Raw genomic sequence first — 64,731 nt, 5'->3', positions numbered from 1 at the left:
CGGCACCGGCCTTCCCGGCTGAAGCGGACCAGGTCCCTGCGCGCTCAGGCTGCGCAGCGGAGCGCAGCTCCTCTGCGCCAGGTGGAGTCATGCCGCCTCGCTGAGGGCATGCTTTGATCGCATGTCCTTCCTCACCACAACCAAAACATTTCATGTTGGACGATGTAGCAAAAAGCACATAATCAAAATCATCCATTCTCACACGAAACCGAATATTGAACTCCTCATTCCTGTTGTTCAAAATCATAAACAGTTGTCTCCAGTGGGAGACAACATGTTTTAGGAGAGGAGACTTACAGCCTGACAGCACCTTTTTTTATAGGGGAAACCACTTTCCCATGCCGTGATAATTCTCTGCACAAGAATTCATCACTGATGAACGGGGGAACGTTTGAGAGTGTGATCTTCGTCGCTGGCAGAGTCAGTGGGAGCAACTGGACGAGCAGTCCATTCACAGAAAAACCAGCCTCGACCAGCAAACGAGCCTGCTCAAACTTCTCCACAAACAAAACCACTGCACCGTTCATCCCAGCAGCAGATTTAATGCCCCATGCCCGATCACCTCACCAACGGCCAGAGCCACTTCCTCCATGGTGCACGGAGAGCCCGCAGCGACTTTAATGCCGTGCTCCCGTGTCAGCTGAGAGAAGCCTCCGCCGCTCACCACCATGACCACGCCGACCTGCCAGTCAACACCTGGCCAGGTAAAAGCACACAAATCCCCCCAAAACTGAAATAAACCCGACAAATAAAGACTCTACAGACAAACGAAACTAAGTGACTGAATTCACAGAAAAAAAGACAGAAAAAGATAGAAAAAACAAAGCTCAAACTTTCCTCGCTCTTCCGCTCTCCTTTCACACTCCTCCCACACGAAGAAGAAGAAGAAGAAGAAGAAGAAGAAGAAGAAGAAGAAGAAGATGAATACCAAAAAAGGGAAAGGAGCTATTAATCTTGTATCTCTGCTCCCCTCAGCTCCTCCTCCTGCACCTCCACCTGTGTCTGGACTCATGATGGAGTCCCATCACACAGAGCTTCATCATTTCTCATCCTTCTCTGAACCTGTGAGGTAGATTTAGTTTCCTGACGATGAAGTCTCTCCTGGGTGAAATATGAACCTGGGTTTGTGTTTCTGATCAGGAAGACTCAAAGATGACCACAAACTACAGATCGCTGTGATTCTCCTGGAGTCACTAAAACTCTTCATCTTTCCTCTGTGAATCCACAAAGTTCAGTCTGAGTCAGAGTGAAGCTAAACTTTGACTCAGCCTGAAAACAAACCCTCCATCTGTCTTCATCCAGGAAGATCTCTCCATCAGAAACAGGCTGCTGGAGAAACTGAACCAGATCTGAACAAGACCTGAGAAAATGATGGGCTCATCACAGAAGGATCTACTGAGTGGTTCATGACACGTTGGAAGGGCGGGACCCAAACACCAAAACCTGCACATAGCTCCACCCCTGACAAGCCTCTGTCCAATCAGAGTGAAGCAGGTTTGTGGAGCAGGGAGCCTTAGAGCGACAGCAGCTAAAGAGCAGTGTCTCAGACAGAGGCTGAAATGAGGGTTTATAAAACACCAGGGCCTGTAACCACAAAGCTTCTCAGAGTCCTCTCAGAGAGATCCTAACTCAGCCTGAAAACTCCTAACATGAAATCTTATCTTCAGAGTGATTCAGGAAGTTTCTGAGAGCAGCTCTGAGCAAAGAGGAGACAGAAACTTTGATCTTAGTGAGGAGGTGTGGTTGACCCTGTTGCTAGGTATGACACATAGTGCGTCCCAAATCGCATACTTCCATACTCAAATACTCAAAATTTTGAGTATACTGCGTAAAAATGAAAAGCAGTATGCATAGTATGCGAAAAATGAGTATGCAAAAGTACCAGGATGATGTACTCAAATCGGCCCGGATTTTGAGTATGCAGCTATGGACACTTAACATACTCATTTCATCCTCTGGCAGCAATGTATAAATGTAACTTATTGATGTTGTTTTTACACGTGTTGTTTCCACCAAGCACCATCAGCTGTTGATGTTGTGTATGTGGTGTAACTTGTTTTTGTTTGTTTTGTTCTGCGAATGATAGGCTATGCCAGTGTTTCTCAAATCTGGTCCTGGGGCCCCCCTGCCCTGCATGTTTTAGATGTTACCCGACTCCAACACACCTGATTCAAATGATCAGCTCGTCATCAAGCTCTACTGGAGCCTGATAACGAGCCATTCATTTGAATCAGGTGTGCTGGAGTGGGGTAACATCTAAAACATGCAGGGCAGGGGGTCCCCAGGACCAGGATTGAGAAACACTGGGCTATGCTAATGCTAGTTGAGCTAACAGCTATCTCAAATGCCAAAGCTCGTTGGGGCTAACAGTTACCGGGGCCCTAGCATTACCCGGTGAACCAGGTAAATATAATAACAAGCGGGTTAGACCCTGCACAGTGAATACATGACCAGAAGCACCACTCAGACATTTAATTTGTGGATGTATTTTAACTGCCATAGCGCCCCGGTAGCTCTCTTGGTAGCTTCAGTCAGCTGCACCGACCCCCATTAATAAACTCTACACCACTGATCGTGTTATTAGCTGTGTTTAATATACTACTGAAAAGGCTTTGAAAATTCGCTGGCAAATAGTGGCGGTGTTTGGCGGAAACCCGCTGGAAGCCGGTCACAATTAGACGTAGAAGAAGAAGAGGTTGACATCATGTCGTCATTTCCGGTAAGTACGGCGCTCGGCAGTATGCGATTTGAGACAGCACTACACCCTCAAAATTTGTGCACTAAGCCAGTGAGTATGTAGTATGCTTAGTACACTCAATTTGAAAATTTTGAGTACACAGTATGGAAGTATGCGATTTGGGACACACTAACAGTCTCCTTAAAGCTGTGATTGGTTGGTACAGATCAGGAAAAAGATGAGGAAAAAAAGCGCTCTGTGCCCCCAGTAATGAATAAACGGTAAAATCACCAGTATGAGTGTTCACTTCTTGGCTTCTTAAAGTCCTCCTCTCTCCTCCTCACAGTTTTTCACCTTAGGAGCTCTCTTAAGGCTCAAGACACTTTGTGAATAACTTTAATCTTAATGAGAGAAAATTCTTATAAAAATCTTAGAATCTGAGAAATTTTGAGATTTTTCTAAGAATGACGTCAGTGAGAGCTACTTTTAGTCTTAGGATGGTTTGTGAATACAGGCCCAGGGAGAGGAAAAATAGAGATTATTTTACTATGGGGGCACCAGAGGGACAGAATAGAGATCAAAAAAGCACAATACACCCTCTGTTTTAAAATGAATAACATTCACAGATTTAAATCATTTTAATATAAAACAAAATAAAAAGACTACCAGACGATTCAGCAGCTGGATCTGTAAACACAGTGAGTGTTTTTAAGACAGCAGCAGCAGCATTATAAAGGTGAACTGAGCAGTTTGAGATTCAGGCTCAAGATTTTGGGGATTATAGACAATAATTGGGATGTATCATGGAAATCTACACCACACATTAAAGCTTTGTTTAAGAGAGCTTCAAGCTTCAGATTTAACATGTGAAAATGTCTGACTACTCACAGCTTTAAACACATTGTCTGACTCTCATCATGAAGGAGAACAGACACAGTGAAGAAGTTCAGACAACACCTAAAACTTTACCCTGAACCTGTGTTGGTAAAGATTTCATTCAATCATTAACTTTTCAGAAAAACATGAAAAAAATCTGCCCTAACAATAAATTAATCTAATATAAAGCATTGGTTGTTGAAGGTGTGGATGGTGTGAGGGCTCACTGTGTGGATGATACACACACTCAGTGCTCCTTCATTAAGCTCACCTGTCTGATCTAACTCACCTGTCCTTCACTCACTTTGTTTCTGAGGCTGTCACAGAGTTCAGTCTGATTCCTCTCTGAGCTCACAGAGACTGATGGAGCTGTGATGGAGCACATTTTACTCACAGCTGTTTCTAATCATACAAACTCTTGGACTGTGAACAGGTCTCTGACACTAACACTCTGTTCTTAGTTTCTAAATGTGCTCTGTGCTTTGTGAAAGTCTTTATGAAATAAATGATAAAAACCTTCAGAAGGTAAAGTAGATGTGAGAGCAGCCTGAGGAGCTGCTGGACCCCAAACATCCTGTTCATCCTGCAGAACAAGCACAGACTGCAGAGCTGGAGAGAGCATGAGCTGCTGATCTCTGTAAACCCCAAAGTTCAAATTACTCCATTGCATTAAGATTTGAAAACTTAGACTGAACAAAACTCTCTCATCACTGTGCCAGTGTCAGTCCTGCTCCTGATGCTCTGAGTGTGAGTGAGAGGAGGCGAGCTGCAGGCTTCAATTATCTGTTTTGGTTTTGATGGGGTCAGACTTAAACACCAGCTTCTGAGAATAAACCGGAAACCATGTGACAGAAATATGACGTCTGAGGCGCTCCTGAAGTTTCTCAACATGCAATGCAGGGAACAATGAATGAAGGAGGCTGATAAGACAGGGAGCTTTACTGATATAAAGATAAACTGCACTGTGCTGCTCTTCTGCTCAGAGACCTCACACAGACTTCTGTCAGAGAGTAAATACACACCACGAAACTCTGAAAAACACATTCAGAGCAGCAACATGAAGGAGTTTAATCCAGAAATATTCACACCTGTGCATTAACTACAGCAGTAGTTTTCACTGCATCATAACAAAAAAAAAAAACATATTTAAAATGATCTTATTGTACAAAATTAAATTCAGCAGTGTTTTAGTGTCTCAGTAAATAGTTTTTTCTCCTCTGTTCACTGTGATCAGGTCAATTTTTGTGTTTCTATATCAAACCAGTTCAATCAGCTGCTCCACAGTTACTCCTCATAGTTAGCGTTAGTGAGAGGAAAAGTTTCAAACTAACAGGTCAACTGGAAGGACTTGTTAACATGAACACATTTAATTCAGAGCTGTAGTTACACATCCAAAGATTATTATTTTTTCATTCTGCAGCAGTTTGGTTTCCAATTCAAGAGTTTCACAAAACAAAGTGACAGAGAGCAAATATAAAATAAGGAGTTAGACTGGGTGTAACATCAAATAATTCTAATATCTGGGTATAAATGTTCCTATAAACTACATGTATCTGTTAAATGTGCTTTCATAAGGTGGATTTATGCACAGAAACTTCTGAAACACTGAAAACACAGACCTGAGCTAAAATCAGATGGAAACACACAGACCAACAGAGTGTGTTCATGTGACCGACCTCAGGTTTGACAGAGAAAAGTCTCTTTGATATTTTCTCTCAGACATTATTTGTTTCCTAAAAACAAACTTAAAGATAAAGTTTTCAGACTCACCACTCATGAACACGTGAGTTTTAGCCTCTGTCCTGTGGTTGATCTCTTCCTGTGTAACTACACAGCTGTAGTGGTCGGTCTTGGTCACTGTAGTTTGGAGGACGATGTCGTAGCTGCCTCCTCTGTCTGTGACCTGAGCTTCTTTAGCAGGAAGGATGTTTCCAGAGCTGTCCCTCCACTCGACCACAGGTTTAGGAGAAGCTCCAAACACCTCACACTGAAGCAGAGACCAGTCCTTTGTTTGATCCAGTGTGGTGATAAACGGTTTCAGAGCTGCTCCTGTGAAGATTTAAAAATGAACAGATTCAAAGACAAATGAAGCATCTTTAAACTCAATCAGGTTTAAACACTTTTTTCTGATTCACATATTTGCAGAAGCACAGATCCAATATTGATGTTTGTACAACCCATAAATATTCACTTCATACAACAATAACTGTGTAAAAAGTTGATCTTAAAGGAAATTAAGGGATGATGGTTTGTCTCATTTTTCATCAATATTTTCTATTTAGTGACATCAAATGTAGAAATATGTTGTGTGGTATCTCTGAGCTCATGAACACATGTTGTGTTATCAGAGCTTCACTTTGTTAGAATCACCTGAACCATGGAGTCAAACAGCTGCTGCTCTGTCCCTGAGCTCAGGTTGGTGCTGATGGTCAACTGACTGTGTTTTATTCAGAGGAGTTCCTCATATTCAGACTGTCTGATGTCTGTGAACATCACACACAGCTCTCAGTGTGAAGATCATCATCGTCATCATCATCACTCTAAGCCAGGGATCTGAAACCCATTCCATGGAGGGCCAAGAGGCTGCAGGTTTTCTTTCCAACCAAAAACTCCACCAGCTGATTCCACTGATTACCTCACCTTCAAGCAGAGAGCAGGGACTAATCAGTGAAATCAGCTGGTGGAGTTTTTGGTTGGAAAGAAAACCTGCAGCCTCTTGGCCCACCATGGTGCGAGTTTGAGATCCCTGCTCTAAGCTCAGAGATAAATATATGATCAGATCTACATATTTAAACAAAGTCAACAAAGACACAACATGATTAAAGGGAGAATTTATGGATTAATCTGATGGATGAAACTGCTTTAGCTTGTATTTGTGAGTTAGAGAAAGTCTTTGAGAGAGTGTTTGTTGTTTCTATAGATATCTGTTTTTCTAACACCTGAATTAAATTAAATATTAAAAATTTGTAAATTGATCCTTTGTCTATCTATTTTGCTTCCAATGAAACAGAAAGAAGAGAAGATGAACAATGACTTTTAAATTTTGATGTTTATAGTTTTGCTGTTTGGCACATTATGGCTTTGAGTTTTGTTCATCTTTTTATCTCCGCATGTAAAGAAACATTCTGCATTCACTAGAGGTGAAAATGTGTTACCACAGGAATGTGTCTCCCCTTCACACTGGTTTATTAAACATTTTGGCTCTGACACATCAGGAAAAACTCCTGTCTTTAACAAACATGGATGGGTCTGTAATTAACACGTCCACTTTGCAGGAGACTCAGGACTTAGACTGAACAAAGCCTGATCTGGGCCCTGTTCTACGAAGCAGGATTACTGCCTAGCGAGGTAGCTTTGAGGATAAGTTTCGGATTCCCCGTTCTACTACACGGGATCACTCCTCAGCGAGGCGAGTCTCCATGGCAACATACGCTGAACGGCTAACCTGCTCCGGGGCAGGTTAGGTTCCAGATTGAACTCTCGGACTATAAAAACCCCGCCCACTGACCAATGAGCCCTCACGAAAAAATGGCTTGTCTGTTCTTAGAGGATCCCGTGGACATCGGAGCCCGACCCACTCTCTTTTTCTGATGACCACCTTTATGAAAGTTACCGGTTTTCCAGGGAGGGGTTGGTAGTACATGACACTTTCTACAGGTAGTTAAAGGGAATGAAGAACTCTCATTGCCGTAATAAGATCTTCAATGCCAACACTTCTGTTCCATGACAATATTTTATTGTCCGTATTAAAATTGTGACAGGAATTCATGTAGGGCTCATGTGGGCTACATATCACACAAAAAATGTTAACACGATAGGAATGAACAAATGAATAAATTCATCTAAGGAGTATGTTGCATGTTACAGTAAAAGTGCATGGTGAACAGTGCTATTTCAGGATGATAATGGCACAAAAGATTTTTTTTGCACTACACCACTACACTTACGCATTTAGACTATCAGCAATTTTCTACCAGCACTCCTTCCGTGCTTTAGCAGCGGCGACGGTGTTGCTTTTAACGTTAATTACATGTTTCACCTCGTCATACTTTGTCATGATCACCTCCTGCTCCTCCTGTGTGAAGTATGCAGTCCTTCTCTCTCTGGCCTGCTCTGACGCTCCAGACTGCTCCATGTTCGCGATTGGTCAGATGCAGCGGGCTCCGCCTTATATGTGTGCACGCGCTCATTGCCTAGCTGGATCCACTTATGAGGTTGATAACCAGCGTCATAAAACCGTGTAGCGAGACCGCCAGCTACCGCGCTCAGTTCAGCGAGGTAGCTCCAAGGCTATCTCGCTAGACCGAACTTGCTTCGTAGAACAGGGCCCTGATCTGACCAGACGGAATGTTTTTATTAGATCAGCTGATCTCATACAGCCGATACACTGTAAACCCCAAATATAAAAGTACTCAATTGGATTAAACTATGAAAACTTAAAATTTGTTAGTGAGTTCAATTTACTCAAATGTTTGAGTTTTTTAGTGTTGAAAATGATGAACTCTGGGTAGACTTAAATTTTGTTACTATTTAAGTAAGCTATTTAAGTAAGCTCAACTTAAAACCATTCGTTTCTGAGACTGTGTTTTGTAACCGTGAGTGAGGAGGGGATGCAGTTGGTATGAGACCCAGCTGTACTTCTAGTCATGCAGCAGTGGCAGTGCTCCACATGCCACAGACTTTTTGTGCTCCACATGCCACAGACTGTCTGTGCTCCACATGCCACAGACTGTCTGTGCTCCACATGCCACAGACTGTCTGTGCTCCACATGCCACAGACTGTCTGTGCTCCACATGCCACAGACTGTCTGTGCTCCACATGCCACAGACTATTAGTCTATTAGCATGGACCAGCTGTGTGGGCCCCTTGTGGCATAAATCAGCAGGCTTTGCTCTATGTGGTGTGGACTGACTGTCTGCAACGAAAATAAATATGTCTTTTTACACTTAATTCAAAATTGGCCAAAACAGCATGATAGTCCAGTCAAACATGTCATTTATAAATACATTAACCATTAAGCACACTGCAAAAGTCAACAGGTACAAGACCCCGTGCCATGAAGCACAGACCACCAGTCAGTACTGTGGGCTTATCTACTTAAGATGTTGAGTTAAATAAACTTTGGTTTTCATATTTCATTACTTTGTTTTGTTTTGGGGTATTTTTTAGGTAACAGGTTTACAATTACACATAAACTGTTCTGAAAGGCCAGTCTGCTTTGACCCTTTATTGTTTAAGCTGAAAATATAAACTGCCACTCAGTGTGAATTTTAATGTCCACCTTTACCAAATAGAATATTTTCTTGTTTTTTTTTACTTGGCTAATGTAACTCCATCTCTTCTAACATCACTTTGAGCTGAAAAACAGAGTTTGGTTTATCCCTCTGAAATTGATTTAAACTAAAACTGATCATTAGACTTTTGACAAAGTTCCAGTTTTTGTAAGGAAATAGTTTTTAGGATTTTAAAGGAAACTGAGCCCATGTAATTCCTGATGTTGTGTCTGAACTCAATAACAATATAAAGGTTTTTAAACCATCTTATTATCAAACTACTACTTGAAATAAAAGCAACTCACCAGTGAGATGTACAAGGATGTCATCATGACTCTGATGGCAAAACTCCTCCTGTGTAACTACACAGCTGTAGTTATCACTCTTGGTCACAGTAGTTTGGAGGATGATGTCATAGCGGCCTCCTCGCTCTGTGATTTCTGGATCCTCAGCAGGAAGGATGTTTCCAGAACTGTCCTTCCACTCTACCACAGGTTTAGGAGACGCTCCTCTGACAACACACTGCAGCTGAGACCAGTCATTTGTCGTCTTAATTTGCTTGGTGGATGGTTTTGGACATGTGCCTGTAAGAATACATGTGAGACTATTTTAGAGCATTTTCAATATCAAAAATAGAAACGAAAAGAAAAGAAAATAAATGCCTCAATGGTTGTCATTCCACTAACCATAATCAGTGATTTTTACACAGTGATAATTCCCCATCATATCAGAGCAGGTCAATGAAGTCACTGGTTCCCCAAATGTGTTACATTTACATTTCTACAAACTTAGCGTTCTGTTTAATAAAACTAAGAAGAAAAGTACACTTTTTGATGTTTGTGGTTTAGCATGTATTCTCTTGATAATCCTGTAAACGGTAGGATAATATAACTAGTCAGTTATAGATTTTAAGGCGTGTGAATGACACCATACATGTGTGGCTGAACTCGGGGTACACCTGTAAGACACGGGGCTGATATTCCAATCTGAACTCACCTGAGCAATCTTCTCCTCTGTCTTTTAATCTCTTAACATGCGGAGGTTGTACGCGACCAGAGAAATTCACCTCAGGAAGAATTAATACATATATACTGTAATGTATTGTTTATATAAAGTCAAATTAAGCTCGTTGTACCTCGTTTGAGACCGTGAGAGCTCTAACATTTCGTAGAATAAGTAATTTCCATGAAGTGAAACCTGACTTCACAGCAGTCAGCTTTCACTTTGCTGCTGTGATCCGTCGGTAGCTTTTTCAGCCACCCTGACAAATCACTGTTAAATGTGTTTCCAGGACTGAAACTGAACAACTTTAAACAAACGTGACTGTTTCTGGAGAAAAACACAGCGTCCCCTATAAACAGCCTATGTTTGCCAAACCACGGGTAAATAAAATGATTAAATAAAGCTCAAACCTGTCGCTGGAAAGGATTAGAGACGTTCATTAAACTTCCGATATAGTTTATAATTGTTGACGTTAAATCACCAACACAGTTTTGACCAATCATATTTACTATCTCTGAAATCAGTAAACGCCTCGTGACAAAATGAACCAATCAGCATTTTTCTACAATCTACAGGAACGAAGCTTCTGGAACTTTAACCCCAACAGCCAATCAGTGAACAGCATCCTCCACGAGCGCCTCCTTTGTCTGACTGATTGTTGTAATCGGCCAATAGAAAGCCAGTACAGAGAAAACACTCCGAGTTCATAACCACCGAAACCACCTGCCTGACATATAAACAGAAGTTACCGCTGACGGACTTTCTGTCATGGTGGGACGTTTTTATATCAGAAAAACGTTTCCTATGTTTGGTTTTAGTCTTTATTCATTTATGTTAATTACGAGAATCATAGTTTAAGTGCTTAGTTTGTCTTTTTACTGTTCAATCAAACACTTTGACAAATTTTTATTCACTTATTTCATCTCATCAGAAAGGTTAAATATCTTCTTTTGGTAACTTTGTAAAACTTTACAGATCTCTGTGGACACCTGCTGGACATGCTCTGTACTGCACTTTCTAAAATATCTCGGAGCAGCTTCAATCTATCAACATGAAACTTAACACAGACATTAGAGACAAGTTGAGGGAAATATTCTGTAAATTTCAGTCTGATAGTCCTTATGATGAATATTTCATTGTATCCAAAAGATGAAAACAAAGAAAAGGAATTTAAAAAGAATTATATTATGTTTATTATTTATTTCCCATAGTGCCTACATTGAGGATTAAAGTCGTGATAATGTGCTTACTGACACCTCAGAGAGTTTAAATTCACAATGACAGAATGAACAGTTATACTTTTTTAAAGGTCTAATAACCATAAACTAGTTTAAATTTGTGTGAAGAGAGACAAAAATATACATGATTTTGTCAAAAACTTAAGCAGTTAAGATACACTCTGAAAGAAAAAAAAAAACATAGTCAAGGTTAGAGAGCTTTGTTAATACATTAACATGACATACAGACATCACTGTTATTAAAATAAGCAATTTCATACATTTCATTTGACTCCCTAAAAGATAAAATAAAGTCTCTGATTGAAGAAAAAAGCTTCATTCTGTAGCATGAGACTGCTTTGTGTTGTTACTGTAAGATTAGTGTTAAATGGTCAGAGCATGTTAATCATTCTCTAATGTTGGCCTCAAACATTTATGGGATGTAATTTATCTTACTCACTTTACATTACAGAGTGAAATAAGTAGTCCGGCCACTTTTTTGTATCTAGTTCTGCTGCACAGAGATTATAAACAAGAACTAAGAGCTCACCTGGCTTTGTCTAGCAGTACAAAAATAATAATATATTTAAAGCTCTTTGAGTAAAATATTACATCTTGCTTCATGAGTCTGTACCAAAAGTAAATAAATATAAATAAAATAAGAAACATTTATGCCCAATGCTTCTATAAAATGATTAATAACCATCTTTAGTTTTGTTGGATCAGAATTTTTTACTCAAACAAATATACACTTGTTTAATGAGTGATTTTTGGTTTTGCACGATTTTAAATGGTTTAGTCTAAAATCACTTGTTCACCATACAAGCCTTAATTAATTAACTCAGCCTGAGCTCACCTGTGGCTCTTCAGTCCATCTGGAAATAAACTTGACTGTTTTACAGGACAATACAGAACAATAAATCTACAAGTGCTTGTGTAGATATTTATTTATCTATTGGGAGTATTTGTAAGTAATTAAATCAAACATATTTAAGTATTTTATAAAGTATTTTAATGAACTCTAACATGTTCTGCGCACAACTCTGTGAAAGTGTTTGAGAGCTCTGTGGACACCTGCTGGAGATTCTCTGTACTGCACTTTCTAAAACATCTTAGATCAGCCTCAGTCTGCGCACCTGAGATGAGACACAGGAATCATGTGTAACTTCAGGTGGATGCTCTGCTTATAAGTCCGACTCTGTTTTTGAACTCACCAATAAGTTCATAAGGACAGAAAGATAAAGAAAAAAGGAGAAAACAGGCAAAACTGTGGTAAATGATCTTGAATAGGAAATAAGTAAATATTGTCAAATTCAAACTGGTTCTTGTAGTTTCTGATTGTTCTTCCATTGATATGTGCTGTGTAAAGATGTTACACTATTGAGTTGTTTTAATTCAATTTTACTTTTACTTGACTTCATGACAATGTGTCCCATGAATTGTTATTAAACAGTTCAAACAGGAGGTGTTTAAAAGACAGATATGCAAGTATAGATAAATCAAAATACATGAAGAATAAGATTCTTAAAAAATTGGGTGAAATGTAAAAGACTTGATGGTCCTCACTTGACCAGTCCTCACAGTAAATCTGAAACATCTCCAAGAGTTTGATGAAAGAACTCACTAACAACAAGCTGAACGCTGAACTTGGGGCTGTGCTGAAGATTGGGGAAAATACAGGTGTAGGTTCCACTGTCAGACACCTTGGTCTTTGTGATCTTTATGGAGGAGTTGCCGTTCTTCAGTTCTTCTTGAAAAAATGAGACTCTACCTTTAAACTGTTTATCTTGATCATCAAAGTCTCTGCCAGAGTAAAGGCCAGCATTATACATGAACACCCTCTCCTCCTTTCCCTTCTCCAAGTCTTTCTTCCAGTCAAACAGCGCTGACTCCAGGTTCTCCTTGGAGCTGAGGGAACAGGGTAAAACTACATCACTGTCTTCTGTCACCACCACTGGACCTGAGAGACAAATACACACACATGATTTACACTGTCCTGACTACACACTAAAGAATTTTAAATTAAAGATTTGAAAGAATAAGGGGGTGAAACTTCTTCCTCTGGTCCCTCTAGTCCATTAACCTTCAGTCTGACTTTTATTTCATAGTCTTTAAAAGTCAATATAACTCTGTTTGACCCTCACAGATCAGGTCCCAGCAGACATGTCCCCAGTTCTTCTTTCTCATGGTCCATATCAGAGTGATGCTGCAGTTTAGAGTCTGCAGGATGGAGGAGACGCCCCACACATCCACTCCCTCATCTATCACCAACATCATCACACTGAGCATGTCTGTTAAACGGCTGAAGCTGTCATTTCATGACGTCAGCTGTGTTATGGAGGCTGGTGTGTAAATATTGAACAGTGATAATTATTAGGACACATATTACAAACTACATTAATGCTCCTTCTTTTCAAATGGAGCTAAATGCTAATGCTAACAGCTTCAGGTGCTGCCATTCTCCCTCCTCCTCTGATAAACTTGGTCCTTTTCTGTTTCCAGACTTGATGTTTGAACATTTCTTCACACATTTCATCTCAAAGAATTCAGAGTCAATATGAGCCGTTAGTTTTCTTACCATTTTCATCAGTAAACGTTGATCCAGAGCGAGTCACCAGACAAAGACAGATGAGAGGAAGGAGCTTCATAGTTGTTGATGTCTCCTGAAGAGTCACCATCACTCTAACAGCTCTGTGAGGAACACACACTGATACACATCTGACTGAGAGCTGAGCTCAGAGACCACAGAGACATCACATGAATCCCTTAGTAATACTTCCTGAAAACTCCTTTCACAATAAAAGCCACATTTCTACTGAACCAGCTCATGACTGAGAAAAACACTGTGGAAAGAAAAAGTTTGTCAGATTACCAGTTGTGGAAAAAAAAAGTCTGATCCTTTATCACATTTGAAAGAATATTTTTACCACACTGTTGAAGAAAGATACTGCAGAGAAAAGTAAAAGTATGTCTGTCTAATCAGCTGTTTGCACCTTAAGCTGTGATAACAGTTCATAAATGATACCAGAACAAACTATAAAATTATTTTTTTAACCATGAAACATGTTGAGAAATAACCTTACAGCAGTGAGGTGGGGCACCAGAGAACTATCAGTCAGCAGCAGAACTGTGACAAGACTGGCAGTGATAAGACCAGAAAGAGAAACCCAGAAAACACAAACTCCATATGCTTATGCAGGATCTTGTGTTCTGTAAAATTATTTAAAACAAAACTAAATTTATATTCTGCAATACCTAAGTATCTCTCTTTAAAAATAAAAAGCTGATTTTAATTTTGTGTCAAGAATTTTTCATCTGACTGTGAAAACATGTTTTCATGACATTTATAAATCATTGTATTTTGTGTCTATTAATATTTAACATATCGTCCCATTCCTATTTTATTTATCTTTTTTTATGTACTACATAAACTCATTATCTGAAGCTCCATGAGGGAGAAACAGCTTCAGAACTGTCCTTGGTGCTGAATATATTCTCCCTACAGCCAACACCAGGGGGAGCTGCAGACCCAGTAGACCTCTATTTTCTGCCTTAATGTCATCAGACATCAGAGCATCACAGTCTATAAAGTTGACAAAGGCATCATTTTTCTTTAATAATTATGTTTAGGTCTTTAAAAAAAGCTGATTTTATCTTTGTGGCAAAGCTTTTTTTTTAATTCTCACTGTAACAATATGAACAAATGGAGCTCTGTAAAGTTCCTAAAGGTGTCAGGGGAACTTTGAGGAGGTAACAATTCTTTAAAGAGGTGAGTTCATCTTTCAGTGGATGGGGGAGGTCCACTTTAGTGTCTTTATCACAGTTTGAGCACAGACACATGAAGAACAGTCCCAGCACACAGTCTGGCATGTTTCCTGTTTTATTCAAAGGTTTGTACAGAAACCATGAAGCAGTGTGTGAAATGACACTCATGAGAAATGTCAAATTCTGGATTAACACCTGAACCAAGTAAAGAAGAAACACAGGCTCAGCACAAATCATGTCAATAGCACAAATATGAACAGAGAAAAATCAGTCTCAGTACATTTGACTTTATCTGATAAATATTCACATTTATTTACAGCAGAAAGAAAGTCAGCTGATTTTAAAGTCCATGTCTACATCAGTTCAGAGCTTTAACAGATAAAAACAGCAGCAGATTCAGGTCATACACTTTAGGTAGAAAAAGCTTCATTATCTCAGTTATTCATTCACATTCATACAAATAAACACACACACAGTTTGGGTTTTGGTTTGTTGCTCATGGACACTTATTCAGGGCTCAGAGTGAAGTCCTTCTTCTGCTCAGATCTGAACTCTGTGTTGAAGACAAAACATGACTTAATTTGTTTGTTAATTTGTTCCCTGTCAGTGAAATCTAAGCTCAGGCTCTTAAATGAATGGACAAATGTTTCAGCCTCTTCTGAGCTGAAGGTGCAGACACAAGTCCTCTCTCAGGACTCTCCTGGTTGCTTTAAAGTCACCTGATCCTTCAGGTGTGATCAGTTTCATTTGGTCTGAACTCCTCAGTTTTGAGCTCTGTTATAAACTGAACTCAGTGAAGGTTAAAGTTTAATCCAGTTTCTCTTTAACTGGGTCATTTAGATTGAAATGTCATCCTCTACTGGTCTCTATGTCTTCACAAACACCTGATCATACACAGCCAAGAACACGCCAGAGCAGCCGACTTCACAGGACCCCAGAGTCAGGAGGTGGAGACTGACTCTGCTTTTGAAGAGCTTCGATCTGCTCTTGAAGATATTGATTCCTCTGTTGGACCAACAAAAAGTAAAGAAAGTTGAGACTCTAAACAGGAAATTCACAGGAATCATTTGAATAAATTGGATTTGCACATTTGAACTTACCGTTCTGTACCTCCAGAGTACAAACCCAACAATAGCGAGAACAGCGAGAACGGCAAGAAGAAGTCCAAAAAGAATCCATACAACAGGTGGCCTGATTGGATCTGAAAACACAGTTTACATGAGTCAGGGTGTGAGTGTGAGTGTGCTGATGAAAGCAGCTCTGGATGAATGTAAGCAGGAACACTGATGTTTGCTCTGATCTGACACTCACTTTGCTCCTGAAGAAGAAGAAGAAGAAGAAGAAGACAAAAAGATTTTTTTGATTTTTAACAAAACACTGTATTCACAATAAAATTCAACAAACAGCTAAATTTCTCAGATTTAGTTTTCCATCATGTACTTCACACAAAATGTTTTTAAAGCCCCACAACAGTAAAAATTCATCCACTTTTCCCATGGCCTTGTGGAATTGAAACTCAAGCCTCAGCCTGGCTTTAATGTTGCACTTCCACAAGGCCACAGGATCTAGTCCGGATCCACCTTGCAGCCTGTCTCTCCGAGTGAGGTAGATAGCCATTTTGGCTTCACCAATTAAAAAGTTTAAAATTTGGCACTTAAATTTATTCTTCCTGTTGTACTCAATGCAACAGACAAAAACAGGGCCAGAGAATATGACATCAAAAAGATTAAAAACTCCAGTTAAAAAGGTAAAAAAAAGGATTAAGACTCCTGCACTCAGTAAAAACATGAAAAACATTCTCAGACAGACCACAAAAAGGACACTTATTTAAAACAGTGGGGTTTATGACTGATTAAAAAACTGTTGGTGGCGATCGCACCATGCAAAATTCTCCACTGGAGGTCACCAGTTCTTTTTTTTAATGGAGGCTTATACAAAACTCTCCAGTGAGGTGTGTGTCCCGCCAGTCTGTCTGTCCACACACACAAGGGTCTGTCATTCAGGTTTTTCTTATGGATAACTTTAACACAGTTCATGTACAGCAGCTTTTTGTCTGTACTGTGGAGCGTCATCTTTTTCGCTCCACTGACAGCCAGGAGGGGACCACTGAGGTCAGAGAGGTCGAGGCAGAAGGTAAGATCAGGGAAAGGGTCTGTGGGCTCAGGCTGGACTCGCCCCTCTCCGTACAGCCGAAGGAGGTGTCTCTCTTTTTTTGACAGTTTCTGTATCCAGAGCTCCAGGCTCCTCTTAATCAGTCTGGTGGAGCGCATCCTTATCATAGTACCCACAGCCTCCACGTCCAAAAGATCTGGTTCTGCAGCATCCACCAGCTGTTTCAAAGTTACCGTCTGGGAGCCAGTCAGCGCCCCCATCAGTCCTGGAAGAGAGCTGCAACACACATCCAGTCTGGCACCATGAATTAAAGGCTCCATCAACAACCAGTGCAGAGAGTCACATTTCTCATTTCTTTTAAACTTGAACGGGGTGCATGATTTAAAAACACCCTGATAAAATTTTGGTAACCCATTTAACTTTAAAAGATTAAGATCAGTTAAAAACAGCGCAGCATCCAGCCCCAGGTTACTCACACGCCTGAAGATGCAGCTGGCCACATCCCTCCATACTAAGTCTGGAGGTCCTGTGAGGTACCTCTGGACCAACTGTATTCTAAAAGTGGCTGTTCAACTGGCCAGGTGGACAAGGCCCTGGCCCCCCTCCTCTCTGGATAAAAACAGCACAGACTGTGGCACCCAATGAAACCCATCCCAAAAGAAATTCACAATTTTACTCTGGATTTGAGCTAAAAGGCCTGATGGTGGGTCCAAACAGGCCAGCCTGTGCCAGAGCAGTGAGGCCACCAGGTTATTTAAAACCAGCACCCTCCCCCTGTAAGACATCTGTGGGTGAAGCCATTTCCACTTATTAAGCTTGTTCTCTATTTTTTCAATGATATTGTCCCAGTTTTTTCTCATTATGTTTTCTTGTCCTAAAAAAACACCCAAGTATCTGAAACCATCCCTTTTCCAACGTAAGTGTTGAGGGAGAAGTGGCAGACCTCTGTGCCATTCACCCACTGCAACAGCTTCACCTTTTTTCCCAATTTACTTTGGCAGCAGAGACTGCAGCAAAGCTTGCTGTGACATGAGCTAAAGTGTCAACGTCCTGCTGGTCTTTGATTAAAACAACAACATCATCAGCATAGGCAGACAAAGTAATGTTACTATTAAAACCAGGTAAAAACAGACCTTGAACACTCGAGCGTATTTTCTGGAGAAGGGGTTCCAGGGAGAGTGCATAGAGCATCCCCGACAGCGCACAGCCCTGACGAACACCTCTATACACCCTAAAAGGGGCACACAAGCTGCCATTTACCTTCAGCACACTCTCAATGTCTTTGTACAGCACCTTGATCTTAGCAATGAGACCAGTGCTGAACCCAAACCTCCTCATTGTCTCCCAAAGGAAGAAGTGCTCATCACGGTCAAATGCCTTTTCTTGATCTAATGCGATCAAGCCAATATTTAAACCCAATGAACTGGAGACTTCCAAAACATCCAGAATTAGGTAGATATTATCTACCATGGACCTGCCGGGTACACAGTACGTCTGGTCCCGATGGATGACCTGCTCCATAGCCTCTTTTAGCCGATTGGCTATAGCTTTGGGGAGGATCTTATAATCAGTGCAGAGGAGGGACACTGGGCGCCAGTTTTTTATCTCCTGTAGATTTCCCTTTTTTGGCAGGAGGGTGATGATGGCTCTCCTGCATGAGAGAGGCAGAGAACCAGCAGCCATACATTCATTAAAAACATCCAATAAGTCATTGGCAAAGATGTCCCAGTAGGCTTTATAAAACTCTACAGTCAGGCCATCGGTGCCTGGGGCTTTGCAGCTCTGCATGCTCTGCAGGGCCACGTGCAGTTCCTGCACAGACAGAGGGCTCTCCAGCTTTGAGTTGGTCTCCTCAGAGACCTGAGGCAGTCCATTGCAGAACTCCTCCATGAGCTCCTCGTTCTCCTTGTACTCACTGGTATACAGAGCAGAGTAAAAACCCAGCGCTCTCTGCCTGATCTGGCCTGGCTCGCTCAGTTCCTGCCCTGTGTCCGACCGCAGTGAGTGGATCGCCTTCCTCTGACTGTTCTTCCTCTCCAAGCTGAAAAAGAAGCTAGAGGGAGCATCCATCTCCGTGATGGTCTGGACTCGGGACCTGACAAGTGCACCTTGTACTCTGGTGTCCAGCAGGTTGGCTAAAGCCATCTTTTTAGACTTGAGAATTTCAACATATCCTCGATTTCCTGTGGACTCACTCAACTGCTCTAGTTCCACTACATCAGTCTCCAGATCTCTGATCGATCTGGTGATGTCCTGTGTAACATTGAGAGTGTGCTGTTGACATAATAATTTAATCTGGAGCTTTCCGTGGTCCCACCACTGTCTTAGACAGGTAAAATCATTTTTCTTCTGCCTAAAGTCAGTCCAAAAATAAATAAGTGCCCCTCTAAAACTATGATCCATAGTTAAAACTGAATTAAAATGCCAGTAGGCGCTTTTAGGTCAAATGTTTTGAATAAAAACACTACATAAAAGCAAAGAGTGATCAGTAAAACCCATTGGTAAAATCTTACATGTTTTAAAAATATTAAAATGATGCTTCAAACAATAGAAACGGTCAATGCGTGCTAATGAAACCCTGTTTCCACTAATGTGGGACCACGTGAACTGCCTGGAGCCTGCGTGCATCCTTCTCCATACATCCACCAGGCCATGGGATGAGACCAGCCGTCTTAACGCCTGCTGGGATGCTGGATGAGGCTCTGTGTGATTGCGATCTAAAAGCTCATTTTCTGTACAATTAAAATCCCCGCCTAGAAAAACGTAATCAGCTGACCCACAATCCTTTAATTTCTCTGTGACACTTTCAAAGAAATGTTTCCTCTCTGCACCGTTGTTTGGAGAATAAATATTAATAAAAACTACATTAAAATGATCAAAAACAGCTCGCACTAAAAGGCACCTTCCCTGGATGATATGTTGCACCTCTGTAGACTTTGGGGTAAAAGCTCTGGAGAACAGAAAGCCCACCCCCGCACTTTGTGTGGTGTGGTGACTTAAAATCACGTCTCCTCTCCACTCTCTGCGCCAGTCCACCTCATTGCTGTCATCACTGTGTGTTTCTTGCAAAAATAAAACATCCACTTTTTTCTGATTGACTGTCTCGTAAACAAATGCTCTCTTTCTTTCCTCTCTGGCCCCGTTCAGGTTTAAAGAAGAGATTTAAAAAGTGTTCATAGTGGGTGAGAGGTTAAAAACTATACTAATAACAGCCAATAAAAAAAGCATCAAATTTAAATTTGTCATTTTTAAAAAAATGTTTAACAAATTTCTTTTCTGACTTTGAGCATTATTTTCTTCAGTCTAAATACTTCTTGGTCAGTGAAGCCAGATTCGACTTTTGTCTTAATGTGGTGTCTGGCTGAATTATAAAAAACATTTTTGTCTGGGAAATAACGCTCTAGATTTACAGCCTTCATACATTTTGTCTGTTGCAGGAAGGTTTTAAACATCTTGGCTGAGTACACCTGCTCCTGACTGGATAACTGTGTGTGTGTTGGTGAAAAGTCACTGCAATCAGAGATCCAGCCCTCGCTGTCACTGATGTCAGACTGCACCTCCAAACCACTCATCTGTTTACTGGCCTGTTTGCTGGCTTTAGCCGCTGCCACCACATTCTTCCTCTTACTGCGCCTTTTTTGAGGGGCAGCTGAGACCTCACTCTCCATCGGCTCTGTAGCCTCACCTGTTTCGCCTGTTACACTAACCTCACCCTTACCTGAAACTCTTACCTGACTGCAGCTCACCACCTTACCAATTTCACCCAACTGTTCTTTACTCACCTCATTTTCCTCTCCTCCCTTTGCTCCACATACCTCCCTCACCTCACCTGCCTCACACACCTTGCCTGTCTCACTTGCCTCTCTCACCTCACTTGCCTCACATGCTTGACCTGTCTCACCTGCTTCTTTCGCCTCACCTGTCTCACCAAACTTACCTGTCTCACCTACTTCTCTCACTTTACCTGTCTCACCCACCTTGTTTAACTCACACTCTGTCTCACCCTCCCTCACTGCGCACAGCTCTCTTCTCTGTGCTCCACTCCCTTCACCTGTCTCTCCTATGACACTCTCCCCCTCTCCACTCACATCATCTCCTGCCTGTTTGTCACTGCCTGGTTCAGAGGCTGCTGCAGCAGGACTGCTGACAGCTGCCTCCTGCAGCTCTGCAGCAGGACGCTGCCCCCCGGCACCGGCCTTCCCGGCTGAAGCGGACCGGGTCCCTGCGCGCTCAGGCTGCGCCAGGTGGAGTCATGCCGGCTCGCTGAGGGCATGCTTTGATCGCATGTCCTTCCTCACCACAACCAAAACATTTCATGTTGGACGATGTAGCAAAAAGCACATAATCAAAATCATCCATTCTCACACGAAACCGAATATTGAACTCCTCATTCCTGTTGTTCAAAATCATAAACAGTTGTCTCCGGTGGGAGACAACATGTTTTAGGAGAGGAGACTTACAGCCTGACAGCACCTTTTTTATGGGGGAAACCACTTTCCCATGCCGTGATAATTCTCTGCACAAGAAGTCATCACTGATGAACGGGGGAACGTTTGAGAGTGTGATCTTCGTCGCTGGCAGAGTCAGTGGGAGCAACTGGACGAGCAGTCCATTCACAGAAAAACCAGCCTCGACCAGCGAACGAGCCTGCTCAACCTTCTCCACAAACAAAACCACTGCACCGTTCATCCGAGCAGCAGATTTAACTGCCCCATGCCCGATCACCTCACCAACGGCCAGAGCCACTTCCTCCACGGTGCACGGAGAGCCCGCAGCGACTTTAACGCCGTGCTCCCGTGTCAGCTGAGAGAAGCCTCCGCCGCTCACCACCATGACCACGCCGACCTGCCAGTCAACACCTGGCCAGGTAAAAGCACACAAATCCCCCCAAAACTGAAATAAACCCGACAAATAAAGACTCAAAAGACAAACACAGCTACATGACTGAACACACAGAAAAAAAAGACCGAAAAAGATGGAAAAAACAAAGCTCAAACTTTCCTTGCTCTTCCGCTCTCCATTTACACTCCTCCCACACGAAAAAGAAGAAGAAGAAGAACAAGAAGAAGAAGAAGAACAAGAACAACAAGAAGAGTTGTTACTCTTGTATCGCTACTCTCCTCAGCTCCTCCTCCTGCACCTCCACCTGTGTCTGGACTCATGATGGAGTCCCATCACACAGAGCTTCATCATTTCTCATCCTTCTCTGAACCTGTGAGGTAGATTTAGTTTCCTGATGATGAAGTCTCTCCTGGGTGAAATATTAACCTGGGTTTGTGTTTCTGATCAGGAAGACTCAAAGATGACCACAAACTACAGATCGCTGTGATTCTCCTGGAGTCACTAAAACTCTTCATCTTTCCTCTGTGAATCCACAAAGTTCAGTCTGAGTCAGAGTGAAGCTAAACTTTGACTCAGCCTGAAAACAAACCCTCCATCTGTCTTCATCCAGGAAGATCTCTCCATCAGAAACAGGCTGCTGGAGAAACTGAACCAGATCTGAACAAGACCTGAGAAAATGATGGGCTCATCACAGAAGGATCTACTGAGTGGTTCATGACACGTTGGAGGGGCGGGACCCAAACACCAAAACCTGCCCATAGCTCCACCCCTGACAAGCCTCTGTCCAATCAGAGTGAAGTGGATTTGTGGAGCAGGGAGCCTTAAAGCGACAGCAGCTAAAGAACAGAGTCTCAGACAGAGGCTGAAATGAGGGTTTATAAAACACCAGGGCCTGTAACCACAAAGCTTCTCAGAGTCCTCTCAGAGAGATCCTAACTCAGCCTGAAAACTCCTAACAAAAAATCTTATCTTCAGAGTGATTCAGGAAGTTTCTGAGAGCAGCTCTGAGCAAAGAGGAGACAGAAACTTTGATCTTAGTGAGGAGGTGTGGTTGATCCTGTTGCTAGGTATGACACAGTCTCCTTAAAGCTGTGATTGGTTGGTACAGATCAGGAACAAGATGAGGAAAAAAAGCGCTCTGTGCCCCTAGTAATGAATAAACAATAAAATCACCAGTATGAGTGTTCACTCTTAGGATCTTAAAGTCCTCCTCTCTCCTCCTAACAGTTTTTCACTTTAGGAGCTCTCTGAAGGCTTCAGACGCTTTGTGAATAACTTTTATCTTAATGAGGGAAAATTCTCAGAAAAATCTTGGAAATAAAGGAATTCTAAGATTTTTCTAAGAATGATGTCACTGAGAGCTACTTTTAGTCTCAGGATGCTTTGTGAATACAGGCCCAGGGAGAGGAAAAATAGAGATTATTTTACTATGGGGGCACCAGAGGGACAGAATAAAGACCAAAAAAGCACAATACACCCTCTGTTTTAAAATGAATAACATTCACAGATTTCAATCATTTTAATATAAAACAAAATAAAAAGACTACCAGATGATTCAGCAGCTGGATCTGTGAACACAGAGAGTGTTTTTAAGACAGCAGCAGCAGCATTATAAAGGTGAACTGAGCAGTTTGAGATTCAGGCTCAAGATTTTGGGGATTTTAGACAATAATTGGGATGTATCATGGAAATCTACAGCACACATTAAAGCTTTGTTTAAGAGAGCTTCAAGCTTCAGATTTAACATGTGAAAATGTCTGACTACTCACAGCTTTAAACACATTGTCTGACTCTCATCATGAAGGAGAACAGACACAGTGAAGAAGTTCAGACAACACCTAAAACTTTACCCTGAACCTGTGTTGGTAAAGATTTCATTCAATCATTAACTTTTCAGAAAAACATGAAAAAAATCTGCTCTAACAATAAATTAATCTAATTTAAAGCATTGGTTGTTGAAGGTGTGGATGGTGTGAGGGCTCACTGTGTGGATGATACACACACTCAGTGCTCCTTCATTAAGCTCACCTGTCTGATCTAACTCACCTGTCCTTCACTCACTTTGTTTCTGAGGCTGTCACAGAGTTCAGTCTGATTCCTCTCTGAGCTCACAGATACTGATGGAGCTGTGATGGAGCACATTTTACTCACAGCTGTTTCTAATCATACAAACTCTTGGACTGTGAACAGGTCTCTGACACTAACACTCTGTTCTTAGTTTCTAAATGTGCTCTGTACTTTGTGAAAGTCTTTATGAAATAAATGATAAAAATCTTCAGAAGGTAAAGTAGATGTGAGAGCAGCCTGAGGAGCTGCTGGACCCCAAACATCCTGTCCATCCTGCAGAACAAGCACAGACTGCAGAGCTGGAGAGAGCATGAGCTGCTGATCTCTGTAAACCCCAAAGTTCAAATTACTCCATTGGATTAAGATATGAACACTTAAAATTTGTTAGTAAGCGATCTCTTCAGATCTGTACAGTTCAAATGCCATGTGACCCTTAGACTGAACTAAACTCTCTCATCACTGTGCCAGTGTCAGTCCTGCTCCTGATGCTCTGAGTGTGAGTGAGAGGAGGTGAGCTGCAGGCTTCAATTATCTGTTTTGGTTTTGATGGGGTCAGACTTAAACACCAGCTTCTGAGAATAAACTGAAAATCATGTGACAGAAATATGACGTCTGAGGCGCTCCTGAAGTTTCTCAACATGCAATGCAGGGAACAATGAATGAAGGAGGCTGATGAGACAGGGAGCTTTACTGATATAAAGATAAACTGCACTGTGCTGCTCTTCTGCTCAGAGACCTCACACAGACTTCTGTCAGAGAGTAAATACACACCACAAAACTCTGAAAAACACATTCAGAGCAGCAACATGAAGGAGTTTAATCCAGGAATATTCAAACCTGTGCATTAACTACAGCAGTAGTTTTCTCTGCATCATAACAAAAAAACATATTTAAAATAAATGATCTTATTGTGCAAAATGAAGTTCAGTAGTGTTTTAGTGTCTCAGTAAATAGTTTTTTCTCCTCCGTTCACTGTGATCAGGTCAATTTTTGTGTTACTGTATCAAACCAGTTCAGTCAGCTGCTCCTCAGTTACTCCTCATAGTTAAAGTTAGTGAGAGGAAAAGTTTCAAACTGCCTGATGAACTGGAAGGACTTGTTAACATGAACACATTTAATTCAGAGCTGTAGTAACACATCCAAAGATTATTTCTTTTTCATTCTGCAGCAGTTTGGTTTCCAAATCAAGAGTTTCACAAAACAAAGTGACAGAGAGCAAATATAAAATAAGGAGTTAGACTGGGTGTAACATAAAATAATTCTAATATCTGGGTATAAATGTTCCTATAAACTACATGGATCTGTTGAATGTGCTTTCATAAGGTGGATTTATGCACAGAAACTTCTGAAACAGTGAAAACACAGACCTGAGCTAAAATCAGATGGAAACACACAGACCAACAGAGTGTGTTCATGTGACCGACCTCAGGTTTGACAGAGAAAAGTCTCTTTGATATTTTCTCTCAGACATTATTTGTTTCCTAAAAACAAACTTAAAGATAAAGTTCTCAGACTCACCACTCATGAACACGTGAGTTTTAGCCTCAGTCCTGTGGTTGATCTCTTCCTGTGTAACTACACAGCTGTAGTGGTCGGTCTTGGTCACTGTAGTTTGGAGGACGATGTCGTAGCTGCCTCCTCTTTCTGTGACCTGAGCTTCTTTAGCAGGAAGGATGTTTCCAGAGCTGTCCCTCCACTCCACCACAGGTTTAGGAGAAGCTCCAAACACCTCACACTGAAGCAGAGACCAGTCCTTTGTTTGATCCAGTGTGGTGACAAACGGTTTCAAAGCTGCTCCTGTGAAGATTTAAAAATGAACAGATTCAATGACAAATTAGGCAACTTTAAACTAGATCAGGTTTGAACATTTTTTTCTAATTCACATATTTACAGAAGCACAGATCCAATAATGATGTTTGTACAACCCATAAATATTCACTTTGTACATCAATAACTGTGTTAAATGTAGATCTTAAAGAAAATTGAAGGAAGATGGTTAGTCTCATTTTTAACCAATGTTTTATATTTAGTGACACAAAATGTAGAAACATGTTGTGTGGTATCTCTGAACTCATGAACACATGTTGTTTATCAGAGCTTCACTTTGTTAGAATCACCTGAACCATGGTGAAAAAAACTATGAAGACATAAAATTTGTTAGTAAGTTCAATCTACTCAAATGTCTGAGTTTTCAGTGTTGAAAATTATGATTTCTGAGTAGATTTAACTTGTGTTACTGTTTAAGTAAGCACAACTTAAAATCATTACTTTCTGAGACCGTTTTGTAACCCTGAGTGAGAAGGGGACACAGTTGATATCAGACCCTGCTGTACTTCTAGACGTGCAGCAGTGGCACAGATTCTCTGTACTTCAAACTAAACGGACCAGCTGTCTGTGCTCCTTGTGGCATCAATCAGCTTTCCATGCTCTTCATGGTGTGGACTAACTGTGACATAAATAAATATAACTTTTTCCCCTTGTTTCAAAATTGGTCAAAACAGCATGATAGTCTAGTCAAACATTTTATTTATAAATATATTAACTGTTTGGCACACACTGCAAAAGTCAATAGGTACAAGACCCTGGTGCCATAGAGCACAGACCACCAGTCAGTGCTGTGGGGCTCAGACAACCTGTGCCCCCTTGAAGAACAATATTTCAGTGTACAGAGGTCTCATATCTACTGCCTTCCCTCCTCAATCACGGTTATTTAAGTTGTGAAATTGGAGCTGATTTTTGTTGTGACGGCATTTGTAACTATGAGTGAGGAGGGAACGCTGTGGGTATGAGATCCACCTAGTTTTGAGTAAGGTCAACAAATTGGGCTCTAATTTCGTGGTGCAGCGCAGGGGGCGCAAGCCTGGCGCACTCTGCGCAGTGCTAATTTCGTGCATCACACCACTGCGCAGAGATAGGAGTGGCGGCGCGCCAGAGGGAGTTGACGGCGCACAAGGGAGAGTGTTGGCAGATTCATGTTGGCGTAGTGACAATTTCGTGCAAAAACAGCGCAGAAACTGCGCTGAAAGCTCGCCAGCTCCAACCTGGTGTATTCTCGGCGCAAAGCGGAGCGCACCCCACGCAGCTGTAATTTGGTGACAGGCGCACATGTGCACTCACGTCATCAAAGCCTCAGAGGCAGGTTTCCAGAGTGTCAGGCACATTTTAATGCAATAAACAATCACAGCAATCACTATTTAATGTAACCGTCTGAACCAGCATATACATTTGTATCTATATTAACTGTCCCGTCACATCTGATGTCAGATTAAAGCCGTTTGTCATAATGGAAAGTTAACCTGACGGCAGCTGGAAGTTTGATGCACATCTTACAATTAAACAATAAACATCCTTAACATCTGATACTGAGTATATCTGGTTCTCTCATTTCATTCAATTCAAAGAAAAGAGGGAGAGAAAAGACGAAGAAAAAAGAGAAAAAATAAATGTTTGTCACTCAGGATTTACCCGTGATTTCCCATATTTCTCTGTTTTAGTCTTTATTTCTAATGTGATCTAAAAAGATGGAGTACATTATGGAGTACATTATGTACATTATATGGAGTACAGTACACCGGGAGAGTATATACAGTACATCACCAAAGGTTCTGCTATTTGGCGATGACAAACCAGGAGTGCAGGTGGATCAAAAGTATTCTGAATGGATAAGCCAGCTGTGTTACTGTTTCTTAATTTTTTACTCCTATTAATGACAAAGGAACAGATTAAATCGGCGCTACCCAAGTAGCTGCCTGTTGCAGCAGCTCTCTCGTCTTTGTCCGTTTCTTGTAATTTTTTTGTCTCTTTTTCGTGATCTTTGTATTTGGAGTGGATCATCACTTTGTATGGTTCATTGTTGGTCACGGACACCAAACTTTTTGTGGTTTCGGCGATATTTTTTACTACTTTTCTCCTGTGTTTGTCTGGAGATCCTACATGTAACCATGGCTGCATTGTTTACATGCAAAATTAGCTGTTAGCAGCCTGTAGCATGTCAATGCTAACTAGTGTAGGACTTGATGATTTCCCTCGAGCTGAGGAGGAGGAGGTGAGGACGACGTGCTGGTTCTCGGATGTGAGCTGCGAGGTGACGACGTGGACCTGTCCTTCCATCCATCGTTGTTGGGAACGTGGGATCTAGCCCCGGGGGATGGACGAGCTAGCTGTGCTAACCCAGTGGCATCGTGCTGTTCACGGACGTGGCTGACGGAGCTGACATAGGACGCCGGCGCCACATTGGAGGAGCTTCGCCTGCTGTGTGCAGACAGGATCCAGGAGACAGAGACTGAACAGACTTCTTGGGGAGGCTCAGTCCTGGACCCTGTGGAGGTGGAGACTGGCTGGGCTGGAGAGCGGTGGACGAGTGGTGGACGGGATGTTGTCATCTAATTTCTTATGGACTTTTTTTGCACTTTCTATACTCTTTCTTACTTTTGTTTTCTTAAATGCTGCGGTGACTCCTGAATTTCCTCTCGGGGATAAATAAAGTATTTTCTATTCTATTTCTATTCTATTCTATTCTATTCTAAATCTGTCCCGGGAGCTGACCCACACGGGGACGCGCTTCGTGTCCTCCGATGTGCCCTGCTGTCCATTGTCCTGCTGCAGGGACAGCGGCTCTAACCGCCTCCGCTTGCGGTCCTTTTCAGCACACTGTCTCCTTGGTGCTGGGGATCAGTCAGACCAATCAGACGCTGCGCCTCGGCCGCAGCGGATTTAAAGGCGAGGAGAGGCGGTCATTTGATTGGTGAAGACAGCGCTCGGCTGTGATAAACCCACTCACGGCTTTTCTCCTCCCTCTCTGCCATTTGCGCGGAGGGAGGCATGGAAGCGCAGCTCTGCGCTCCTCTGCGCCTTGACTGTGCCTCTCTTGGCACTGCAGGAAACTTGCAAAGTGCGCCGGCCACGCCCTGTCCGCGCGGCGAAGGCCAGCGCAGGGCAGGTGCGCCTGCTGGTCTACGAAATTAGAGTCCATTATGTTTTACAGTGATATGCAACAGTTTTTTTAACATTACTTAATATTTTAATTTGTAATTATTCAGCATCGGCTTTATTTGATTAAAGAAAACAAATGGTTTTCCATAAAAATTATAACTACTTCAGATGTTGAGTTTGATTAACTTAAGTTTTCATATTTCAGTCAGTTTACAAGCATTTTTTAAGAAAGGTGAATTTCTGGAACGTTTCCACAGAATTAAAAGTCAGTCTATACTTTTCCCTCACAATACTTTGAAGTGCACTGACAGAGGAACCATGGTCAGATTTTATATCCAGGCTTTGAGACCCTGGATGTTGTTCTGATTAACTAACTTACATTTACAATCACACAGAAACTGTTCTGAAAGCCCAGTCTGCTTCGTCCCTTTATCGTTTAAGCTGGAAATGTAAACTGCAGGCTTTGTGGTAAACTCTTTTCTACCACTCAGTGTGATTTTTAATGTTAACCTTTAACTAATAAAATATTTATTGTTGCTGTTTTTTTACTTGGATAATGTAACCCCATCTCTTCTTACATCACATAAAACTGACAAACTGAGTTTGGTTTATCCCTCTGAAACTGATGTGAACTTAAACTGATCATTTGACGTTTGACAAAGTTCCAGTTTTTGGAGGAAATAGATTTAAGGTTTGTGAGGAAACTGAGCCCATGTAACTCCTGGTTTTGTGTCCCAACTAGTGGGAGCTGCTGGTCAGTCAAGGAGAGGAAGCTCATTTTCTTTCCGGCCTACATCATCAGTTTGTTTATTTATTTAAACGTAAATTCTACCCTTCGTGTCAGCTCGTTAGCAGCTGGAGCTGCTATGTGAGACTACGACAGGCTGTAAGTGTGAGTGACAGGAGGAGAAGCTCCACAGCTGCAGCTGTAGCTGCTAATTGGTGAAAAGAGAGAGAATCTTTAAACACAACGCTCGTCGTTTTTAAGAAAGGTAAACTCGCTGGGGATCGATAAAACCTCTGTATCAGTACAGAACAACTGAATATAGAACTCAGAAGATGCTCCGGTGGTGGGTTATACTTCAAGATCGCTGACTGGCTCATTTCACTGTCAATCAAAAAGGGATTCAGCCTCAGACAGATCATCCAATCATCATGCAGAAGCCCAGCGTCAAGGCCAGCCCACTGCCTCGTAGACCCCCAGAGACGCTGAGCATCCGAGGGACGAAGCCCAGCGTTTATCCAATGACCTTCCAGTTTCCACAGTGGAACAACCCACTCTAAGCTTCCCCGCTGAAGTCAGAAGACGCTCAGCGTCCAACTGTGTTAAAGCGCTGAGACGCTACTGGGATGAATGAGAAGGAGGTGGAGCTAGTTACCTGTGATAGGTAGCTGATTCTGAACAAAAGATGAAGGAATTCTAGCGCAGATTTTGTCAATAAAATGTACACACAGCAGTACATATCACCACTTTTTTGGGGACATTTAAGGAGAAGCTGAGCTTCAATTGCAGTCTTAGAGCAATCGCCACAGGTCTGAACTCAATCACAAAAAAGAAGATTTTAAACCACATTAATATTAAACAACTCGTTAAAAAAAAAAAAAACAACTCACCAGGGAGGTAAACAAGGATGTCATCATGACTCTGATGGCAAAACTCCTCCTGTGTAACTACACACCTGTAGTTGTCACTCTTGGTCACTGTAGTTTGGAGGATGATGTCATAGCGGCCTCCTCGCTCTGTGATTTCTGGATCCTCAGCAGGAAGGATGTTTCCAGAACTGTCCTTCCACTCTACCACAGGTTTAGGAGACGCTCCTCTGACAACACACTGCAGCTGAGACCAGTCATTTGTTTCATTAATTGGCTTGGCGGATGGTTTTGGACATGTGCCTGTATAAAAGGAATAAATGTAAAACCATTTTAGAGCATTTTCAACATTAAAAATAGAAAAGAAAAAAAAAGAAACGAAAAGAAAAGCAAAACTTAATTGCCACACAGTGACAGAAATTTGTCTTTAACAGGCTCATTTAAAAGCCATTTAAAACATTCATTCATACACTCACATCTTCAATATCCTGGCATATTTGAACTATGAGCTAAAAAGAGTAAAAGAAAAAAACAGAAAGTTTAATATAAGACTTATTGAAAAAACTTGTAAAAGCCAGTTACATCAGCCATCTTCATCAACACTGTTCAACACAGCCAGGTTTGTCATTCAGCCATCATGAGAGGGCAGCAAACAGGAAAGACATTGTTCTTTTTTTTTTTTAATCTTTGAACATTGTAATTAGATATAACAAAAACTTTATTTATAAAAATTAATACTGTTCTCCAACAAATAAAGAAATTATCATATAATATTAGAAATATCTCAGTATCTCAACTCAAAATTATTGAACAGAAAAACATGTTATTTCCAGAAGAATCTTGGGATTGAACATCATTCACCTGACTTTAACCAGCACAATGATAAAATTCAATCTTGTGTTTCTGAACTGACTTATGGTTTTATTTTAACAGAAACTTGTTTTTATAACTGTGTCGGACATAGTAGTTATCTGGAATATCTGACCCATCTTTTCTAGGAACTGAGCTTATTTGCTAAAACTAGAATTTCTTATTGGTTTTGCACCTTTGCTTTTTGATTTTACTTAAAAAATGCCTCAATTGTTGACATTCTACTAAATAACGGACTAACCATAATCAGTGCTTTTTACACATTACCCCATCATATCAGAGCAAGTCAATGAAGTCACCCAAATGTGTTACATTTACATTTTTACAACCTTAGCGTTCTGTTTAATAAAACTAAGAAGAAATGTAAACTTTTTGGTGCTTTAGGTTTAACGTTTATTCCAAGTATGAATCTTGATAATCCTGTAAATGGTAGGATAACATACAAACAAGTCAGTTATAGATTTTAAGGCGTGTCAATGATACCATACATGTGTGGCTGAACTCAGGGTACACCTGTAAGACACGGGGCTGATATTCCAATCTGAACTCACCTGAGCAATCTTCTCCTCTGTCCTTTAATCTCTTAACATGCGGAGGTTGTACGCGACCAGAGAAATTCACGTCAAGGAGAATTAATACATATAAACTGTGATTTATTGTGTCTGTAAAGTCAAATTACACACGTTGTACCTCGTTTGAGACCGTGAGGGCTCTAATATTACGTAGAATAATTAATTTCCAAAAAAATGAAACCTGACTTCACAGCAGTCAGCTTTCACTTTGCTGCTGTGATCCGTCGGTAGCTTTTTCAGCCACCCTGACAATTCACTGTTAAATGTGTTTCCAGGACTGAAACTGAACAACTTTACACAAACGTGACTGATTTTGAAGAAAAACACAGCGCCCCTTATAAAAAGCCTATGTTTGCCAAACCACGGGTAAATAAATTAATTAAACAAAGCTCAAACCTGTCGCTGGAAAGAATTACAGACGTTCATTAAACTTCCGGTAAAGTTTATAATTGTTGACGTTAAATCACCAACACAGTTTTGACCAATTATATTAACTGCCTCTGAAATCACTAAACGCCTCGTGACAAAATGTACCAATCAGCGTTTATCTACAATCTACAGGAACGAAGCTTCTGGAACTTTAACCCCAACAGCCAATCAGTGAACAGCATCCTCCACGAGCGCCTCCTTTGTGTGACTGATTGTTGCAATCGGCCAATAGAAAGCCAGTACAGAGAAAACACTCCGAGTTCATAACCACCGAAACCACCTGCCTGACCATAAACAGAAGTTACCGCTGACGGACTTTCTGTCATGGTGGGACGTTTTTATATCAGAAAAACGTTTCTTATGTTTGATTTTAGACTTAATTCATTAATACTAATGACGATAAGCATTATTTAAGTGCTTAGTTTGTCTTTTTACTGTTCAATTAAACACTAAGACAAATTTTCATTCACTTGTTTGATCTCATCAGAAAGGTTAAATAACTTCTTTTGGTAACTTTGTAAAAGTTTACAGAACTCTGTGGACACCTGCTGGACATGCTCTGTACTGCACTTTCTAAAATATCTCTGAGCAGCTTCAATCTGACAACATGAAACTTAACACAGACATTAGAGACAAGTTGAGGGAAATATTCTGTTAATTTCAGTCTGATAGCCGCTGTTATGATAGTTTAATTTTTTCCGAAAGATAAAAACAGAGAAAGGGAAATAAAAAGAAATTATAATATATTCATTAAATTATTTCCCAAAGCCTACATTGAGGATTCAAGTCATGATAATGTGTTTACTGACACCTCGGAGAGTTCACATTCACAATGACAGAATGAACAGTTACAGTTTTTTAAATGTCAAATAATCACAAACTAGTTCAAATTTGTTTGAAGAGAGACAAAAATATACATGATTTTGTCAAAACTCAAGCAGTTAAGATACACTCTGAAAGAGAAAACATAACATAATCAAAGTTAGAGAGCTTTGTTAATACATTAACATGGCATACAGACATCACTGTTATCAAAATGAGCCACTTCATACATTTCATTTGACTCCCTAAAAGATAAAATAAAGTCTCTGATTGAAGAAACAAGCTTCATTCTGTAGCATGAGACTGCTTTGTGTTGTTACTGTAAGATTAGTGTTAAATGGTCAGAGCAAGTTAATCATTCTCTAATGTTGGCCTCAAACATTTATGGGATGTAATTTATCTTACTCACTTCATAGCACAGAGTGAAATAAGTAGTCCGGCCACTTTTTTCTATATAGTTCTGCTGCACAGAGATTATAAACAAGGACTAAGAGCTCACCTGGATTTGATTCACAGTACAAAAATATAGCTACACGCTTATTTAAAGCTCTTTGAGTAAAATATTACATCTTGCTTCATGAGTCTGTACCAAAAGTAAATCAATATAATTAAAATAAGAAGTATTTATGCCCTATGCTTCTTTAAAATGATCAATAAGCATATTTAGTTTTGTTGGATTGGTAATTTTTACTTAAAAAAATATGTACTTGCTTAATGAGTGAGTTTTGTTTTTGCATGTTTTTAATTGATTTAGGTGAAAATCATTTGTTCACCATACAAACCTTAATTAAGTAACTCAGGCTGAGCTCACCTGAGGCTCTTCAGTCCGTCTGTAAATAAGCTTCACTGTTTCAGAGTAGTACAATAAATCTAGAAGTGCTTATGTGAATATTTATTCATCTTTTGAGAGTATTTTAAAGTAATCAAATCAAACATATTTATATATTTTATCAAGTATTTTAATGAACTACATGTTCTGAGCACAACTCTGTGAAAGTGTTTGAGAGCTCTGTGGACACCTGCTGGAGATTCTCTGTACTGCACTTTCTAAAACATCTTAGGTCAGCCTCAGTCTGCGCACCTGAGATGAGACACAGGAATCATGTGTAACTTCAGGTGGATGCTCTGCTTTAAAAAACAACTTTTTTTTAACTCAACAATAAGTGCATAAGGAGAGAGATAAAGAAAAAAAGGAGAAAACAGACAAAACAGAGGCAAATGATCTTGAATCAGAAATAATAGTATATTATGTCAAATTCAAACTGGTTCTTGTAGTTTCTGATTGTTCTTCCATTGATATGTGCTGTGTAAAGATGTTGAACTATAAAGTTGTTTTATTTTATTAATTCTACTTTCTGTAGCCTTTTCTTGGCACCAAAAGAGCTGATGAAACCTCACAGTGTTTCCTTTGTTCCTAATTCAATGACAATGTGTCCCATGAGTTATTATTAAACAGTTTAAACAAAAAGTTTAAACGACAGTTGTGCAAATATAGAGAAATCAAAATGCATATAGTATGAGATTAAGAAATTGGGTGCAATGTAAAAAACTTGATGGTCCTCACTTGACCAGTCCTCACAGTAAATCTGAAACATCTCCAAGAGTTTGATGAAAGAACTCACCAACAACAAGCTGAACGCTGAACTTGGGGCTGTGCTGAAGATTGGGGAAAATACAGGTGTAGGTTCCACTGTCAGACACCTTGGTCTTTGTGATCTTTATGGAGGAGTTGCCGTTCTTCAGTTCTTCTTGAAAAAATGAGACTCTACCTTTAAACTGTTTATCTTGATCATCAAAGTCTCTGCCAGAGTAAAGGCCAGCATTATACATGAACACCCTCTCCTCCTTTCCCTTCTCCAAGTCTTTCTTCCAGTCAAACAGCGCTGACTCCAGGTTCTCCTTGGAGCTGAGGGAACAGGGTAAAACTACATCACTGTCTTCTGTCACCACCACTGGACCTGAGAGACAAACACACACACATGATTTACACTGTCCTAACTAGACACTAAAGGATTTTAAATTAAAGATTTGAAAGAATAAGGGGGTGAAACTTCTTCCTCTGGCCCTTCTAGTCCATTAACCCTCAGTCTGACTTTTATTTCATAGTCTTTAAAAGTCAATATAACTCTGTTTGACCCTCACAGATCAGGTCACAGCAGACATGTCCCCAGTTCTTCTTTCTCATGGTCCATATCAGAGTGATGCTGCAGTTTAGTGTCTGCAGGATGGAGGAGACGCCCCACACATCCACTCCCTCATCTATCACCAACATCATCACACTGCGCATGTCTGTTAAACGGCTGAAGCTGTCATTTCATGACGTCAGCAGTGTTATGGAGGCTGATGTGTAAATATTGAACAGTGATAATTATTAGGACACATATTACCAACTGTATTAATGCTCCTTCTTTTCAAATGGAGCTAAATGCTAATGCTAACAGCTCCAGGTGCTGCCATTCTCCCTCCTCCTCTGATAAACTTGGTCCTTTTCTGTTTCCTGACTTCATGTTTGAACATTTCTTCAAACATTTCATCTAAAAAAATTTAGAGTCAATATGAGCCGTTAGTTTTCTTACCATTTTCATCAGTAAACGTTGATCCAGAGCGAGTCACCAGACAAAGACAGACGAGAGGAAGGAGCTTCATAGTTGTTGATGTCTTCAAAGATTCACCATCACTCTAACAGCTCTGTGAGGAACACACACTGATACACATCTGACTGAGAGCTGAGCTCAGAGACCACAGAGACATCACATGAATCCCTTAGTAATACTTCCTGAAAACTCCTTTCACAATAAAAGACACATTTCTACTGAACCAGCTCATGACTGAGAAAAAACTGTGGAAAGAAAAAGTTTGTCAGATTACCAGTTGGGGAAAAAAAAGGTCTGATCTTTTATCATACTTGAAAGAATATTTTCACCACACTGTTGAAGAAAGATACTGCAAAAGAAAAAGAAAAAGTATGTCTGTCTAATCACCTGTTTGCACCTTAAGCTGTGATAACAGTTCATAAATGATACCAGAACATACTATATAAACATTTTTTAACCATGAAACATATTGAGAAATAACCTTACAGCAATGTGAGGTGGGGCACTAGAGAACTATCAGTCAGCGGCAAAACTGTGACAAGACTGGCAGTGATAAGACCAGAAAGACAAAACACAGAAAACACAAAATCCATATGCTAATGCATCACCTCATGTTCTGTATGATTATTTTAAAAATAAAGAAAAACATTATTTTGTAATAATTATCTATCTCTCTTAAAGAAAAAAAATAGGTAAAATTAATTTTGTGTCAAAAGATTTTTTTCATCTGACCGTGAAAACATGGATTCATGAGATTTACAAATCAGTGTATTCTGTTTCTGTCAACATTTTATACGTCTAATTCCTTCCTTATTTCTATTTATATTTTTATGTGCTACACAAACTCATTATCTGAAGCTTCATGAAGGAGAAACAGCTTCAGAACTGTCCTTGGTGCTGAATATGTTCTCCCTAAAGCCAACACCAGGGGGAGCTGCAGACCCAACAGACCTCTATTTTCTGCTCTGTCATCAGACATCAGAGCATCACATTGTATAAAGTTATCAAGGGCATAATTTTTCTGTAATAATTATGTCTATTTTTTTTTTTTTTTAAAGCTGATTTTAACTTTGTGGCAGAGCATTTTTTAATCAAACTGTAACAATATGAACAAATGGAGCTCTGTAAAGTTCCTAAAGGTGTCAGGGGAACTTTGAGGAGGTAACAATTCTTTAAAGAGGTGAGTTCAGCTTTCAGTGGATGGGGGAGGTCCACTTAAGTGTCTTTATCACAGTTTGAGCACAGACACATGAAGAACAGTCCCAGCACACAGTCTGGCATGTTTCCTGTTTTACTCAAAGGTTTGTACAGAAACCATGACGCAGTGTGTGAAATGACACTCATGGGAAATGTCAAATTCTGGATTAACACCTGAACCAAGTAAAGAAGAAACACAGGCTCAGCACAAATCATGTCAATAGCACAAGTATGAAAAGAGAAAAATCAGTCTCAGTACATTTGACTTTATCTGATAAATATTCACATTTATTTACAGCAGAAAGAAAGTCAGCAGATTTTAAAGTCCATGTCTACATCAGTTCAGAGCTTTAAAAGATAAAAACAGCAGCAGATTCAGGTCATACACTTTAGGTAGAAAAAGCTTCATTATCTCAGTTATTCATTCACATTCATACAAATAAACACGCACACACAGTTTGGGTTTTGGTTTGTTGCTCATGGACACTTATTCAGGGCTCAGAGTGAAGTCCTTCTGCTCAGATCTGAACTCTGTGTTGAAGACGAAACATGACTTTGTTTTCTCTGTCAGTGAAATCTAAGCTCAGGCTCTTAAATGAATGGACAAATGTTTCAGCCTCTTCTGAGCTGAAGGTGCAAACACAAGTCCTCTCTCAGGACTCTCCTGGTTGCTTTAAAGTCACCTGATCCTTCAGGTGTGATCAGTTTCATTCAGATCAGTTTTGAGCTCTGTTATAAACTGAACTCAGTGAAGGTTAAAGTTTAATCCAGTTTCTCTTTAACTGGGTCATTTAGATTGAAATATCATCCTCTACTGGTCTCCATGTCTTCACAAACACCTGATCACACACAGCCAAGAACACGCCAGAGCAGCAGACTTCACAGGACCCCAGAGTCAGGAGGTGGAGACTGAATCTGCTTTTAAAGTGCTTCAGTCTGCCCTTGAAGATATTGATTCCTCTGTTGGACATAAAAAGTAAAGAAAGTTGAGACTAAACAGAAAATTCTCAGGAATCATTTCAATAAATTGGATTTGCACATTTGAACTTACCGTTCTGGACCTCCAGACTACAAACCCAAGAACAGCAAGTACAAACCCCAAAATAGCCAAAATAGCAAGAACAACTCCAAAAAGAATCCATCCAACAGGTGGCCCGATTGGCTCTTGATGTGGATCTGGATGTGGATCTGAAAACATAAAGTGTGCGTATGAGTCTGTGTGTGTGTGTGTGTGTGTGTGTGTGTGTGTGTGTGTGTGTGTGTGTGTGTGTGTGTGTGTGTGTGTGTGTGTGTGTGTGTGTGTGTGTGTGTGTATGAAAGCAGCTCTGGATAATAATGACCAGGAACACTGATGTTTGCTCTGATCTGATTCTCACTTTGCTCCTGCTCGCCTCCTCAGCTCTTAGCTCACTTTGACTCTTACTCTCAGCACAGAGGAGGAGGATGGAGCTTCATCCTGTTTCTGAGACCAGACTTTCCTCCACAGTTTGTTTTTCAAAACAACAAAAAAGGAGGAATAAGAAGAAGAAGAAGAAGAAGAAGAAAAGCGCTGTTACTCTTGTATCTCTACTCTCCTCAGCTCCTCCTGCACCTTCACCTGTGTCTGGACTCATGATGGAGTCCCATCACACAGAGCTTCATCATTTCTCATCCTTCTCTGAAACTGTGAGGTAGATTTAGTTTCCTGATGATGGAGTCTCTCCTGAGTGAAATATTAACCTGGGTTTGTGTTTCTGATCAGGAAGACTCAAAGATGACCACAATCTACAGATCTCTGTGATTCTCCTGGAGTCACTAAAACTCTTCATCTTTCCTCTGTGAATCCACAAAGTTCAGTCTGAGTCAGAGTGAAGCTAAACTTTGACTCAGCCTGAAAACAAACCCTCCATCTGTCTTCATCCAGGAAGATCTCTCCATCAGAAACAGGCTGCTGGAGAAACTGAACCAGATCTGAACAAGACCTGAGAAAATGATGGGCTCATCACAGAAGGATCTACTGAGTGGTTTATGACACATCGGCATCAATCAGGTGTCTGCGCTCTATGTGGTGTGGACTGACTGTGTGTGTAAAAAACAAATATAGCATAGCGTATAGCATGATAGTCCAGTCAAAGATTTGATAAATCAACCATTAGGCACACTTAAATAATCAATAGTTACAAGGCCCCCGCGCCATGGAGCACAGACAACCTGTGACCCCAGAAGAACAAAATTTCTATGAACAGCAGGGTCTCATATCTACTGCCTTCCTTCCCTCATCACTCACGGTTACCAAAGTTATGAAATTAGAGCTGATTTTTGTTGTAACGCTGTTAGTTACCATGAGTGAGGAGGGAATGCTGTTGATATGAGACCCAGCTGTTCTTCATAACGTTATTTAATTTAGTTGTTTAGATCTGCTTCAATCTTAAACTCAACCTATCCAGGTTTACAGTGTTTTATGGTCCAGAACAGTCTAACAGGACAAAAGATGAACTTCTTGAACGTTTCCACAGAATTAAAAGTCAGTCTATATTTTTCCCTCACAACACTTTGAAGTGCATTAACCGAGGAACCCTGGTCAGATTTTATATCCAGGCTTTGAGACCCTGGATGTTGTTCTGATTAACTAACTTACATTTACATTTACACAGAAACTGTTATAAAAGCCCAGTCTGATTTGTCCCTTTATCGTTGAAGCTGGAAATGTAAACTGCAGGCTTTATGGTAAACTCTTTTCTATTACTCAGTGTGATTTTTAATGCCAACCTTAAACTAAGAGAATATTTATAGAATATTAACCCCATCTCTTCTAACATCACTTTGAGCTGAAAAACAGAAATTGATGTGAACTAAAACTGATCATTAGACTTTTGACAAAGTTCCAGTTTTGGGGGGAAATATAATTTAAATTTTCAGATAAAACTGAGCCCATGTTATTCCCAGAGGCAACCTCCAGTCTGAGAATATGAGACAATGCGGAAGTGCTAGGATCTGCTGTTTCTCCACTTGAGGCTGGCTCCGGAAGTACCGGAAGTCACATACACACCAATTCAAAAAGAAAAAAAAATGGACGTTTGCAAAGCAGAAATTAACCTATTTACAGCCTAGTTAAAAAAACGTCTCCTGTCTGAGTCGCTGATTTTTTTATCAGCACACACTGTACAGGAGTGAATTTTTTTTTTAACTAGGCCGTTCAGAGGATATTAAGATCACAAGCTTGCCCAATCAGAGGCACAGCTCAGGGTTACATGACTGACACGCACCCTATAGCTGTGCACAAAGCCCCGGCCACTACTTATATGGCTGCTATAGCCAATGTGCTTCATTTCCCGTTTCAGAAACAGACAGGTGACGTCGGGGAGAATACGTCCATTTTTTATACAGTGTATAGTTATTCCTGGTGTTGTGTCTGGACTCCATTACAATAAAAACTTTTTTAAACCATCTAAATATCAAACTACTGCTTATCAAAAGAAAAAAAACTCACCAGGTAGGTGCACAAGGACATTGTCATGCAGCTGATGGCAAAACTCCTCCTGTGCAACTACACACCTGTAGTTGTCACTCTTGGTCACAGTAGTTTGGAGGATGATGTCATAGCGGCCTCCTCGCTCTGTGATTTCTGGATCCTCAGCAGGAAGGATGTTTCCAGAGCTGTCCTTCCACTCTACCACAGGTTTAGGAGACGCTCCTCTGACAACACACTGCAGCAGAGACCAGTCATTTGTTGTCTCAGTTTGCTTGGCAGATGGTTTTGGACATGTGCCTGTATAAAAGGAATAAATGTAAGACTATTTTAGAGCATTTTCAACAGTACAAAAAAAAAAAGAAAAGAAAAGAAAAACTTTATTGTCTGTCACACAGTGACAGGAAATTTGTCATTGACAGGCTCATTGAAAAGACATTTAAAACACTAATTCATACACTTACATTTTCTATATTCTGGCATATGTGAACTATGAGCTTAAAACAGTGAAAAACAAAACAGAAAGCTTAATATAAGGCTGATTGAAATATATGTTGTAAAAGCCCCAAAACGGTTACATCAGCCACTTTCATCGACACTGTTCAACACAGCCATGTTTGTCATTTGGCCATCATGAGAGGGCAGCAAACAGGAAAGACTCTGTTCATTTTCAAGTTATCTCTAATAGCTGACCCATCTTCTCTGGGATCTGAGCTTCTTTGCTTAAACTACAATTTTCTTATTAGTTTTTGCACCTTTGCTTTTTGCTTTTACTTTAAAAAAAACGCCTCAATTGTTGTCATTCCACAAAATAATGGACTAACCATAATCAGTATTTTTACACAATTCATATCAGAGCAGGTCAAAGAAGTCACGAGTTCCTCAAATGTGTTACATTTACATTTCTACAAACTTAGTGTTCTGTTTAATAAAACTAAGAAGAAAAGTAAACTTTTTGGTGCTTTTGGCACAACGTTTATTTCAAGTATGAATCTTGATAATCCTCTAAATGGTAGGATAACATACAAACAAGTCAGTTATAGATTTTAAGGCGTGTCAATGATACCATACATGTGTGGCTGAACTCAGGGTACACCTGTAAGACACGGGGCTGATATTCCAATCTGAACTCACCTGAGCAATCTTCTCCTCTGTCCTTTAATCTCTTAACATGCGGAGGTTGTACGCGACCAGAGAAATTCACCTCAGGAAGAATTAATACATATAAACTGTAATTTATTGTTTCTGTAAATTCGAATTACACACAGTGTAGCTCGTTTGAGACCGTGGGGGCTCTAATATTACGTAGAATAATTAATTTCCAAAAAAATGAAACCTGACTTCACAGCAGTCAGCTTTCACTTTGCTGCTGTGATCCGTCGGTAGCTTTTTCAGCAACCCTGACAATTCACTGTTAAATGTGTTTCCAGGACTGAAACTGAACAACTTTACACAAACGTGACTCATAATGAAGAAAAAACACTGCGCCTCTTATAAAAAGCCTATGTTTGCCAAACCACGGGTAAATTAAATAATTAAACAAAGCTCAAACCTGTCGCTGGAAAGCATTAGAGACGTTCATTAAACTTCCGATATAGTATATAATTGTTGACTTTAAATCACCAACACACTTTTGACCAATCATTTTTACTGTCTCTGAAATCAGTAAACGCCTCGTGACAAAATGAACCAATCAGCATTTTTCTACAATCTACAGGAACGAAGCTTCTGGAACTTTAACCCCAACAGCCAATCAGTGAACAGCATCCTCCACGAGCGCCTCCTTTGTGTGACTGATTGTTGCAATCGGCCAATAGAAAGCCAGTACAGAGAAAAACACTCCGAGTTCATAACCACCGAAACCACCTGCCTGACCATAAACAAAAGTTACCGCTGACGGACTTTCTGTCATGGTGGGACGTTTTTATATCAGAAAAACGTTTCTTATGTTTGGTTTTAGACTTTATTCATTTATGCTAATAATGACAATCATAATATAAGTTCTTAGGCTGACGTTTTACTGTTTAATTAAACACTCGGACGAATTTTCATTCACTTATTTCATCTCATCAGAAAGGTTAAACATCTTCTTTTGGTAACTTTGTAAAAGTTTACAGAGCTCTGTGGACACCTGCTGGACATGCTCTGTACTGCACTTTCTAAAATATCTCTGAGCAGCTTCAATCTGTCAACATGAAACTTAACACAGACATTAGAGACAAGTTGAGGGAAATATTCTGTGAATTTCAGTCTGATAGTCCTTATTATGAATATTTCATTGTATCCAAAAGATGAAAACAAAGTAAAGGAATCTAAAAAATTATAATATGTTCATTTAATTATTTCCCTTAGTGCCTACATTGAGGATTCAAGTCATGATAATGTGTTTACTGACACCTCGGAGAGTTAACATTCACAATGACAGAATGAACAGTTATAGGTTTTTAAGGTCAAATAATCAAAAACTAGTTTAAATTTGTGTGAACGGGACAAAAATTATACAGGATTTTGACAAAACTCAAGCAGTTAAGATACACTCTGAAAGAAAAAAAACAAAACATAGTCAAGGTTAGAGAGCTTTGGTAATACATTAACATGGCATACAGGCATCACTGTTATCAAAATAAGCCATTTCATACATTTCATTTGACTCCCTAAAAGATAAAATAAAGTCTCTGATTGAAGAAACAAGCTTCATTTTGTAGCATGAGACTGCTTTGTGTTGTTACTGTAAGATTAGTGTTAAATGGTCAGAGCAAGTTAATCATTCTCTAATGTTGGCCTCAAACATTTATGGGATGTAATTTATCTTACCCACTTTATAGTACAGAGTGAAATAAGTTGTCCGGCCCCTTTTTTTTGTTGTATATAGTTCTGCTGCACAGAGATTATAAACAAGGACTAAGAGCTCACCTGGATTTGTTTAACAGTACAAAAATATAGCTACAAGCTTATTTAAAGCTCTTTGAGTAAAATCTTGCTTCATGAGTCTGTACCAGAAGTAAATCAATATGAATAGAAAAGGAAGTATTTATGCCCAATGCTTCTTTAAAATGATCAATAACCATCTTTAGTTTTGTTGGATCAGCATTTTTACTCAAACAAATATGCACTTGCTTAATGAGTGAGTTTTGTTTTTGCATGATTTTAAATGGTTTAGTTTGAAATCATTTGCTAACAATAATAGCCTTAATTAATTAACTCAGCCTGAGCTCACCTAAGGCTCTTCGGTCCGTCTGTAAATAAACTTTACTGTTTTAGAGTAAAACAATAAATCTACAAGCACTTGTGTAAATATTTATTCATCTATTGGGAGTATTTGTAAGTAAGTAAATCAAACATATTTAAGTATTTTAGCAAGGTTTTTAATGAACTCTAACATGTTCTGTGCACAACTCTGTGAAAGTGTTTGAGAGCTCTGTGGACACCTGCTGGAGATTCTCTGTACTGCACTTTCTAAAACATCTTCAGCCTCAGTCTGCGCACCTGAGATGAGACACAGGAATCATGTGTAACTTCAGGTGGATGCTCTGCTTTAAAACACAACTTATTTCTTAACTCACCAATAAGTGCATAAGGAGAGAGATAAAGAAAAAAAGGAGAAAACAGACACTCTTGGCAAATGATCTTGAATCAGAAATAAGTATATATTGCCAAATTCAAACTGGCTCTTGTAGTTTCTGATTGTTCTTCAACTGATATATACTGTGTAAAGATGGTGAACTATTGAGTTGTTTTACTTTATTAATTTTACTTTCTGTAGTGTTTTCTTGGCACCAACAGAGCTGATGAAACCTCACAGTGTTTCTTTTGCTCTAATTCTAATGACAATGTGTCCCATGAGTTATCATTGGACAGTTTAAAAGATAATTTAAACTTAATAAGATTTTTTTTTAATTGGGTGAAATGTAAAAATCTTGATGGTCCTCACTTGACCAGTCCTCACAGTAAATCTGAAACATCTCCAAGAGTTTGATGAAAGAACTCACCAACAACAAGCTGAACGCTGAACTTTGGGCTGTGCTGAAGATTGGGGAAAATACAGGTGTAGGTTCCACTGTCAGACACCTTGGTCTTTGTGATCTTTATGGAGGAGTTGCCGTTCTTCAGTTCTTCTTGAAAAAATGAGACTCTACCTTTAAACTGTTTATCTTGATCATCAAAGTCTCTGCCAGAGTAACGGCCAGCATTATACATGAACACCCTCTCCTCCTTTCCCTTCTCCAAGTCTTTCTTCCAGTCAAACAGCGCTGACTCCAGGTTCTCCTTGGAGCTGAGGGAACAGGGTAAAACTACATCACTGTCTTCTGTCACTCTGATTACAGCTGGACCTGAAAGAGAAACACACACACACACACACACACACACACACACACACACACACACACACACACACACACACACACACACACACACACACACACACACACACACAGAGGGATTAAAAAGTTTACAGGCAGAGTATCTTCAACAGTCATGTGGGAGTTCATCCAGATCACATTTCCAAAAGTAAACTCTGATCCGGTCCTCTGAATATCCGTCTGATTTTTGGGGTCCAGGATATACCCAACTTCACATCATCCGTAGAGCATCATTTTAACTTGTTATTCGAAAAAAAAAAAAAAAATGTTTTTCCTTCTTGTCCCTTTCTTTCTCAGAGCGCACTCTAGGGATGAGTGTCAAACTGGGTACTTATAAAGGGGCCAACTGAATTCCATCAGTAGTACCAAACACTGATTGTTAAGAATAATTTGACCCTTGTACAGTTTATGTATTCAGTGATGTATTTATCCTCCTAACCTTTTCATGTATTTGACTTCAGGTAAACCCTGTTATGTAATCATGCTTGTAATTACTATCTACTAGCTTCTCCTGACACTTACACAGCACGCACCCACATGCCTTAGACATTTCTTAAGCACATACCATTCATCTGACCTCTGTGTCTGACCTCGGTGTGGAGACTGTCTTTCGACTTCTTATCTGTTGAGGGACACCTTCCATGCCAGCTCAGACTGGTTCATTCTAAGACAGTGAGGTACGAAGGATAACACACACACATACACTTCTTGTCTCTCTCATAAATATCAAGAGCACATAACACGTCTTCAGTTTTCAGCATCCAGCATCTTGTTGACATGTTGTAAACTCCGGCGCTGTATTAAATCTCAACTTTTTGCTTCAGTTGTCTCATGACTATTTTTCCTTTTGACTTATGTCAGGGGTTTGTGGTACGAACCACCAAAGTTTTACTGAGCTCTTAGAATTGCGAAGGGACAAAATCCTGACACTGATCCATGTAAAGTCAAACGCTTCCATGTTTAGGTACCTGAACACATCCTTGTGACTTTGAGGGAGTGATAGTAGGTGATTTTCCATGCTGGACATGAACACAGCATTGAAAGTTTATATACTGAGAAATAAACATGTTAAATTGGAAAACTTTGAGATTTTATAACTAAACAAATGAATATTCATTACCACATAAACACAACCCAAAGTATCAAAATTGTTACTGTAAAGTACTGATACAGATTGCCAGGTACTGGGTATTGGTGCCATATCATTTCAAAAGTGAAAGATACCAATCCCTACACTGCCATCAGCCACTTTACATATCAAAAATAACACCAAACTTATCATTTTTCACCTAAAGTCTTGACAGTTTCTAATGCAGATCAGCAGCCCCTGTCTGGGCCTCTCTTCCTGTGACTCTTAAAGGCTGTTGGCCTTGAATTCTCACTCAGACAGTCCTGGAGCTGACAGAGCTCAAACCCTGTGGTGGGCTGTGGCCGTTTAATGTTTCTTCAGTTTGATCTCTCTCTCATATATCTCCCTGCTGTATCCTCCATGTTGGTCACTGATGCTGCCATAAACCCACATCAACAGGAAGTAGTGAAATCATAAACCTTATCAATGTGTCAGTCTCCTTACTGTGAGTTTATGTCCTCAGCGTCATGTTTGATGTTTGGATTTAATAACCTTTGTTATGATGTTTTGACCAATCAGAATGAAGTACTCAGAGCAGTGAGGTGGTTAGAGAGAAGGTCAGGTCGTAAAGGAGAAATAACAACTCTTTTATTTATTGTTCCACATATCAGGGCACACCTTAACCTGACTGAGCCTCCTGATAACGGCTGACACGCTAACAGAGAAGAGACACCATGGACGACCTTTGCATACGCTTTGAATCCAAAAGAAATACAGAGAGCAGACAAGCCTAAATAACTGCAGGAGTTTCTGTCCTGACATGCAGAAAAATAAAAACCATCAGCTTAAGATGTTTGATGATACCCATTAGAAGGGCCAGCTGTGTTAGTGTCACTTAGAGTCAATTAGTGTGTGTTAGTGTGTGTTAGTGTCTGACGGATTATCACAGCTCCTCCCCAACTCTTCTCACCTCAAACAACCTCACACAAGTTTACCCCAGAGACAGACCAGTCAGCTCACTTTACTGCAGGGACTAATAACAAACACAAATGTTTACAGTGAACATCTTTTACAGCTCACCTAATAATATGTGTTCACTAAGATTTTATTCAGCTGACTCTGAATCTTATAATGTGAGCTGCACATATCAAACCATCAAATCTTAGTGTAAGAAATGTTTACAGAGTCTGTTCTCAGATCTGTATGAGAGATGGTGTCTTTGATAAATGCGTCAGTGTTGGTTTATTTGAGTGAGTGTTTGTGAGAAGTCGCAGTGGGTGGATGGTGGATTTCTGTCTAAAAAGGATTCTTTTCAACAGCAGGGACTGGGGTAGAAATTTAGTCCTGGGGTACTTGATCCACCCCATGAAACTGTCTGACCGGGGAGTAGTAGTTTCCAGAAGTTCAGAAACTTTAGGAGGTGAGACCTGAGGTATTCACAAACTAGAAAAGCACTCAAAGAGCAAAGACCTTCACCAAGTATATTGTGATTGTCACCAACACTTTAGTCCTACTTCAATGTTATACTCCCTTTCAGCAGACTGTCTGCAATAATTTGGTGTTAGTTGCAGGTTTGTACGATAATTTATTTCCTGACAGTGTTGAAAATGATGATGACCCAGTACATATTTCATATTCTGGATCTTAGTATCCAGAATATTACCAGGATCTGGATCGCACTTTTACATCTGTCAGAAATGATGGTGACCTTGTCTTGTATTGTTTTTTAAAGCAATCCAACCATTTATGGAGTTATATACACAATGATAAAGAATCCTTCAAAAAGTCCTGGATCCAGACGTTGATCCAGATCACCTCTAAAATGTAATCACTTCTTCCTTATCCCATTTTGCACATTTCCTGAAAATTTCATCAAGATCATTTGTTAGTTTTTGAGTTGTGTTGTTCACTGTTATGTCTATCAGTCTATTCCCCATTGTGTCGTTTTGCTTTCTAGTTTCTGTGTTACTTTGCTAACACCTGTCTCCTGCTCTTTCAGTTCCGGTCCTGCCTCCCTCCTGTGTGATCACCTGGCCCCTCCCTAATGTGTTTCACCTGTGTCTTGTTGTCTGCACCCCCTGATCCTTGATACTCCTGGGGCCTGTACTACGAAGCTGGATTAGCTCTTAGAGAGATAACTTCCTGGATAAGTTTCAGGTTTTCCGTACTACGAATGTGGATCTCTTTTTATCCAGACACATTGCCCCGGTAACTCATGCTGAACGCAAAACCTGGTCCAGAGCAGGGCCCTATTCTACGAAGCAAGTTCAGCCTAGCGAGATAGCCTTGGAGCTACCTCGCTGAACTGAGCGCGGTAGCCGGCGGTCTCGCTACACGGTTTTACGACGCTGGTTATCAACCTCATAAGTGGATCCAGCTAGGCAATAAGCGCGTGCACACATATAAGGCCCGCTGCATCTGACCAATCGCGAACATGGAGCAGTCTGGAGCGTCAGAGCAGGCCGGAGAGAGAAGGACCGCATACTTCACTCAGGAGGAGCAGGAAGTGATCATGAGGAAGTATGACGAGGTGAAACATGTAATTAACGTTAAAAGCAACACCATCGCCGCTGCTAAAGCACGGAAGGAGTGCTGGCAGAAAATTGCTGACAGTCTAAATGCGTAAGTGTAGTGGAAAAAAAATCTTTTATGCCATTATCATCCTGAAATAGCACTGTTCACCATGCACTTTTACTGTAACATGCAACATACCTAATTTATTTCTTAGATGAATTTATTCATTTGTTCATTCCTATTGTGTTTATATTTTATGTGTGATATGTAGCCCACATGAGCCCTACATGAATTCCTGTCACAATTTTAATATGGGCAATAAAATATTGTCATGAAACAGAAGTGTTGGCATTGAAGATCTTATTACGGCAATGAGAGTTCTTCATTCCCTTTAACTACCCGTAGAAAGTGTCATGTACTACCAGAGAGTGGGTCGGTGCGGTCCCTGAAAACTCTCGCGCACCAGAGTGCTCCTCAGACAATGCGAGCTCCGATGTCCATGGGGTAAGGGCTCATTGGTCAGTGGGCGGGGTTTTTATAGTCCGCGAGTTCAATCTGGAACCTAACCTGCCCCGGAGCAGGTTAGCCGTTCAGCGTGTGTTGCCATGGAGACTCGCCTCGCTGAGAAGTGATCCCGTGTCGTAGAACAGGGAATCCGGAACCTATCCTCAAAGCTACCTCGCTAGGCAGTAATCCTGATCGTAGAACAGGGCCCAGGTTAAGTTCCAGGACAAGAGCTCAGGGGGTGTGACCGCCCGCTGACCAATCGGTTCTCTCGGGGGGGGGGGGTTAAAAGACTTTTTGGCCCAACCTTTTTTTTCTTATGGGTTGTGAACAAACAATATCTTACTGACCATCAGAACTGAGACATTGTCAGGGAAAAGAAGAAATGTGTGCAAGTGGAATCTTTCATACTGACCACTTTGAAGGATGTTTTTATATTTATTTTTATTTGCTCCCACGTCCTTTTTTCCCACTGCTACTGCATCTGCAATACAAACTGCCTATAATGAGCATTTTCCTTGGGATTTGTAGGAAAGTGGACTCTTTCTAATTTTGAGGTTGGATATGATGCTGATCACACACACACTGACTGACAACATGAATGAATAAGGACCTGACTGCCCGTGTCGTGACATGATGAGATAGGTCTATTAATATCAGCATTTTGGAAATTTACGCATTCACAGAGTCGGCGATATTTTGCCAGCAATCCCTCCGGCTTCTCGCGGTTGCAGTCGTGTTGCTAATACAGAAGTGTTCACCTATAACACAGATGAGCTGACTCTGAGTTGTGTTGTTCCTCTTCTGGAGGTGATGAGCAGGTTCTGGTTGCTGTTTGTGATCCTGTGTGTTTGTTACTCTAAGATATGTCTGTTCTGTGCCTCTGTGGCTTCGTTCTCTGAAAAGAGTTTCTTCAGATCAGTTTTCAGCTCACTGCTGTTTGCTGGGAGTAAAACGAGGTGGGCTATTAAACTGGTCTTTTCCAGAAGCTTCTCAGTGACTGAGACCATCTCTGCCAGCAGCTTTGCCAAAGTGCCCCCAGCTGTTCTTGGAGTCCATCACTGAAATGTTTCGTGACTGTCCTGCTGATGGTTTGTCTCTTTCTAATCATGTGTAGGGCTGCCAAGCTACACTAGCAGGAATACAAAGATACACTTGCCATGCTGCAGCAGCTTTTGTGTGTGAGTGTGTGATCGTCAGGTTTAAAGTTTGTGATCCACACACTCAAGATAAACTTTAATCAGGTTTGTTTGGAAATATTTCTCCAACTGATTTTTAACATCAAACTTTTTTAAAAATACTTTTTTTGTTCCCGTCCTTATTTTTGTAAAAAATAAATAAATAAATAAGTAATTCTTAAGAATTTAAAAAGAGCTTATATTTGTCATGAATGTTAAAGACTCCTCTTTGTTTTAATGTTTAGGTGATTAAAAAAAATGAAACAGGGTGCAGTAATTCAGTCATCAAGAATGAGGTGAAAATGGAATGTAAAGTTTAGTTTAGTTTTATTTTTTATCACCTTAACATAAAAACAAAAAGGAGTCTTTCATATTTATGACGAAAATAAGCTCTTTTTAAATTTTTAAGAATTACAGAGTTTTTTTTATTTCTATTTAATTTACAAAAATAAAGATGGAAACAAAAAAAGTAGGAAAAAATTGTTTGATGCTAAAAAAAAAAAAAACAGCTGGAGAAATATCTCCAAACAAAGTTGATTAAAGTTAATCTTAGACATGAAATTGAATATTAGAGATCCTGAAGAAGCAGCTAAAATCCTCCATCAGGCAAGACATTTCACTTTAAACTCCATAAACTGGTCTCCTGGATCCACAAACTTTGACAGACTGCTGTTCTATTTGTTTTGTTCCAATTTTTGGAGTTGGAGGTTGTGATTAATTTTTTTTTCTTTTGCCACCCTGTGAATATTTTTATGGACCGTGGTAGATCCCATCCTGTCTTTGTGTGAGGGATATTTTCTCGCGGAATGTTCTGACTTGTAAAGATGTGAATGAGGAACTTGTCTGACAGAGCCGTAGACATTTTCAAGGAAGCTATTCCTGCTGCCTTGAATTCTTGCTCTACTTTTGCAGAGAGCTCTTGTGTTCCCTCTCAGCTTGATCAACTTGTTGCGGATGCCACGGGTTTTCTTCAAGCTGTCCTCGATTCAATTGCTCCGCTCAGACAGAGGACTCTCAGACGACATAGTTCGGCTCCGTGGTACAACGCTCAAACTCGTGAGCTCAAACAAAAATTGAGGAAATTAGAAAGAATATGGCGTTCCACTTAAACAAACAAATCCTGCTCGGGTTGGAAAAATAGTCTAATTGAATATAAGAAGGCTTTGCAACTTGCGCATGCAACTTACTACTCGACTCTTATAGAAGAGAATAAAAACAATCCTAGATTCCTTTCCAGCACTGTAGCCAGGCTGACAAACAGTCATAGCTCTACTGAGCCATGCATTCCTCTATCGCTTAGCAGTGAGGGCTTTATGAGCTTTTTTAACAACAAGATAGAACCTTCCACCCATGGCGAATTTGAGGAACTGGACTGCTTCTCGCCTGTGGACTTGTCAGAACTGGATTCAACTGTCTCTTCAGCCAAACCATCGACTTGTCTTCTGGATCCCATCCCAGCTTGGTTGCTGAAGGAAGTCTTTCCCTTGGTCGGATCTTCTTTACTGATGATTAATGCGTCTTTACTGACGGGCTACGTGCCCCAACTTTTTAAAGTTGCTGTTATTAAGCCTCTTCTTAAAAAGCCTACACTGGATTCAGGCTCTTTGGTCAACTACAGACCGATATCTAACCTCTCTTTCGTTTCTAAGATCTTGGAGAAAGTTGTTGCGAATCAGCTCTGTGAGTTTCTTCATAGCAACAGTCTTTTTGAGGTCTTTCAGTCTGGGTTCAGAGCCCACCACAGCACTGAGACTGCACTGCTGAAAGTAACCAACGATCTACTTTTGGCTTCGGACAGTGGTCTTTCTGTGCTTGTCTTGCTTGATCTTAGTGCCGCTTTCGACACTATTGATCATCGCATTCTTCTGCGGAGATTAGAGTCTTCTTGTTATCTCAGGAACCGCTTTAGCCTGGCTTCGATCGTATCTTTCGGATCGACATCCATTTGTTCATGTGAACAACGTCTCTTCTTCGCACACCAGGGTGCAATATGGAGTTCCTCAAGGTTCAGTGCTCGGACCGATTCTTTTCATCTTGTATATGCTTCTTCTTGGCACTATATTGAGGAAACACTCCATAAACTTTCACTGCTATGCAGATGACACTCAGCTTTACTTGTCAATGAAGCATGAAGAAATCAACCGCTTATCTAAACTTGAAGCATGCCTCAAAGACGTAAGGTCCTGGATGAGCAGAAACTTCTTACTGCTGAACTCAGAGAAGACTGAAGTCGTTGTTCTTGGACCCAAACATCTCAGAGAAGCTTTCTTGAACAACATCGCCGCCTCGGACGACATTAGCTTGGCTTCCAGCACCACGGTCAGGAACCTGGGAGTTCTTTTGGATCAAGACCTGTCCTTTAACTCTCACATCCAACAGGTCTCAAGAACGGCATTTTTTCATCTTCGCAATATCAAGAGAATTAGACACATCTTGTCTCGGAGCGATGCTGAGAAACTAGTCCATGCTTTCGTTTCTTCTAGGCTGGACTACTGTAACTCTCTTTTATCCGGCTGTCCTAATAAGTCTATTAGGACTCTTCAGCTGGTTCAGAATGCTGCCGCTCAGGTACTGACTTGGACTGGGAGGAGAGAGCACATCTCTCCAGTGTTAGCGTCTCTGCACTGGTTACCTATAAAATCTAGGATAGAGTTTAAAATTCTTCTTCTAACTTACAAAGCGCTTAATGGCATCAGGTCATTGTATCTTAAAGACTTAATCGTTCCGTATAATCCATCTAGATCTTTGCGTTCTCAACATGCAGGTCTGCTCGTTGTACCTAGGGTCTCTAAAAGTAGTATGGGAGGTCGAGCCTTTAGTTATCAGGCTCCTCTTCTTTGGAATAACTTACCGGTTGAGGTCCGGGGAGCAGACACGGTCTCAACCTTTAGGAATAGACTTAAAACTTTCCTTTTTGATAAAGCTTACAGTTAGAGCTGGATCAGGTCTGAACCAGCTCTTAGTCATGCTGCTATAGGTTTAGACTGCCAGGGGGAACTGACACACAGGGCTCCTGTTTCCCTTTTTTTCTGTCAGTCTAACTTCTAGTCTTACTGTCCTGTTATAGTTACTGACCATACACCTCTCTGGGAGGATCTGAGTTTGTCTTGTAGGTTCCTGGGGATCGGTGAAGTAGACGGCCTGCTGTTGTGCTCCTGTCAGACTCCAGCTGCTACGGCTTTGGATTGTTGCTGGGAATGGCCTGCTGGTTTCACCTTAACTGTCCCCACAGCGCCAAACTTCGGACTGCGTCTGTTTCTCTCTCTCTCCCTTTCTGTGTGTGTGTGTGTGTGTGTGTGTGTGTGTGTGTGTATCCCCCCCCCCCGTTATTCTCTCTCCCACTCTCTCTCCTCTACCTGTCTCTCTCTAACCTTACGCAGTCTCCTCAGATGTCTGTCTGACATGAGTCTGGTTCTGTCCGATGTTTCTGCCCGTTAAAGGCAAGTTTTTCCTTACCGTTGTAACTTGCTAAATGCTGCAAAGTCCTGTACTCATGGTGGATTAAGATAAGATAAGACTCCTTATCTTGTCTTGATGTTGGGTTTCTGCTAATAAAATTTTATTAACATTTACGGGTCTAGACCTGTAAATGTTTTTGTAAAGTGTCTTGAAATACCATTTGTTATGATTTGGCGCTATACAAATAAAGATTGATTGATTGATTGATTGATTGATTGATTAATGTGTCTCTTCCCCCTCACAGAGGTTACAGGCTTTTAACAAACAGGAAATAGCAGCCATCACAGAAGCTGCAGATACCAGATTAAGAAGGAAAAGTCTCCACCTTGATCATTTGTTTAATTCTTGATTTTAGAAATGTAATGGGTCCTCCTTCAGATAATTCATGTCACATTTCATAAAAGCAGCAGGCACACAGGTTCATCTTATCTGAGTCTGAATCGGTTCATCAACCGTCAAGGAGCAAACAACCAGTTTAACGGAAATGAAGGACGTCACAGACTACACAAGGAGGAAACGCCTGTTACCACACACACACACACACACACACACACACACACACACACACACACACACACACACCTGCAGTTCTCTGACATCTGATGATCATCCGGCAGGATTTAATTTTAATCTGTGTTAATAATCACAAATTGATCTAACCTCACTGAGATTATTGAGATTAAAACCTAAAAGCGGTAACTCTGCCTCCTCACTGCTGAATTATCATTATTCATCATTTAATAAATAGCAGAAGTTATTTGGGGCACCGTTTGTAAAGCAGCAAATGCTAAAAAGAAAACCCGGCAACATTTTGTCGTATTTAGCTTCAAAACCATGCAAAAAAACGGGTGTGATTTTTTCTAGTCACCTTAAATTACATAAAGAACATTATTTGTGATCTAAGAAAAATCTTAAATTGTTAGATGTAAATATTCAATGTCATACATAAATGCTAAATATAAATATAAAAGTTAAATCTAAATCTAAATGTTAAATCTAAATCTAAATAATAAATCTAAACCTAAATGTTAAATCTAAATCTAAATATCAAATCTAAATCTAAATGTTAAATCTAAATATTAAATCTAAATGTTAAATCTAAATCTAAATAATAAATCTAAACCTAAATGTTAAATCTAAATCTAAATATCAAATCTAAATCTAAATGTTAAATCTAAATATTAAATCTAAATGTTAAATCTAAATCTAAATGTTAAATCTAAATATCAAATCTAAATCTAAATGTTAAATCTAAATCTAAATGTTAAATCTAAATCTAAATGGTAAATCTAAATCTAAATGTTAAATCTAAATCTAAATGGTAAATCTAAATCTAAATGGTAAATCTAAATCTAAATATCAAATCTAAATCTAAATGTTAAATCTAAATATTAAATCTAAATGTTAAATCTAAATCTAAATGTTAAATCTAAATATCAAATCTAAATCTTAATGTTAAATCTAAATCTAAATAATAAATCTAAACCTAAATGTTAAATCTAAATCTAAATATCAAATCTAAATCTAAATGTTAAATCTAAATATTAAATCTAAATGTTAAATCTAAATCTAAATGTTAAATCTAAATATCAAATCTAAATCTAAATGTTAAATCTAAATCTAAATAATAAATCTAAACCTAAATGTTAAATCTAAATCTAAATATCAAATCTAAATCTAAATGTTAAATCTAAATATTAAATCTAAATGTTAATTCTAAATCTAAATAATAAATCTAAACCTTAATGCTAAATCTAAATCTAAATATCAAATCTAAATCTTAATGTTAAATCTAAATCTAAATATCAAATCTAAATCTAAATGTTAAATCTAAATATTAAATCTAAATGTTAATTCTAAATCTAAATATCAAATCTAAATCTAAATGTTAAATCTAAATATTAAATCTAAATGTTAAATCTAAATCTAAATGTTAAATCTAAATATCAAATCTAAATCTAAATGTTTAATCTAAATCTAAATGGTAAATCTAAATCTAAATGTTAAATCTTAATCTAAATGGTAAATCTAAATCTAAATGTTAAATCTAAATCTAAATGTTAAATCTAAATCTAAATGTTAAATCTAAATCTAAATAATAAATCTAAACCTAAATGTTAAATCTAAATCTAAATATCAAATCTAAATCTAAATGTTAAATCTAAATATTAAATCTAAATGTTAAATCTAAATCTAAATGTTAAATCTAAATATCAAATCTAAATCTAAATGTTAAATCTAAATCTAAATGTTAAATCTAAATCTAAATGGTAAATCTAAATCTAAATGTTAAATCTAAATCTAAATGGTAAATCTAAATCTAAATGTTAAATCTAAATCTAAATGTTAAATCTAAATCTAAATGTTAAATCTAAATCTAAATGTCAAATCTAAATCCAAATGTTAAATTTATATCCCAATCTAAATGTTAAATCTAAATCTTTCAGCCCAAACTTAATATTTAGCTAACATGCAAATTGAAACAGGAACTATCAAAACAAAAGCTCACGGAGCCATTGTGGTGTTCAACATGTTATCATGCGATGTCAGAAATAAACGGCTGCTTGCACAGCTGATAGAGAGAATCTGATCTATTTAATTGTGGTGTATTAGCGGAATGAATTAAAAAGATATATATCGCACAAAATGTCGAGGGAGACTGGCATGGCTGAGAGCATAGGAAGGGCTGTTCTGGCAGCCAGTTACGGCGTCAGCTACATCACCTGCTGCAGAGCAACCGCACTCGGGCAGTGTTACCAACTCCCCTCGCATTAGCTCAAACATGACAAACTTACTGTAGACGACCTTAGTTAGCCCATTCGCTAAAGTGCCCTTCATGCTTAGCATATCTGCTTCGTCTGTTATTGCCAAGCTATCAACGTTAAAAAACAGTAGAAAATGTAGTTAATGCGTTGTTTATGTCACTACAGGCTGCCAGGAACTCTCTTATTCCACCTGCAGCCACACCGTCCACCTCCCCCTTGTAGACTTGGGTAAAGTTAGAGATGTTACGTCTACAAAATCACAGCACACATCTGTCCTCACTGTTAAACTAAACAACTACCTAACTAAACGTACATTTCTCTAAGGTAAGAGCTTTAGTATATTTAAAAGATTTGCTTGATCATCAGGGTGAGTTTGGTGCCACTACAGTTAACAACAATGCAGTTGGTACAGTTGCTGTAGACGCAACATCTCTAACTATACCCAAGTCTACAAGGGGGGGACCCGAAGTTGTCACTGTGGGACTATACCGTGCGGTATGATGTTCCTGTGGAGGTGGACGATGTGGCTGGTCCAGGTGAAATAAGAGAGTTGGAAACACCGAGTGCGGTTGCTCTGCAGCAGGTGATGTAGCTGACGCCGTAACTGGCTGCCAGAACAGCCCTTCCTATGCTCTCAGCCATACCAGTCTCCCTCGACATTTTGTGCGATATTTACTGACACTGCATGATAACATGTTGAACACCACAATGGTAGCTCCGTGAGCTTTTATTTTGGTACTTCCTGTTACCGGAAATTTAAATTTGCGTGTTAGCTAAATTTGTAGTTTGGTCCGAGAGATGAAGATTTAACATTAAGATTTAGATTTCGATTTAACATTTAGATTTCGATTTAACATTTAGATTGAGATTTTGATTTAACATTTAGATTTAGATTTAATATTTCGATTAAACATTTAGATTTCGATTAAGATTTAGATTAAACATTTAGATTCAATATTTAGATTTAACATTTAGATTTAACATTTAGATTAAATATTTAGATTAAACATTTAGATTTAATATTTAGATTTAACATTTAGATTTAGATTTAACATTTAGATTTAACATCCAGATTTAGATTTAACATTTAGATTTAGATTTAACATTTAGCCTAGATTTAACATTTAGATTTAGATTTAATAATTCGATTTAACATTTAGATTTAGATTTAAAATTTCGATTTAATATTTAGATTTAACATTTAGATTTAATTATCAGATTTAACATTTAGATTTAGATTGTGATTTAACATTTAGATTTAACTTCTGGATTTAGATTGAACATTTAGCCTAGATTTAACATTCAGATTTAGATTTAACATTTAGATTTAGATTTAACATTTAGATTAATCATTTAGATTTAAAATTTAGATTTAATATTTAGATTTAACATTTAGCCTAGTTTTAGATTTAGATTTTAGATTTAGCATGTACGTATGGCATTTATTATTTACATTTAAGTATTTGAGACTTTTCTAAGATGACAAATATTGTTCTAAATGTCATAAAAGGTCACTTTTAAAAATCATAGCCGTTTTTTCACACATGGTTTGAAGCTAAATGTGTCAAAATGTTGCTGGTTTTTTTTTTTTTTTTTTTAGCATGTGCTGCTTTACAAACGGCGCCCCATACAGTTAGCACATAAAGAAGGATTAAAGGCCTCTTACTGTTTCCATCGGCATCTGTTCCCAGGACACAGAGGAAGAGGAGGAGGAGGAGGAGGAGCGCCATGGTTTCCTTCTGCTCAACAGTCCTCTGTCAGTGCGCGGTTTCTCCTCTTAAAGACGCCACAGACAGAGGCGTGATTGGCCCGGCTCAAAGTACTTTCAGTTTCGAAAGTTATAAACTTCCCCCAGCTCAGAACTTTCACAATAAAAGCCTTTTCTCTTCTCATGACTAAATTGATGCTCTGGCTCTGCACAGGTGGTCAAAATGCTTCCTCAGCGTGGTGCAATTAAAGACACAGAAAACTGTGAAAAAGTTAGTTTCTAATTTTCTTACTTTAGGTCTTAAATGTAAAATTGCAACTTTTCTCAGAACAGTTACAGTGAATTACTTCAAACATGTTCAAATGTTGAATTTTGATGTCCCGATGATCTACACAGTGTTGGTTTCTCATCATTCAAGTTTCAAATTCATATTGAAAACTAATGTTCCACAAATTGAAATTTGTGTGACTAGAAACTGAGTTATTGCTCCTAAAGGTTGTGTGCACTGGAATGTTACTGTAGAAGAGGAACAGAGAAAGAAAATGTGACCCTGTAAGTTAAGAGAGGGGATATTGTGCTGCTTTAAAATCTTTATTCTGTCCCTCTGGTACTTCTGTGATATCTTTATGTGATTAAAAAAAAAGAAAGAAAGAAAGAAAGAAAGAAAGAAAGAAAGAAAGAAAAGAAAAGAAAAGAAAAGAAATTAAAAAATCTCCATTTCTATTTCAGCCTCTGTCTGAAATAACCTCTTCCCTCTGATTGGTCAGCCCTCTGGAAGTATGTCAGGGGTTGGAGTTATTGGCCTCGGTGTTTGAGGCTCGTCCCTCTTTGAGGCTCGTCCCTCTTTGAGGCTCATCCTTCTTTGAGGCTCGTTATCAGGCTCGAGCAGAGCTTGATGACGAGCTGATCATTTGAGTCAGATATGTTGGAGACGGGAACATAAAAAACATGCAGGGCAGGGGGTCTGCAGGACCAGGATTGAGAAACACTGCTCTAATGTGTCGTGAACCAGTTAGGAGATCCTTGATGGCCTCATCATTTCAGCAGATATCATGAAGATCTGGTTCCAACTTCAGATCAGGGTGTTTTGATCTGTTCACAGACAGGTTCAGGGATTTTTCCAACACACTGTTACAGCTGCCTCAAACACAGGACACAATACAAAGGTTTCAAGCTCTCAATTCTCGACAGGAAAAAAAAAACATAAAGTGCCTGAAAAACCAGGAACAAAAAGTTTTGAGGTATTGTTGCTGTGAAGCTGGGAGAAAGAGGTTAATTTGGAGGCCTCCCTTAAACAGACTCAGCCTGATAGTCTGCAGGTGCTGACAGACAGGTGAAACAACCAGAGGGAGAACCAAACAAACAGGAAGCAGTGATCTAACAACATGAATGACAGATCTAAAGAGAGTCTGACTACAGACCTCAGCTGTCCAGCCACCACCTCTGCAGACCTCTCTCCATGTTTATAATACAGAAAAGCAGAACACCCTCCTTTCAATCCATGTGTTGGTTTCAGGTTGGAGCCACTCCAGTGATGTGACCAACCAGCTCACTTCAGTTCATGAGGCATCAGATGGAGGTGATGTTTTGACTGTGCAGAGACGGGGCAGTTGTGGCTCAGTGGTAGAGTCATTGCCTCAAGGTCTGGGGTTTGATTCCAGCTCCTGCAGTCACACGCCAAAGTGTCTTTGAGCACCATAAATTGCTCCCACTGTTGGTCAGTGGTGTATGAATGGGTGTGAATGTGTTAGTTAAAACTGATGGTTACCAGTAGAACCTCCTGCTTTGCCGCCCAAGCTCAGTCACACTGCCGCGCTCTCCCTGTGGATCGCACTACCCTTTTTGGACTCACAGCACCACAGTACAATAAAAGCTCCGAAATTGCCTCTTCTGCCTCTGCTTTGCTTTTGGGTTCAAACTCAAACTGGTTTAAAACCCCAACACTCACAGTCAACAACCAGATTCTGACATTTGCCTGAACTGAGATTTGTTCTTTGTGTCCGAAACTGTTGGCGCTGGATGTGAGTGGCTCCTCTCTCAGTGTCTTTGACACCTTCAGTCTTTGCTTCTAAGGGACGAGCTGGAGCTCATGGGACATCATCATGGTACAAACCATCGTATCACACAGTTTGAAGGTCGTCATTCTGGTCCCCAAACAAACAGATGCAGGGAACCAGAGTGACTCCAGACCTGTTGCACTCAGCCCAGTAGTCATATTGGCTGTTTTCCAAACCGTCTACCACACTAGCAGTGCCTACTATTTTGGCCGAAATTTAGTTCATAGTAGTCAGTAGCAAAATCTGCAGTATGCCAAAAATCCCAGAAAGACCAGTCTATCTGGCATACTGTTTCCCACAATGCACGGCGCTGACGCCGTTTGTCTATGCGGGTGGCAGGTTTCAGTGAATCACCGGCATCTACTGGAACGAGTCAGAACTACAACTACAACACAACAACACTAACGTTATATGGTCCGTGATATAGAAGTGAAATGATGAGAAAGAAACACCTGTAAATCTCGTCACTTTATGTTTTAAAAGAGGTGTTTACTTCTTCAAATTCATTAAAGCCCATATAAAACTCGAATTACCCTTTTTAAACCATACATGGATTATATGGAAGTGCTTTTTTTCATCAGCTGCAAATAAATAAATAAATAAATAAATAAATAAATAGATTTAGTTTCAGTCAATATAACTTTTGGTGTAAGATTAGAAATCAAGAATTTTGATATGATTAACAAAATAACTAAATGCTGAGATCTGCCCATAGTTTGTTTTAGTATATTTATTTTAAAGGCAAAAAACCAACATCATCTGTAGCGCAGCCTTCCGAGACTGAAAACCAGAGTAGTAAACTACAAAACAGACCCAATAGAACAGTCATACTACATACCACAAGCAAATATAGTATTAGTATATAGTGCCTACTACATTGTACATTCACATGTAGTATGTAGTAGGCGGTTTGGAAAACAGCCTAAGTGTTTTGAGAGACTCGTCCTTCACCACATCAAACCACTGTATGTGGACAAAGTGCAGATCTATAAGTTCCTGGGAGTTCAACTCTACAGACATGAATGAGGCATCAAAAAATTCACTAGCTTCTCCTGCTTCTACCCCCCCTCCCCAGCTATTCAACTTATTTGCCGCAAAGATAAACAGCCTCTCTATTAACTTGCTATTTTCTATATTTTTATTGTTCTGTTTGCATTATCCACTTTGTTGCTGTTACACTGTTAATTTCCCATTTGTGGGCTGAATAAAGGGTTTTCCTATTTTATCTTTCCTGAGATGAACTGATAAATTTTAAACAGCAATTGACCATACGAAGAAGAAGAAGAAGAAGAAGAAGAAGAAGAAGAAGAAGAAGACATGTTGGAGATGTAGTGTACAGCTGCTGAACTAGTGGAGCCAGAAGATGAGCCAGAGGAAAACTGTTAGTGCTCCATGTTGACCATACGTTGTCAGTGCTTCTTATCTGTGTTGTTTCAACAGGTATCTGTGTTTTATAGGAGCAATGGATATAGAAGCAGGAATATAAATCAGGCTTAAGGCTGATATCTGATCAGCCAATGGTTCAGCAGGTGTAATCAAATCTAGAGCAAACAGCAGCTCTGCCATAAACACTACTTTAATGACGCCTCTGCATTTTCAGTTGTACTTTATTCCTGTCCAAGTCGTTTTATCTGACCCCAACTTCCGTGAAGGAGTTTCTAAGGTCAACTTTATAACTAGTCTGTCCTGATTTACCCCACACAGTGTGAGGACATGACCTCTGAGTGTACAGTGTGAGTGGTTTGTTAGACCTTCTCACAACAAGTCTGAACCATAGCTGCTTCCCAACTTATTTCTCTTGGTAGAGGCTTCACTCCACAATCTGCTGTCATCAAGAAAAACTAGTTCTTCAAAACTGGCATGAAAATCTTGTCTAAAATGTGTTGAGGATCTAATCAGTCCTCTCTCAGATTTAAAAACTGATCATGTTGTTTTTACTATTCAGTGTTAGCCAAAGTATCAGGCTGTAACGGATTTGAAGACTGAAAACGTCAAGCTGTCTAAAAAGAAAGGCTGCCAAAAACAACGACGTGGATTTGTGTGTTCATTGAACACGCTCATATTTTCATGAACAGTGAACTGTACTGCTCAGTTTTTAACTCGTGAACAGGAACGTGAGCAAAGTTCACTCCTGAAGCAGTGAGCAGCTTGTGTGGGAGGTGCCTAAAGGTGCTGAGTGATGAGGGGAGCTGCTGACAGGTGACGGGAGACGCCGAGCACTGTGATCTATTCTTCAACAGCAAAACTCAGATCTTCTACCAGTGGCGTAGATTTGATTTTGACATTGGTGTGGACATATTAACAGGGTTCGTACAGGTCCTTGAAATCCTTGAAAATGCTTATTTTTTCATGTTGTGTTTTCAAGGTTTGAAAAGTACTTGATTTTCTATTCGAGTGCTTGAGAATGCTTGAATTTATAATCGTATATAACTATTCAGCCTCCTAATTCAACAGATCGATCAAATAGAGAGAAATAAAATAAAATTGTGGCGGGAAAAAAACGTTACATCTGTTGGGCTCGCGGGTGTATCATAACTGGTCTGTTTATATGTGCGTTGTGACGTCTCCACCATGAGGATTGTTCCTTAAACAGCATGCCGGGAGGCATGACCGTTGACTAGAGAGAGAAAAATACAAATTTTGGATTAAACGTAGCGCAAATCCCCGTGCAGCATACTGCAGTGTATGTAAAAAGGAGTTTGCAGTGGAAGCTATGGGCGAGTCGGCACTCGCCAGCCCCATGAAAGGTACCCTGTTAGCCCTACTGTTAATTAGCCAATTAGCCTGCTACCTGTTGAAGCTAACCAACTTTTTATGCTACATGGGAGGCATGAGTGATGAAGGCAGTGTCTTATTTAACATAAAGGTAGTGTTGCCCGCGGGTGTTTGTCGGGGCAGGTTATAATATAACTGCGGTCAGGCGGTGACAAGTTTTGTCTACAAATACCGGGTCGTGCCTGGTCTGAGCATACGGCCGCGGCGGAGTGGGAGGCTCGCCCTGTACATACGAAGGAACGAAACAGCGTTTCTCATTGAGACCCGGCACAGACGAACAACGGTCATGTGATAACCTGCCCCGAGCATCAAACCATAAAGGTTAGATGGCTCGTTTGTGCTAAAGCCGCGCTACCGGCTTGGTTTATTATAAGCGTCTGAAATGTGGCTATCCAACTCATTGTTTGAGAATAATAAAAACCATAGAATTCGATACAAAAAAGTAGGGCTGGGATAAAAAAAATCGATTCTCAAAATTAAAAACGATCCTCATTTTCAAAATTTGACATAGATTCATAAAGTCCAAGGATCGGTCTTTTAATCAGATTTGTTCAGATTAATTCTGAGGGTCTGAACTGGAGATATGACTTCACTGTTTGTCTTCAGACTGATCCACTGAGCTGTCAGCTGCTTCATTGACATACACGGTGTTGGGAAGGGTGCGTTTAATTTGTTCTCCCAGTCTGCCCTGTTTGTGGACAATCTACTGTGGAGGGATGTTGTTTTCACAAAGGAGGGAGCTGCATTAAAAAATTGTTGTAATATAGTAAATTTAATATAAATCCTCATAATGCTCCTTATACTCTTAGTTTCAAAGATAATGATACCAGTTTTGTCAGCAAGTGATGAGAATCATATCTTTGGGAAGTAGTAAAAAGACAAGAATCAGGAAAAAAAATGCTGTTTTTTTTGTAAATGCGAGTCCTCTCTGTGAAGTTGTGAACAAATGTGCTGTTAAACACAAAACAATGAAATTGCCGTTTTGTGTGCGCATCGATTTCTTAACATTATGAAAATTAACAACTGCTCACAGTACTTGAAAAGTTTGAAAATTGACCTTGAAGTTCCTTGAAAAGTACTTGAATTTGACCATGAAAAATCTGTATGAACCCTGACTGCTTCATCTTCCTATCCTTTGCTCTCTATCACTCTTTTTATTTAACCCTGCATCAATTGACCAGTGCTGCTTCAAATTTTGGCCTTCTCTCTTTACCTTGAGTGACACTAAGTTTGTAGGGAGCCTCCCACTCTGACTGTTCCACCAAAACACCAACATGGAGTCGTGAAATTTGCAAATGATGTTCAGATTCGCTCTGTAATGACTCCTTATAGTGACTCAAATAACATTAATTCTGCACCTGCTCTTTGAAGGTCAGTCTTATTCAGTTACTACCAGATACAGTGACACATTGTCACATACTTTATCACAAAATTTCTTTGTGTCATCATTATTGTTTTCCGTGTGTTACGTACTGCGTTGTGACTCTGTGATTCCCCCTCTTATCAGGGTGGTGGATGAGAAACAAAAACAGAGACGTGAAACTGATTATGGGAGAGTAATCCATGTTTGTTGAAACTGAACAGTCCTCTCATATTCATCGAACATAATGTCAAATCAAAGTCTGTACTCGTCGTGTTTCAGCATTTGGTCTGTGGGCTGACTTGTCTGTAACAAAGTCTGCTTTAAATCAGTCAGTCAGTCAATCATTCTGGTTTTATTTATATAGCACACATTTAAAACTAATGTCTCAAGAGGCTGTATGAAAAAGGACTGTCTATACCCTTTTATGCTACGAGTAAATATCCAACATCAAGAAAGGATAAGATCCAGTCTCATCATGAGTGAAGACCTTTGCAGCATTTAGCGAGTTACAATTACAAGGACAAACTTTCTTTAACAGACAGAAACATTGAGTCGAACTGAGGCTCATGTTACACAGACATCTGCTGGGATCGTGTTGGAGAGAAAGAGAGATGGAGACAGACAATGAGGACATCAGCAACAAAACAGCTCAGGCAAGCTACAGTTAATAAAGGAGGAAGTGTGGGTTGTGC

General features: G+C 39.8%; 1 protein-coding gene across 2 annotated transcripts; it reads right to left on the bottom strand.

Annotated features, from left to right (window-relative positions):
• Positions 1-14,917: 14,917 nt before the first annotated feature.
• Positions 14,918-35,743, bottom strand: LOC141805196 (CD276 antigen homolog). 2 transcript variants are annotated; one of them, XM_074690075.1, is made up of 6 exons: positions 35,624-35,743; positions 34,670-35,005; positions 30,379-30,657; positions 25,351-25,629; positions 15,912-16,012; positions 14,918-15,816 (listed from the first exon to the last, which is right to left on the bottom strand). In XM_074690075.1, exons 1-6 carry the CDS (start codon positions 35,691-35,693, stop codon positions 15,736-15,738), a joined length of 1,146 nt encoding a protein of 381 aa, XP_074546176.1. In that variant the 5' UTR covers positions 35,694-35,743; the 3' UTR covers positions 14,918-15,735. The 2 variants fall into 2 exon arrangements, with proteins under 2 accessions (XP_074546176.1, XP_074546262.1); XM_074690161.1 differs by lacking the exons at positions 14,918-15,816; positions 15,912-16,012 and adding an exon at positions 16,551-17,199.
• Positions 35,744-64,731: the final 28,988 nt, after the last annotated feature.

The sequence above is a fragment of the Halichoeres trimaculatus genome, unplaced genomic scaffold (genome assembly GCF_033239565.1).
Source record: "Halichoeres trimaculatus isolate MK-OKI-2021-1 unplaced genomic scaffold, fHalTri1.1 fHalTri1_scaffold_1, whole genome shotgun sequence".
Taxonomy (NCBI): Eukaryota; Metazoa; Chordata; class Actinopteri; order Labriformes; family Labridae; genus Halichoeres; species Halichoeres trimaculatus.
Note: the sequence above shows the minus strand (reverse complement) of the source record. Positions and strands in the feature narration are given on the sequence as shown.

Coding starts and splice junctions, on each gene's coding strand:
- LOC141805196 (XM_074690075.1), bottom strand. CDS start 35,693: ATGAAGCTCCTTCCTCTCGTCTGTCTTTGTCTGGTGACTCGCTCTGGA. Junction 35,006..35,623: donor AACGTTTACTGATGAAAATG/GTAAGAAAACTA, acceptor TTTGTCTCTCAG/GTCCAGTGGTGGTGACAGAA. Junction 25,630..30,378: donor CATCCTTGTTTACCTCCCTG/GTGAGTTGTTTT, acceptor AAATCTTCACAG/GAGCAGCTTTGAAACCGTTT.